Source organism: Ambystoma mexicanum, chromosome 3p (genome assembly GCF_040938575.1).
Source record: "Ambystoma mexicanum isolate Mex_15411 chromosome 3p, UKY_AmexF1_1, whole genome shotgun sequence".
In the NCBI taxonomy this organism is placed as follows: domain Eukaryota; kingdom Metazoa; phylum Chordata; class Amphibia; order Caudata; family Ambystomatidae; genus Ambystoma; species Ambystoma mexicanum.
Window position 1 is genome coordinate 650,958,691 of NC_090925.1, and position 72,089 is coordinate 651,030,779.

A 72,089-nucleotide genomic window follows, 5' to 3' on the forward strand; every position below is an offset into this window, starting at 1 on the left:
TGTACTTAATGGAATCATTTTTTGAGACAAAAAAGAGAAGTGGTAATGCTGAGGTAAATTTGTCCAGCTACTTTCCATTCAAATCTTTTGAACATTCCGCAAACATTCACCATCACTGGCCATTAATTAATCTAAGCCTTCCAGAGCTTCAGCTACACATATTTGCATTTAAACTTGCAAAAAACATGAGGTTCCTACTAGTAAATGCAAAATATTTGAGGATACAAAAACTAGGCTGAAAGCACACCAGAGAACCTCCCTCCAGTCCAAGGACAAATTCAGTGTGGTAGCTTTTCAGTCTGTAAAAATACTGAGAGGAAATTACATTTTAAATAACTAGAAGGTATCTGGGAATTAAGACATTTCTGTAACTGCCAAACCAGAGCCTTAACAGACTGTTTATATTGCCTTTGTGAATTCAAATATGCGATAAGAACATCAGGAATAGTGAGTACTATAACTGATCAATTCCATGTCAGAAACGAAGGTATGGTGGCTCTGGAGGCTATCAATGTATTGAACTTTATCATACAGCAGATGACATAAAATGGTGCCTCTTCGACTTTGTGCATCCCAACAAATTGGCTAGATTGGATGAAAGAAATGCATCTACAAGGAAGAGCTTTGGATGTTCCTTCTAAACTCATATAAGCAAGGCCTAAATGAGCAACTGGAACGGTTGGCCTCTTGAATAACTGTGCTACTTATTTATGGTCTGAAGTCAGGATCTGTGTTTAATCAGGGGAACAAGTTACATAATATGGTACGTTGTAGTTGTATATTTCTTTTCTCATGATCCACTTTTTACACAACATGTCTTATGGTGCAATGTGGCGGACTAATTCCATGACACTGTTGAGCAAACTAGTATTGTTAATGTATGTTATGGTGCTGTCATAGTACATCTTTGACAGCATGATAAGTACACAGTGATGCAAAGTCATGATCGACGTAACCTATGTTGCACGTTCATTGTGAGTAAAAGGGTGCCAGGCACAGATGTTTATGGTTCGCACACATTCTAGCGAGGACAGATACTCTTCCTTTCTTTCCATTTGATTAACAGAGTTCAAGGTAATTCTGAAGTATTGGGAGTGTCCCAGTCCACTGTGCTACGAATGTCAAGGTGTGAGAATGCGCTATGAGTCACACTGGAGACAGTCAGTGATGTGCCTCACTGGCATACGCTAACAGATCAGTAAAGTGCAAGCACACTGTCACACCAAGTGCCTCACAAGTGAACAAATATGAACTGACATTAAGGAACTATGAGACTAAAACATCAAAAAATCAATGAAGTGGTTTACAACATAATCAATGCCTAGTTGAAAGTCTGAGTGCACAAAGGATGTGGTGATAACAGATGAATAACTAGGTGGGGTGAGCCCTAACAACTAAAACAGTGGAACTGAATAAGCATGTCCTAAACAATAGTTTTTTCTGAAAAAGGGGTTCGTATTCAAATTGGTATACTCAGCTGACACGTGTTTCGAGCATCTGCACTTCCTCAGGGCTTAAATGTGGAATGTTTTTCCCAAACCTTTAAACTTTTGACAACTTGTGCATCGATATGTGAGGGAAAAATGCCTGCTACCTGATTCAATAGCCTTGTGAATGAAATGTGTACTGGCCGCTAGGTTGGCCCTGTGGAATTCTGTACAATCTGTGAAAGTGCTGTGATATTCACTGCATACATTTGTGCAAAGTATGAAGAGCACATACTAGTGAGCAGTTGAAGCACCATGGAAGCAGTATGGTACGGCCCTTCATACCATTCACACACCCAGCTGATGCAATCATACTTCACATAAAAATCTGCCACTGTGGAGCACACAAAGTGATGCGAGATCCCAGGCTCCATTCAATGATGAATTGGGGCTCAGCTTGCAGGCCCACAACAACACCCTGAGAATGTGTCTGTGGGAGAGCCAAATTGTTTGCATCCTTTAGAAATAAAACAACATGCACAAACAAGCGCCAGATAAGACTTGTAAGTGGGAGTAATCCCCTCCAACTTTGCAAAGTTGGGAGTAAAATAATTTTGGAGCCATCAAAGAATTTAAGTACAAATCACAGATGTGAGAAATACATAAACAAATAAAAGTATGTTGGAACAGAAAAATGCATCAACTTGTCAACATTCAATTCTCAGCACCTAGTCATTCATGGCCATCAAAAGCTACAAGTTTACTTATTCCAATCAGCCAGTCAAAATACTGTTGTACACCTGTGGGACTACGTGCACTACAGGGTGAAACCTATCCATGTTGCTGCGAGTGTGAAATCAGGGGCGCACACGTCTTATACATACCTTGAATATGGTGCATTTGAACTCCATTTTAAAAATTTTACGGACTATGAGACAATTTGTAAGTGAGCAATACTGCACGATACACCCATAATCTGTATGCCTGTGCACAAATCAGCAACACAATCATAGCAACTTGAACCAACAGTGTCCATGTAGTACACACTAAAGCACACAGAACAACCAACAGAGTTCCTGACCACTGTCACATGGACAACAACTGTTCTGCATGTAGAGACCAAACTACACACATGAGACTACAAGTAGAAAGGCATAGTACAAAATGGAGGTTATCAATAAAGACATATGAAGACTTCCCTGAACTCATTATGCATGTTCCACAACAATAAACTGGTTGAGTGATCAACCCATTCCCTGATGATAACTATGCTCACAATACACAGTCACATCAAAGCAGTCATGCAGATTCTGAAAAATGCAAGTGCACTGCAAGACATTCTCACCTCACACCTTATCCCTATTGAGCCTGCACCAACCAGACCCTAGAATCCATGGATGTCCGCCACTGTATGACAGAAAACCACCAAACCCTGATGCTGTGTCCTGTACACGTATACAGCAGCAAGTTCCCATTCAATCGCAGCAACCATCTTCCGCTTCAGAATGCCAACACAATTTGAGGGCAGGCAACACATCCATGCATCCAATTACACAGCAACAAGTGCCCCCCTGAGTTACATGCAACAAATGCAAACAAGAACTCACCAGCCACCCATCACCACGTTTCCCTGCATCCATGCAGCCAGATTCGCCCACCTCACGCCAATGAAATATGAACACCCCACACAGTGACACCTTACTCACCCACAACACGTACACTGCCTGTCCCTCCCCATCCCCAGAGTGACATGCAGTAAAGGATCACGTAACACTTACACTTACCTATTATCATGGTGACGGGACATTGTGCACACTGTGATCTGGCCACAGTCAGTATGACACTGTGAGCACTCCCAAAAAGAGACCATTGAGAGGTTGGAAACCCAGGATCACCTTGGAAGTACTCCCAATGCCACGATATGGCATCCCCTGATTAACGTGGCAGTGGGACAGTGCAATAAACAATTTCAGGGGCGACAGTGGTATAAAGTCCAAGATGATATGATGGAAAAATATCACCAATTGCACAGAGGACAGGATCTGGCAGAAGGCAACACTTGACAGAGGCAGCTGTCATACTGGAAGGCAGGGCACCGAGGCAACTGGCATGAAAGAGGCAAGCAGACATGAGAAACGAAAGAGAAACAGAGGCCAAGGACACTGCCGCACAAAAGGGAGCAGGCAACAGGAAAGAGGAAGGGAAGGCAGATGTCACCAGGACTGCATTGAATTGGGTCCAATGTGCTTTGAACTGAAGAAAGCATTGAGATGCACTCAACAGCTGTCAACAGGCTCCAGAAAATCTGCCAGTGTACCATGCACAGTACATGTTCACCATGGCAAAAAACAGCCTCTGGGCAATGGTGTGTTCCTGGTGTCTCTGGTGAACATGGCATCCCACACATAGACAGCAATGCTGTTCTGTTTGTGGAATTGTCTGGGGACCGCACCCCCAGAAGGGGAAGAAGGACTAACATTGGACTGCCTGTGTGGTTAGACATGACTATTAAAAAATCATTGCATGGCATGCCACGTGGCAGACAAGACACAGGTGAAAAGTGCAAGAAAAAATACCCCATCACTATCATCGCCATGTGTCACAGCACACAAACATGCCAGGCATGCCACCCGCATTGCCAACTCACCAACAAAGGTCCTACAGTGACAGCCGCCCTCACAACTATGAGCCCGCAACCAGTGCCACCTTGATTGCCTTGAGAAAACACAATATGTAGACACACCAGCCTACCATCATCATGTGCCAAATGCACCCATGAAGCTGGACCCACTCACCTCAATACAAGTAAAAGAATAACAACTCCACACAGTGCCAGACTCCCTGCCACCAACCACAACACAAGTGCCATCCTGAGTGCCTTTCACTTACCTGCACAGGGTACCCACCTGGCTTGCATCCACTGCATCCCACCTATAAAAAACATTTTGAAATCGCAAAGACATGCATTGCATCAACATAAAGATACTGGACATCCATGACAACTCCTGTATGGAACATGAAAATAGGCATGGACCACCCAGTGTCGAGGAATGACAAGAGTGCAAGAGGGAGACAATACACAGAGTGATGATTGCCTAGCAGTCATGAGGGGACAGTGAGAGGGGGTGTGTGAAAAGAAAGTGTTGCAAGGAGGAGACTGGCTTGAGGGGAGAGGAGGATTGATATGTCTGACATCACAGTGGGTGAGTGCAGAGAGAAGTTGTCCAAGAGATGAAGACAGAGATATGAACAGTCAGAGTAAGTCAGTCAGACAGCCTGGAAGGAACATAGATGGAAAAGTACCACATGTAGTGGGCCATGAAGGACAAACGTGGTTGACAGAGAAGGGCAGAGGGGCAAAGAATGGGCACCTGTGAAAGGTCAATCAGCAGCTCTACATCAGACAAACTACAAGCAACACCCACCATGCCATGCAAAGCAGAAAAAGACCCATGTACGCTACATGCCTGCTAGGAAGTGCCTACAACCACATATCCATACCTTACACAACCAACATTCCCCACTGTTTGGCACCGCTGTAAATGGACCTCAGGACAACATAGCTGTTCACTCATGCCCCTACAGACCACACACCCTGTGTGAGACCGTCCCAGTAAGTGTGCATGGATCCCAGGGTGCACTCGCAACTCACACAGGGAGAACAGATGAAAACAAGCTGTGGGGAGCAGATGATATAACACATGCATGGGCCCACAATGTGCACACACACCATGCACTAGCACACAATGCCAGATGAGATGAACACGTAATGCAAACAAAAAATCATGCAACACATCCGGGAGTAGATAGCCTACAGAAACAAACAATGTACAATAAGTGGCCTGATTGGGTAACACAGAAGCAGTCTGTTGGGTTACACATGCATATATCTGTAAAACCCTACATGACGCAAGTGTGACAAGCCTGTCTTGAGGATTCAATGTACACAACTGCCCAGAACTGTGTCACCACATGCAACATCATGAAGCGGTGCAGCTGAGGATGATTAAACCTGACAATGGATGTGTGTGGTACATTTGGAACAGTAGGAGGACAGGGCAGGGCAGGTCATGTAAGTGTATAAGGGAGTGGAGTGGGAAGTGGCACAGGTCAAAGAGTAGTGTGGACAGTGAGTACACCAGCAGGGCCCGGTAAGTAACATGGGACGAGGGGGAGTAGAAGGATGGCAGTAAAGAGACATCATCACGGTCAGTGAGGCAAGTGTTGGAGAATGAAAATACCTACAGTGCAGATTCACAGAGAATGCATGCCGTCAACTGGCATGAACATCCAGAATGTTGGAAATACTGCCAATGGCTAAAATGTGACAAGTGCTGCCCAATCACTTCCATTAATTGCCTCAGTTGTTAAAGTGCATCCACCAAAACAATACACCCGCATAGAAGTTTAACTGCACATACACACACATGCATGTGGACAGAAACACATTTGCACAGACATTTACTGTGACTTAAGATTTACACACCCAGCTAGCAGAAATGTTTTGTGCATGAAAAGATCTTGGTGACTAATAATACAGACACAACATGAGAGACAGTGCACATGCTTACCTGCTGACAGAGCTGGCATGATGTAATTCCCTTATTACCTCCACCGGAAACTGTACCTCCAAATTTGTGAAAGTAGGGCTAGTGCCTAGCAGAGGGCATGGGGACTAGGAATGTGAAAGGGTGCAGGGTGGACCTCCCATGGAAAGCAGTCACTGGATGAATCAGGATCACTGCTACAACATCGGAAATTGTATTTCACCAACCATAGTTGACAATCATGCATAGAGCACATAGATGTCATGATTACATCATACCATTATTACTTTCAAATGCCACCCTGTTGACCTCAGGAAGCCATGGCAGTTGACACTACTGTGCATGGATGCATATCCACAACTGCACTCATCAACCCTTTGAGAGCATAACAGTACATCTCAAGGGAACAAAGAAACAAAAAAATACAACCACACCAGTCATGTCCAAAAGGAAAAGGAAAAGTGGAGGGGGGTGTCCACCTTGGACGGGGCAAGGGGAGGTTGCATGTCAATACCCACATGCATGTGAAAAAAACAAATTCCCCCCCATGGGCTCATGGACCTCATGGAAATGGTAGACCAGGAGGCTGGTCTGTGATGGGACCCAACCTGAGCTTGACAAGCAGGTGGTCATGGTGTTGGACCCATACCGCGCAGTGCCAAGGCTTGGTCTTCATTTGCCATGGCCAGCCGTGAAACAGTTGAATGCACCAGCACAGTGAGGGCAGTGAGGTCTCCATACACTTCCTCACAGATGGCCACAGAGTCTGTATGTGCACTCACCCGTGATGCATTGAGTTGCTCGGACAGTGTCAGCCTGAAGGCTTACATCTCCATGTGGAGCACTGTTCTTGTGGCTGAGAGTTCTTCATGGATTGCAATCCTTATGGCCTGCATCTCACGCCTCAGGGCCTCTCTATGTGCCTAAGCATCTGCATGTAGGGACTCCTGCAGACACCTCAGATCAGCCAGTCGGCCCTTGACGTTGGCCTCCATGCACAGTCTGTGGGAGCGGCATGAGGGCTGCATGACCTGCAGCTTTTGCTCTACATAGGCCGCTGGTGGGGTCATGGTCTTGGCCATTTTATCCATGCCCTCTGTAATGTTGTCCAACACATTGCCATGTCGGATGGTGGCACGCAACATCTGCTGCTCCCATACTGTTTCCCCAACCTGCACACGTCCACCAAGTCTGTGGGGCCCACAGTGGGCTGATGCAAGGGGTCATGTCTGTTGCTGTGGTGCCCCTGTCGATGGCTGCAAGTTTGGAACCCTCCCTTGGACATTAGCCCCAGGGCATGATGCCAATTCATGGGAGGGTGGCCTTGCAGGCGTAACCCATGCAGATGGGGGGCCCACCACTGACATGTCTTGTGAAGCTAGCTGCACTGCTAGAGACTCATGGGCCCCATCTGATCTGCCAATTGGGCCACTCACCTTTGCCCTCTATGAGGCATACCAAGCGGCTCAGCATCAAAGTCAGCTGAGTCCGAAGAGTCAGCAGCATGACTGAGGATGGTCTGGAGCACCCATGGGTTCTCATGGCGTACAACAACATGTCCTACACCGGTGGTCTGACACACCACTAACTCTTCTTCCTCCTCCTCTGCATCTAGTGCATTTTCACCTGCACATGGACAGAGAAAGACATTTTGAGTCACATGACTCGAGACACAAATGTACATGTGCATCAAAGTGCACACAAACACTAAATGGCAGGACACAGAAGCATCAGGCATTGGGCATCCCACCCTATGAGCTGTAAGATACGGATGTATGGCATTTGCCAATTAGTGCCCCCCTCACAGTCCTGTCCATGTCACCACTGAACACATTGATGTACAAAAGTGGCATGAACATAAATTAATGGGTCATGCAACTGTCATGTCAGCACAAATACCATTAAAAAGTACTGCATGTGTGCCATTGTAAAGCAGAAAGTCTTCATATGGCATCAGTCAGCCACCCATATCCACAGACACCACCACAGTCAACGCATGACACACACATCAGGATTGGAACAGAGAACTGAAGACATTGAGGTCCTGGGGGAAGGTGAGGAAAGGGAAGATTCCTCTGAGCAGGTGCAGCGGAAAGTGGGCCTTCTAGGCAAGATTCGTGATGTGAAGAGAGAAGGAGAGAGGATTCAAACATGACAACAAGGTCCATTGACCCACAAGAGGGTGAGGCGAGTGGGCCCATGGTGTGTGGCCAGAGTGTTGGAGGGAAAGAGGGAGCAGGGGTCTGAGTAGGCTCTCTGTATCACTGGCATTGAGGCAGAGATTGGTAGCAGTACGCCATGCCTGTATAGTAGATGGGCAGTCATGAATGAGAGAGGATTAGGGGAATCAGAGGAGTGATGCTTAGTTGAGAGCTGTGTGTCATCTGCATTACAGTGACATGGCCCTGCCCTGTTGCTCCCGCTCCAACCATGCTGGTGATGATGCTGTGTATGTGCAAATGTGGAGTGCATACAACATATCCTGAGACACAGTATTTGGACATAGTGGTGAAGGTCATACAAGGTCCATGAGTGGCATGTATGTGCAACAATCAATCCCTACAGCAATGCCTCTGGAATAGGTGTCCACGTTTGCAATGCAGTTCCTGCATATGAACATCATCCCATTATGATGGGTCAAATGTTGATGGCGGTGCATGCTCAGACTGTGAACCAGCACCGCCTCAAATACCTACCACATTACATATGTTGCAAAAGAGCCATCATGCCACATCTGAGTGGGCAATCTAGCTGGCATGTCTGACATCAGATAGATGACACGAGTATGGGGAAGTGTGTATGCATTCCAGTTGACAGACAGGCCAATGTCTGTGCAAGAGCACAGCACAATGATGGAAGTGACAAGGCATGCGCCTGTCAATTATCAACTGACAGACACATACAGGCCTTTGACATCAGGTGCTTCAAATTTGAAGTTGGTTGATATGTTTGAACAACTGCCATGCACATATATAGAATGGAATGCAGCCAGGAACACTCTTTGCCATTCATGAGGCCCATGACCTTCCACATGGGCGGTCTCTGGCCATGTGTTTGTCATGTTACAAGGATGGCAACCTCTGCATGACAACCCACCATCAGCTATTGTTCACCACATAGTGAATGGCGTAAACCCTTGTTACATTCATTTGTTAAAGCACCAACACCATGCCTGCAACTCAGGGCTGTGGTATGTGGGCACTTAAGCACCTTCACTCTGGGCACACCACAAGGTGTGCTGACAGACAGCTCAGATATGCATCATGACAATGTATCCCATAGGAGCAGGTGATAAATGGAACATGCAACTGAGCATGAAATCATGTGATTGTTCAACATCAATCGCATGTACCTGTCTAACAGTGTAGAGGGACACGTCACAAGAATGTAGCAGAAACAGTACATGCAGGTTTCTCATTTCTTGCCCATGAAACAGAGGAGTACCCTGTGAGTGATGTGTACTGTCACACAGACATGTGCCACACATATCCATCACACAGGATACTCCCAGAATGATGGACATGTGAAATGAACCTGAACGTCAGCAAACATGCATCACCCAGGTATGTCATACAACTGCAGCCAGATGTGCCACTACATAAATTTGTTGGGTCATGGATGATTGGCATAACATTGCACAATCACCGCCACTCAGACGAGGTGCCCTAATAGTTCTCCAATCCTCCCATGCCTTTCACCTGCTCAGGCTGGATGAATTGGCACGTGGCCTCTTCATGCAGTGTCAGCTGCCCCTCCTCTGGTGGCCCCCCTCCAGTGGTCAGTGCAGAGGCCAGGTTGAGACTGAGCTTGTGCTGTGTTCTACTGGTGAGATCATTCCCCGCTTCACTACCCAAAGGTGTTGATATGGTCCGTGACCCACTGCAATGCACTATCCGTTGTGCGGGTGGATGGGTGCTCCCCGCACACAGGCACATGTCACAATGGTAATCGGTCATATAGTCAATGATGATCTGGAGCTCATCATCAATGAAGTGCTTCTTCCTCTTAGGGCCAGTGTCCTGTGCCGTGTCTTGGGGTGGAGCCTCTTCCTGCCGTGCAGGATGCTCCTTCTTGCCCTGAGGGAGACAAGGTGTTGATGCTGCCCCTGTCTGGCTGGGATCATATTGGCATCAAGGTGCAGGGCCACCTGTGGACTGGGGCCTGCCACTTCCTCCTGGGGCTGGGGTAAATGTCTCCACATCACGTCCCAACCCCCTGGGGCTGGGTCAGATACCTCCACACCATGTCCTTGAACTCCAGGGGCTGGGGCAGATGTATCCTCACCACTTCCCCAACTGACCCCGTCTGCTCCCTTTCCCTCTTGGGGGCTTTCTACTCATGTTACAGGTGTAAGGGATGAATGGAAGGCACAAGTTATTTTCTTGGGCAATATGCGTAAGGGAACAGTCTATGTGATGTGCGACACAGATGTGTAGGTTAGTAAGGCTCCAATGTACCCCAAAAGCAAAATAATATAGTACGCAATATGCAGAGTTACCCAGATACTCAAAAACTGCATACGCAATACCCCGAGAACTTCTGAAAAGTGAAAAAAGTGGCAGGTGAAAGGGACAGGCACCCAGAGACTCGGAAATTGTATATGAAATATCCGTAAAGCTTCTGAAAAGTGTTAAAAAGCAGTACGCGATACGTAGAGGCACTCAGAGATGCAAAAATTGTGTACGCGACACACCATAGGCCTAAAAAAGTAAACAAAAACATTTGGATATGCACAGAGCCAAACCCCCAAAAACAAAAATGCGGTATTCATTACCTGAAGGAAACAGATTGCGTAGCAACCCAAAATACTTCTGCGAAGGGTTCCAGATCGTAACATTCACGCGCACAAGTGAAGCACATTGCACGCCTTATGACACCCCGTCATTGCTGTGAGTCATGTAGACGTGCCACGTATGTGCGCTGCATCAATGCGTGCATGATGTAACTTACACATTAAGGGCCTTTACTCTGCTATCAGTAGCTGCGGTTGCAAGACACACACCACTGTTCCTCCTGCCTACATACTGCTGTATTTGCCTCCTCTAGCCCTGCTTTGCATCACTGACTCCTATACTGCATTTGCCTGCTCGAGAGTGCCTGCCTACAACCAGCACTGTCTTGGGGTCCCATTTTTGCCTGGACTCCTGTGTTGCGCCTGTGACCACCTCTTCTGTACTTGCTGGGATATCCACCTCTGCCAACACCACCAAAGCTCCATAGCACCTAGGAAAGCCATACCTGCCTCAGGTGTGCCATGTCTGACCCATCATGTCCAGGTGCCTATGATGCCCTCTTCAATGCAGCTACACAGCTGGTTAATGATGCAGGGCTGAGAATCTGGGTTGATATCACAGCTCCCATCAACGTGGCTTGGGGTGGCAGTCTGCACTAAGACCACTGCCCGGAAAGGTTGGGACGACCTCAAGACCCATTCCAAGGTGGTGGCAGCTCTCGACAGGGAACCCACCATGGAGGTGTACCGCATGCTGGGTGCCACAAGTTCCCCCAGATAGAGCTGTCGGTACTTGAGAGGTTCTATTCTGACCTCCTCTCCCAGTTCTTGGCCTGGAGAAGTTGTCTGGATGCTGCTGGTGATTTCCCATGTGGGACAATGCGATATGGTGTATGTGTGGTATGCAGGTTTGCAGATGCCACATTCTCTTTGCAGCTTGTGTGTGGGGTGAGATGCAGCTGATTGCTGCCTCATGCCTATGCTGGGCATTTGTGGCGTCAGGCATTGTTTACTAGCATTTGCGTGAGTATTGGCAGATTGTGCATTAATTTCTTATTGTACTTGGGCATGTGCAGTGTGTGAACATGCAGCAAGTGCTTGGACATGACAGATGCGGACATGCTATGTTGTGGGCATGTGAGGGATCTCCATGATGTATGAGTCCATTTGTGGCACAACTGACATTGCATCCATGCAGACCCATCTGCTGAGAGTGACACATGTGCATTGATGCCTGCATATGTGGAGTTGATGCATTGATGTCTCTGGGACTGGAATGTGACCTCTCATCCCACTGCCTTTGTAACACAAGTGTATGTGTAAGCATACAATATTTGTATGCTTGGCCACCTGACATGTGCAATTTGTACACAGATATGTGTGACGGTACATGTTGCTTGCTTGCAGGTCATGCTGTTGCATGTGCACATTGGTGATGTGTTTGTGTGTGCATGTGCCCTGGTGCTCTTTCCATGCATATGGCTGAATGTCATGCTTGTGTTGGTTGGTCATTCGTATGGTGGCATTGCCTGTTTTTGGTGATGTGGTGTTGGCCACTGTACAATGTGGTTTGTAAACATGTGCATGTGTCATGACTGTGATTGGGCCTTCACACTACACTCAAGCAGCATTTGCATTGCAGTTTGCCTGGGCACGTACATGTGTGTGTAGAGTGTGTGTCAGTTCATGGTTGGTACATGCTGCATGACTAGCCATGTCTATTTTGTGTATGCCACACATCCATTGATGGCGGTTACTGATGTCAATGCTTTTTTGTCCCAATTTTCCACATTTGCTGCAGCTCGTGAAGAGGGCGTAGGCAGCACAAGATCCATCAGTCAGAGCTACTGGGGTACGTCCCTGGAGGTTCTTGTGGTGTGGGACTCATCAGTGGCTGTAGGACAGGGTACGGAAATGGAGGGGCCATCGAGGGAAGGAAGCTCTATGGAGTTATGCAGCGAGATGGAGGAGGTGGTGGAGGAGGAGGCAGGTGAAAGACAGCGTACAGGGCTGGGAGGGTGCATCCACGAGGGTGTTCAGGCTGCAACCCTGTGCGAGAGACAGGAGGATGTGCAGTGCACCATGGAGGGAGCTGACCAACCTCCTGTCCCTTCTCCATCTGATTCAGCAATGACCACTGTCGTGGATGCCTCCACCCAGACCGTGCCCCCCCTTGGGGCCACAGAGATCACCCCTGAGATATTGCACGCCCTGCTGGATGGGATTGCACAGAGGACAGGCTTGATTCGTGAGGATGTACGAGCTTTGCGTTCCGAGCTCTCAGAGCATCACAAATCAATGACCCTTTACCTGGACCAGCTGGTACGGGCACTGCTCTCATGTGGTCTCTGTGTGCTGGCACATTCAGTTCCTCCTCCTGCACTGCCTCCTCTGTGCCCCACTCATCCTCTGGTGTTCTTGCCTTGCCAGTTTCCATCACTGCCCCTTCTACTCCAATCCAACCCACACCACCCCATCTGGTGGTCAGCATGTCCCTGCACCTACACAGGAACAGACATCAGTGGGACAGCTGGCACATCAGGACAGTGCTGGTACTGTACCCCCCATGGTTCAACATCCAGATGGTAGGGGTACTTGCGCAGTGTACTCTTGGCCTGGCGGCAGCAGTAAAGGTAGGGCCAGAGGCAATCCTCACAGGGCCCATCAACATTGAGGTGGTAAGCAAGGCAGCAACATATGCTCACCTGGCAGGAGGAGCGCAGGCGCTGTTGTGAATTGGCGTGCGTTCGGATGGCCTTCAGAATCAGCTGATGGCAGAGAGGCAGCAGACGAGGATTGCATTGTTTGCTAGGGCAAGGGCAGAGGTAGTGGAGAGAAAGAAAACAGAGGCGGGTTGCCATACTGGATGAAGCTTGCAGGGATATGGAGGAGGAGCTTGAGGGAGAGCCTGCAACCCATCCAGGACCGGACGGCGGCTCGCCTCCAAGTGGAGGAGCATTAATGTGACTCTGCCCTGGAGGATGTCATTAGAGAATTTCCCTCTTCCACATAGTTTTTTTTTCAATCATAGTGTAAATATTGCAAATACAGTTTTCTTTTTGATCATCACACAGTTGTTGTCTCTTTGTTCATGTGCTGCATTTGGTTTACTTTTATTTCGTTATGCATTTGCTCTGTGACTGTCACATGGGTTGGGGCCCTGTCTGTGGATGTGTGTCATACACTCATACACTCATCAATTGTGCAGGTAGGGGGGTCCCTCCCAATGCATGGCCACCCACCTACACACATCAGCTACGATCAGCTATCAGCCAGTGCTTTCATGCTATGCTGCACATCTGCCGCTGGAATGCTTCAACATCGCATGTGAGTTTGTTTATATCTGGCTGTACACATCATCCATCTGCTTGGCTCACACACTCTTGGACTTCCTTCGCATCACCCCGAAACATGCCTGTTCAACTTGTGTTAGTTGCAGTCCCTTGCAATGCTATTTTTTCCTACCTGAGTCCCGTCATTCATTGATTGTTGCTTGCTACTATGCACTCACATTTCATGTAAATCTGTCCTATCAGTGATGTCTTGGTCATTCACCTACAGCCCTTGGGCAATTGCAATGGCACATGGGCACAATGATACGTCACATTGCATCCCATTGCTTTATTGTGTCACATGTACATGGTGCTTTCACTGTGTAGCTGCTGCTAAATTCTGCAATCCTGCTGCTGTGCCACTGGTTGTGATGTACCACGGAGTCCTGTGATGAGCTGCAGACATGGATTCTGCATCAGTGCTCTCAGTTGTTATGTATATGGGTGGGTATGTGGCCAGAGTGCTTCATGTTGGTGGCAGCCCAGTGGAGTTGAGATAAGATGTTGGTCAGCGTTGGACTGGTAGGGGGGTTATGTGGCAGGCCCAGGCTGGGGTGTCATCAGAGGTGAGCGGGGCAGGTGGGTGGTGTGAGGATCTGTGGGGCTACCTCTGGGTGGTGTCGGAGGTGAGGGGGTCCTGGTGGGTGGCGGGAGAACTGTTGGGCTGCCTGGGGTTGGTATCAGAGGTGAGGGGGCTGGTGGGTGGTGTGAGGAACTGTGGGGCTGCCTGGGGGTGGTGTCAGAGTTGAGAGGGGTGGTGGGTGTGTGAGGACCTATGAGGTTACCTGGGGGTGGCGTCAGAGGTCAGAGGGGCTGGTGGGTGGTGTGAGGATCCGTGGGGCTGCCTGTGGGTGGTGTTGGAGGTCAGGGGGGCTGGTGGGTGGTGTGAGGACATGTGGGGCTGCCTGGGGGTGGGTGTCAGAGGTGAGGGGAACTGGTGGGTGGTGTGAGGACCTGTGGGGCTGCCTTGGGCTGGTGTCGGAGGTCAGGGGGACTGGTGGGTTGTGTGAGGAACTGTGGGGCTGTGTGTGGGTCGTGTCTGAGGTTAGGGGGTTGGTGGGTGGTGTGAGGACCCGTGGGGCTGCATGTATGTGGTGTTGGAGGTCAGTGGGGCTGGTGGGTGGTGTGAGGACATGTGGGGCTGCCTGGGGGTGGGTGTCAGAGATGAGGGAGACTAGTGGGTGGTGTGAGGACGTGTGGGGCTGCCTGGGGGTGGTGTCAGAATTCAGGGGGGCTGGTGGGCGGTGTCTAGATTGAGTGTGCTGCTGTACAGTTGGGGTATTTGGCAGCTCTTTCGGTGCATAGGGTGGAAGGATAGCAGGATCTCAGGGGTGCAGCCCTTATTAACGTGGGGCCTTGTGCAGACTGGCTGGGGTGCAGCCGTTACATAGGGGTGAGCTTGCGCAGGTTTGCAGGGGTGCAGCCGTTACTTATGGGAGATCTTGCACAGGTTTGCAGAGGTGCAGACATTACTTACGTGGGGTCTCGCGCAAATTGGCTGGGGTGCTGCTGTTACTTATGGGGGAGCTAGCACGGGTTCTCCGGGGTGCAGCCGTTACGTACGGGGGACCTCACAAAGGTTTGCAGGGGTGCTGGGTGTTAGGTCAATGGTGGATGCAGAGGTTTGGTGAATGGTTGGTATGTGGCTATGTTTTTGGTTTGCGTGGGGGTGTGTCGTGGGCGTTCTTCACACAGTTTGTTTTTGACGCACATTGGAAACTTTGCGCTTTCGGGCCACGCACAGCTGCTTTCCGCGCTCAGGCTTTGCGGGATCAATGCGCACCTTTCCTTGAATCAGGCCCTATGGTTTGAAATAACGCCATTTATAAGAAACATACATGATTGTTGGCTATCAATTACATTTTTTATAATATATTGAACTCTAACCCATGTAATTGAGCCCACAGAAACAATTATTGGTATAAATCTATATTTACATGAGTTTGTTGTTTAAAGTGGTTATCAAGTAAGTCTGTGAGCTAGATTTTGAGCTCAATGTCAAATAAGAAAACGGTTGTTTCATGAAGGAACATCCCTTTTCTAATCTGCACCAGGTACTGTTTTCAAATTAAAATGTTGGGATGGAAACTAATCTGACACTTTCAAGGCCCATCTTTCGTTTGCGCTTAATGGTGTGGCAACAACGTTAGAGACCACCATAAGTGCAGTGCCCTCACTGTGTGCATAATTCACTCGAAGTGTGCCATATTTGCATCCTCGCAAAAGCAGTAAAATGATGGCACCCTTCGAGGTGTCGGTAGTTGCAAACGTGAATGCGTAAAGTGGCTCCCTCCGTGTCTGCGGTTACATGTTAGGTCGTGGCTCCATAGAGGCAGCTGTAAATGCATTTCAGCAGTGACTTAGGCTTTGCTGTCTGTCATTCGTGTGCAATTTTCCTTTGAGTTAGGCTGTAATGGCAGTTTTGTTGTCTTGCCTGGGTAAGGGAGCGGGTGCAGACGTGGGTGTCAACAGCTTTCCACAGCAGCGTGACTGGAATTATTTATTCGCCTCATTGACACAGGCAAGCGTGGCTTTCCTCGTCAGAGCTGCACCTTCTAGGGATGAGAACCACCTTTCTCATTAAGAGCAAGTGTGTCTGAACATCTGAACATCTGGAAAGTGGTGCTCTTTAATACAATGTGCTGCCAGGATGCTGCTGCACCTGCTGCCCTATTGCAATCCCTCACCTCTTCTTTTGCAGTGTAGGAAGCATGAGTGCTGCCAGCAAATTCTTCGGCACACCTTACGCAAGTAGTGGTTACGTTGGTTCGAGCGTTCTGGATTCCGAAGCAAGATTCTCCCAGAGCTCAGAATTAGGCCCTAAGTGCTTTAATGTTTCTGCAGTTGGGTGTTAAATTATGTATGTTTTCTTTTCAAATTCATATCCTGTCTTTTTTTTTTATAACTCTGTTTATTGAGTTTTAAAGCATAACAACATAACAAGAAACATGAATCATCGGCATACAACAAATGAGAAAGGCATAGCATAGCAGCATCAAAGACAATATCAAAGGCAAGAGGGGCATCGCAGGGACAAGGGCCAAGGACAGTTGCAGGTCAAGGCAGTCAAGATGTTGAGCTGTGTCGACCGGCGGGGTTTACTGCGCATCAAGCCATTTGTCCCATATTTTCCTGAATTTGTGGGGGCAACCCCGTGCGTTGTAAATCCGGCGTTCCGACGCCGCACACCTGTTCAGGTCATTCCTCCATCGGTTCAGGCATAGTGGGTCTGCGGAACCCCATTTAGCCGCGATAAGTCTCTTGCCAGCCCCTAATGCTATTGACAGGAACATTTTCCCATGTTTTGTCAGGTCTACTTCCCCCCAGATGCCCAGGAGTACCATTTTGGGGTCCCTAGGGATTGGTGTTCCCATGGCGGCAGAAATCATATTAATACAGTCCCCCCAGAAGAGCTGTAACACTGGGCATTCCCATATCATATGGTAGAAGGTGGCGGACTCAGTTTTGCACCTGATACATGTCCCATCATCTAGTCCCCCCATCTGGCCATTGCAGCCCGTGAGTGATAAGAGCGGTGGAGAATTCTCAATTGTATTAGCCTGAGTTTATTTTCTATCCCAATTTCCCTGGGGGACATCAACGCATCGACCCAGTCCTCTGGCTCCAGTTGACCCACATCCCTTTCCCACTTTGCTTTGAGCCCGTCAAGCTGCGGAGTCCCAAAAGAATTGCGGGCCTGATAGAGAGTGGAGGTGACCTTTGAAGGGATGCCTTGGGGGAGGACATTGGTCTCAATGGGAGAGCATGGGAGTATGTCTGTCGTGTCTGGGAATTGGGTGTGGATGGCGTGGGCCAACTGCGCATGTCGAAACCGTTCCATGGGCGTCAGATCAAACTGTACTTGCATAGTCTCGAAGTCTAGGAGGCGCCCCCTCTGTATTACATGTGCCAGTGTGTGTATCCCTTTTGCGTGCCAGTGAGCGAAAGCACCCATTTTCACTACTTCTGGGAGGAGTGCGTTGTGCCATATAGGTTGGGACAGTCTTCCTTTCCAGCCGACCAGTTTGTGTGCCTCCCGCCAAGCTCGGCGGATATGGTGAATCGTCTTGGGAAGCCTCGGGAGACGGTTGTGGGTGGCATACAGTGTCTGTAGTGGGATAACGGGGTCATGGTCTCCAGCTCGATACGGATGTGCGGTAGTGTGGGGTCTGCATGCATCCAATCGTTTATCACTCCGATCTGTGTTGCAAGGTAATATGTACGTATGCAGGGCAAGCCGATACCCTCCTCCCAGACCGATCTTTGGAGCGTATCAAGGGCAATTCTGGATTGCTTCCCGCCCCATAATACTGTGCAGAGATTCCTATCGATAAGTGCGAAGATTTCCTTGGAGATGGAGAATGGGGCATTTTGGAGGACGTGGAGGAGTGTGGGGAGGGTCATCATCTTAAATAGTGCGGCTCTACCCAACAGCGACAGGGGGAGTGATTGCCAGTGGGAAGTGTCTCTGTTGAACCGCTCAAGCACAGGTTGTAGGTTCAGTTGGGGGACCTTTCAAGTGTCGGGTCGAGTCGTATGCCTAAATATGTAAATTCCCTGATAGAGATGTGATATGGGCAGGACTCAGGAATAGCGGAATCACCACCCTGGATTGGGAAGTAAATAGTTTTGGTTTCATTTACTTTCAGACCCGCAAAGGTCTGATATTCCCTAAGGATGAGGGGAACAATAGGGCATGAGATGCATGGGTTACTGAGATAGACAAGGAGGTTGTCCGCATATAGCGAAAGGCGGTCTTCACCCCCCCCCGGCCAGGCGAACCCGGTCCAGTTGGTGTTAGCTCTGAGCTCAATAGCAAGTGGTTCGATAGCCAGGAGGAAGAGAAGCGGAGACAGCGGGCACCCCTGTCTCGTACCCCTACCCAGTGGGAATGGTTTAGAGGGTCTGCCGTTTACTCTAACCGTGGCCTCCGGGAATGCATAGAGCAGCCTGACCCATGATATGAATGCTTGTCCCAGGTTCATCCGGTCCATGATTGCCCACAGAGCGTCCCACCCCACCGAGTCAAATGCCTTTTCAAAGTCCACCGCCAGGAGGGCTAGTGGGACCGGTATCTCTTTGGCTCTGCACAGCGCCAGTTGGACCCTGCGTAGGTTCATACAAGTGGACTTGTTGAGCATAAATCCGCACTGGTCCAGATGAATAAGGGTCTCTATTACATTCAGAAGCCTGTTGGCGAGTGCTCTGGCGAGGACCTTGGCTTCTCCATTAATTAATGAGATGGGGCGATAGGAGGCACATTCCTCCGGAGGTTTCCCAGGTTTATGTATGGCTATGATGCATGCCTTCCTGAGGTCCGGGGGGAGCGCCCCGAGTTCTTTGCTACGTAGGAACATGCGGTGCATATGGGTCGATAGCCTACCTCCGAGGTATTTCCATGTTTCTGTGGGGAAGCCGTTGGGGCCCGGGGTTTTCCCCGGGTTGGAGCTGTGTTAGCGCCTCTTGCACCTCGGTCTCTGTGAGTTCCGCGTTCAGGAGTTCCGACTGGCGTCGTGAGAGTTTCGGGATCTCGATCCGGTCGAGGTAATGGGAGGGTGCAGCCGGCGAGCTCTTGGCGGGTGGGGTATAGAGCTTCTCATAGTAGGTGGCAAATGCTTCGACAATGTCAAAGTCGTCCGTGAGTAGTGTGCCATCCGGTGACTTGATGGCACGCACATGTCCCCTGTTTTGTTGCCGCCTCTCCAGCCAGGCCAGTGTCTTATTTGCTTTGTCGCCGTGTTCATAAATTTGACTCCGGACGAGCTGGTGGGCAGTTCGTGCTGTGTCCAGAGCTAGGTTACTGAGGGCATCTTGTGCCGTGGTCAGGGCATCCTTCGTCTCCCGGTCGCTGCGCTCCAGGGTCTGTCTTTCACACTTCAGGACATATGCCTATGCCTCTCTGATCTTCTGGGCTTGTCTTCTCTGGTGGGCAGAAACCGCCGCGATAGCTTCTCCCCGAAGAACTGTCTTATATGCCTCCCAGATCGCGATCAGGCAGTCAACTGAGCCCTCATTGAGATCGAAAAACTCTGTTGCCTTTTTTTCCAGTTCCTCCGCTATCTCGGGGAGCCGCAGATGGTATGTGTTCAGACGCCAGTTGCGATCCGGACCTGGGCAGGCGCTCTTCAGGGTTAAGAGGAGTGGAGAGTGGTCCGAAACGCCCCTTGCGAGGAACTCAGCAGCCAGGAGTCTGTGGTTTATGCTACTGGGGATGAAGGCATAATCAATCCTGGAGAATGATTTGTGCGCGCCAGAGAAGAATGAAAAACCGGCCTCGTCGTCATGGAGTGAACGCCATGTGTCCGTCATTCCCAGGGCTTCGGCGAACATGGCGAGTGGCGTAGAGGCGGGGCGGCATCTGGATCTCCTATGGGATCTATCGAGATCAGTGTCCATGACCTCGTTAAAGTCCCCTCCTATCACCCACAGATCGGCCTCTTCCTCCGGGAGGACATGCCGCAGTTCAGACAGAAGTTCCTTCGTGAGCGTGGGGGGGGCATAAATTGCTGCGAGGCCCCATTTTTCACCCCAGACATCGGCGAGCAGCAACACATATCGGCCCCGGGGGTCAGCTCTGACCTTCCTAACCTGTAGGGGGACGCGTTTGTGAACGAGGATCATCGTGCCCCTGGCGCCTTTCGTGAATCCGGCCTGGTAGGTGTGCGGGTAGTTGGACCTTTTGAAAAAATTGGAGTTCGTACCGATCAGGTGTGTTTCGTTTAAAAGAGCTATGTCCGGCGAGTAGCGATTAAGATATTGGAGCACCAGCCTTCGCTTTATGCTGGAGCCCAGTCCATTAACATTCCAGGACAGTAAGGATATCTTGTTGGAGGTCATCCTATCTGCGTGGGTGCTGTAGCTCGTCATCTGGACGGGTCAATGGCAGTTGCATAGTGTTCAAGGGAGCCCAGGGGTGCTCCCGCAGAGGAAACGCCAGTGGGTCGCTCCGTGACGACCCGCCAGACGCTTGGAGAAGAGTAGTGTTATTAGCCGTTTCGCCCGGAGGCCATGCGGGCCCCCCTCGCCAGTGCCCGTCGGTGTCATGCCTTCTCGATCCATAATTCGGATTCCTTATATACCTAAAACGCCCCCCTCCCTGTACTTCCCCCCCAACTGGGAGCGCCTGTCGCCTGCATTCGTCTGCTTCCAGCCTTCTTGTCTCGTGAATCCGTTTCCTTAGGTCCCCAAAACTCCCCCCACCCTGTACTTCCCCCCCAACTGGGAGCACCTGTCGCCCAAACATTAAACTTATAACTTGGTGAACTGCAGCTTCATCGGGATGGTCCGAGCTCGGGTGGTAACCGCTGCGGGATCCCTCGGACTGCGCTTGGGACTGCGGTGCCCAGTCGATGGCGGCCGCAATAGTGTAGTTGCTGTGGTATCCCGTGGCGAGTTCAATTCTGTGGTGCCCAGACCTCATCCGTTCCCTGTGGTATTTTTGGTGGAGCGCTGTGGCGATTCGGTTTCTGAGACTGTCTGAGTGTGGGGCAGTGAGTTCTGCCCAGGTCCGGGTTTGCGGACAGACGGTCCAGAGGGCGAGCGTCGGGCCGCAGGCCCATTGAGGATCTGCGTTTCAAGCCAGTCCCATGCTTCTTTGGGGTTGTGAAATAGGTGGGTTGTACCCTCATGGTGGACCTTGAGCGTCGCCGGGAAGAAGAGAGCGAACTTGATTGATAAGGAGTGGAGTTTCTTCTTGACAGAATCAAACGATTGGCGGGCCTTTTGGACCTCTTTAGTATAGTCCGGGTAGAACCCCACTTTGTAGCCATTGTATGTAATTGGACCGGAGGCCCGTGCCATCTGCAGGATAGCGTCTCGGTCCCGATAGTTGAGGAGACGTGCAATTATTGTTCTGGGCGGGGCTCCTGGGGCAGGTCGCCCGGTGGGTACCCTGTGTGCTCTTTCGATAGAGAAGAACTTCGACGGTTTCCTGGGGGTGAAGATGTGGGTCAGCCAGTCTTCTAGGAAAAGTTTGACACTGGGGCCTTCCTCTTTTTCCGGGATCCCGAGGATCCTGAGGTTATTGCGACGTGCCCTGCCCTCACTGTCTTCGGCTCGGTATTCAAGTTGATTGACTTTTTGGGCAATTATGGCGAGTTGTTGCTCCAACTGGCGGACGTTATCTTCTGTGTCTGACACTCTTTGTTCCGCTTCTCCGACCCTGGACGATAGGTTGCGGAGATCTTGGCGTAGGAGAGATACTTCCGTGGAGACTCCACCTATTTTGAGTTCCAGCGATGTTCTCGAGTCCCCAATTGCCTTCATGACATCATTCAGGGAGAGTTGGGGGTCCTGAGTTTCTTCCCTGTTGCCTGGTTCCACCAGGCTATGTGTCTCCTGTCGCGAGGGGGCCTCCACTGTGTAGAGGTCCATTTTGCTCTGCAGGGTCTGCCGCTTGGCCTTGTCTTTGCCCATGTCCAGGGCAGTAGTTTGTGTGAGATTTTAGGCCCAGGTGGATCGCGTGGATGTCCCTCAGGGATTGTAGTGGAGGCCAGGTTGGGGTGAGCGTGTCGGGCGTCTATCTGTTGCCCCTCTGTCCTTGATCCTGGGCCCCAGTGATGATATGTGGGTTGCTGAGAGCCAGTCGCCTGTTCCGGCTGGTCCGGTGTGCTCGATGGAGGGTCCGGAGTTTACTGGGGGGGGGGGTTGTCTGTAGTTCACAGTGCGTGATCCCTCCAGGAGTTATTCCCCCTTTGTGGGGTGTACGTCCACTGGTTTCTGCCTGTGGGGCGGTATGGGCCTTTGCTCCCTCCGCAATCACGCCCCTAGGATGGTCAGTCCGCAAGGCTTTTGGGGAGTAGGTGCTTATTGGGGAGGGGGGTATGCTTTCAATCCCCACTGCTCCTCACTGTTCGCCGGATTAGGGGGGGAGAGGTTGCCCGTATCCTGCTGTTGCTGCTGGGGGGAGCGCGGCCTTGCGTTGCCTGTGCCTGCGCTGTCGCTCCACCCCAGGTGCCGCCATCTCGCTGATGGGGGGGGAGAGGGAGGGCTCCAGCTCTGCACCCCTTCTCAATATATGTGGCCCAGTCCAGCAAGTGTTTTGCGCCTCCGGCAATGGGTAGCGCGCTCAGCCCCCATATGCCAGCTCCTCCGCGGGCGTATCTGCTGCGGGGGGGACACTGGAGAGGCGCGGGACACTGTCCAGTTGCTCGCGGGGTTGGCAGGGGGGGGCCGTGCGTACCTTGTGACGTCGCCGCACTGTCCCCAGGCCTCTCTCCTTCCTCACTGCTACCCAGCCTCAGGTGCCGCAGTCTCGCCGCTCGGGGGTGGTGGGAGCCTGTTCTGGCGCCTCTGAGAGGCCGCTCCGTGCTGCTAGCTCCCAGCCGCCAGGGGATCAAGTCGTGATGGCCGCAGGCTCGGGGTGCCAGCTGCTGTCGTGCCGCGATTTGGTGCCGCCTCTGGTCGCCACCTCGGGTTCCAACGGTAATCCGCAGGCATGCCCCCGCCGATCGTGGTCCGGTGGTGGTTCGCTCCTCGGGGAGCCAAGGCCGCGGCCGCTAGATAGGGGAGGGGCGGAGCAGCCGCTCACGTCCGTCCGGCAATGGCGGCGAGATTCGCGCCGACGGACTCCGGGGCGTTTCTTGTGATCCCGGGTCCGATTCTACCCCAGATTGCAGGGTTCGCCGCCTGGATGGGTGCGCTTCCTCTGTGTTGCCCGAGGTCGGGCGTTTACAAGCAATTACCGGCTTTTTACAGGATATATTGTCGCGGCCACCGGGACTGATGCCTTTAGCTCCTCATGCGCGGCTCGCGCATGCGGAGTCCCTCATATCCTGTCTTCCTCCAATATCGGGATTACCCTTTGTTTGAAAAACCATTGGAGCTCAGATATCAAAGATATCCATTGGTTATGTCCTGTGCCCTCTCCCATCAGGGTTATGAATAGTATTGTTCATCAGCTGTTGGTGAGAACTGGCACTGGAGGCTTTTCTTCTGGCTATGTTCATGTCACTGACTTGCTAGGCCTTGGCTAAAAAGTTGGCCACAGTATTTCATGAAACCTATGTATGTGTTCAGAGTTCTGTCTTTTAGGCTAAGCATCTTGAAGTACTTGAATTCCTATATCCTTCGATGTTGTGGTATTCGAGAGGTCACTTTTCAAAAGTATCTCAACAGATCCTGCAGTGTGTGCCCAGCTTTTGTGAAGTGGAGACTCACTGGTGTTTCCGTTTTGTGGTTTGAGATGGTGGATCTATGTAGGCTCAACCCTACACACAGCTCTTTGCAGGTCACACCTAGATGTTTTGCTTGTGAGAATTCCTTGCATTGGATGAGGTATACAACATTTAATGATCTACCTTTGAATCTCGTTGTGTCTGTATTGTCTGTTTCTGCTGCACTGTTAATGCAGACATGGCACAGATATTGCGGCTGGTTTTGCATCTCTTACCATTGCATTGTATGTTGCTTGGTCTCAACAAGTTCATGACTTCTTTGTTCTTGATCTACTGGAAATACACTTCTGGTCAGAGATCATGCTAGGTTTCCTGGTTGTTTGAATATAATTAAGGGAGCACCTTTGTAAATGTCTCCCAGCTCATCATCCCTGCTAAGTACTGGTTGTGAATTCATAACACTTCTATTCAATTGTGTTATTTCTAAATGAAAGGTGATTAACCAAAAGTATTAATTCTGTATTTCTGCTCTCTTTGTATGGTAGCAGGCTGACTCAGGAATTTTCAGTGCACAATCAATTTCCCTGTCAATTTGTTTGTTTGAGTGACCCTTTGGCAAGAAGGATATATGGAGTGTGGAGAGTTCATTTTCTGTTGTCTTCATGTTGGAACATATGCATTGGCATTAGATGGCCTGGCTCATAACAGGCAATTCTTGGGTTTAGGATGGAAGTTTACTGTTTGTCGGAATTTGTTCCTGTCCATGAGTTTCTTTTGTATAGTGATTTCTATGTGACCGTTACTTTCAAAAATTGCTGTTTTATCCTTGACGTTTATGCTCTTTCTGGATTATTCTGTAGAGGATTTAATGCAGTTGTGAAGGCACTATAATGATTCATGGAATTATTTAAGAGCATCTTCATCTTTTGCCCATATCAAGAAGATGTCAAAGTATCACAGCTGTGTTAGTGGGTCATTGTTGTTGTAAGAACTTTAGTTTAATATCTAACTGCACCCGGACACGCATTGCTGTGGCTCAGTCTGGTTAAATGGAAAAGAAAGAAAAGAGAAAGCGCACATTTCTCATATGTTTAATTTCACAATGCTTGTGGGTATACAATATTTTTTGTTGTTCCATTGTCTATGCAGATATAGAGATTGTCTAGTTTGCCGACTCTAGAACACGCAAAATACAATTGTCCATGTGAGAAGCTATCCGTGTCTAGATCTAAACCGCACAATTCTAAAGATTGACATTGAGCTTTGTTGATGGTGATTGCAAAAGCAAGTTGGCATGAATCGAGCTGTTACGATTTCTGAGCCGAACGACGTCATTTGGAAGGATGAGTTGTATTTCCTGATGTTAGATAGGAAATGCTTTGCTTTGGCGGTATATCCGGCAAGCACAGTTTTTAATGGCTCTGGAGATTCTCCAAGTTGAGCAAGTTTAATTTTCCTGGCGGCGCAACACATTCCTTTAGTTTCTCCATTAAATTTCAGAGCCTTGAAATAAGGACACACTTCAGTCATAGTGTTGATGAGAACATGCCGGCTCAAACTATAATCATCAGCTGGGTTCTACCGGAATGCAATGTGATAGTAATCGTGTCATTGCTGTGCACAGAGTCGTGTTTGATGCTGATCTGCTGTTTCTTGTTGACTTCTTTCAGCCACTCTCAGTCTGTCGCGTTCATTCTTTTGATAACAAAGCAGATCTGAAGCTGCAGAATGTGATTGCCGTGCTCGCAATCGTGCATGCTGAAGTCTGGCTGCACGTCACTCTGCTGCTTCCTCAGCACGTATTTGAGCCATTCTAGATCGGAAATATTGAAATGGAATCGTAAAATATTTAGTATAACGTGTGTTGCTTTTATGTCCACCAGATGGCGCTGTTTTTCAGAAAAAACATGTTTTTTACCTGTCACAAGTGTGACATCTATGTATAGTAGGTATGTAAAAAAACGTGCGTATTCGAATGCAACGTTGTGTCAAAACTTCAAAGCAATCGGTGAAGAAATTGTAGCATCATTAATACAATGAGAACATAACCAGTGGAAAAAGTACATTCAAATGTCAGAGCAATCAGGTTACTGCATGTAGGATATCCATGTGGTGAAGATCAAAGAGAAAAAGTAGAACATCATAAAAAAGAAAAACATATCATATATCATGAAAACACTCAGATAATCACATTGATGAAAACATTTCAAAGAACATATTCTGTAAGCACATCAGCCATATACATCCAGGAACAACCCCCATATATCATTGAATTGATCAGTTTCCCCTCTGTGCTTGAAAATGGCCCTCTTGTACGTGGACAAGGTCAGCAATTCTTCCACCCAATCATCAATACAGAAGGAATTGGTGGATTTCTATGCATGTAGGATCATCGTTTTCACAAGTTTGCAGCTCCGCAGCAGCCAGATGTTCTTTGAAAATGCACTTGCACGATCTGAATGACACCTGGCCTAGTAGGATCGCTGTCTGTCTTCCCTCTGTTCCACCTCCCTTGCCTTGTCACACCTTGAAACACTTGTGTATAGGAGCATTACAAATGCCATATAATATCATATCATATTATAAAATGACAGATCTGGTAATAGAGTGGCATCCCCAAGAATCAAAAGGGAAGCCCTTCTAGGAATGGTACACTCTAACACCAAGTCCATCCTCTCACAAACCCTTTCCCCAAGGTCTGTGGACTTGTTACAAAACCAAAGTAGATGACTCAACGTACCCCTTGCCTGTTTGCATTTCCAACATTGGTCACTCTCTGAAAGGTTTCTCTTAAATATTTGTTCTGGGTTCCAATATGTCCTGAAGGGTAATTTAGTCTGAGAGGCCCTCAGACCCCAATACATGCTTGTCCAGCGGACATTGTTACAGCATATTTACCAGCAGCCAGGGCAAATCACCTCACCCAGTTCACTGGGCCAGACATTTGCAACTTCAGTATACCCTTTGCGATTTGACACTAGGACATTGTATAAGTCGGCGGCCGGATGGAAGACCCGGGCACAAAGTTCCAGCACTGACCAAGCAGCACTCAATGGTTTCTGGAGGAGCAAGAGCAATCTTAGCAGCAATGATCCCCCCTGAGCTGTCTGTATTCAGCATAACTGCAGTCTTGCAAGTCAAACTCTCTGCACACACGTGTACAGGGGATCCATATTCTATCCTCAAAAAGTTCTTATGATGTACCAAATCCCTTCTAGATACCAAGATTGCCAAAATAAAACTTTCCCTATACAGGTAATACCAGATTCAGCCAAATGGATGTCTCATGGAATAGGAACAATATGCTACAACAGCACTCACGCAAGAAAACAGTTAGTGTACTCAACAACCGAGACTACCTCGAGGTCATTGACAACAAAGCCCTGGGTTCCAGTTCAGACACACGGCTAGACTCAAATTCAGCCCACAAGTCTGAATCAGCACTCACCATGCAGCATAAGTGAGTGCCTCAAAGTGAAAACGAGATGGTAGCCAAATAAATTCAGCCAATTCCTTAGACCCTGTTTCAATGGGAGCTGCATCTTCCACAGGGCGAGCCTAGGTGGCTTGCCATCCCGTAAGAATTTCTGTATACGTGCATCAAGAATCTGAAATGTCCATCGTTGGGATGATGAACTTGGTGTTCACTTTTTGTGGCAAGCAGCAATTTAATATTCATGTGGGATGCTGGAATAAAGTAAGATGACATTCTACATGTCCAGTGTTGCATCGAGTAGTACACAGTCTACCTCTGAAACCTTCCTGGGCAAGTGTGATGTGGGCAAAGCTTTCAGTGTCTATCACCAAAAGTTTTAGGGTGTATTCAATAGATCCAGAAAAGAGTTGAATTAATGTATATCCTCCATAGTTGATGATGTAACCCAGATGTCCTGCTTTGTGGATATTTTTGAGCATACAGCCTATGCCAGGAGTTTGATTGCTTGGTATCAGATGTTTGAGGTGTCCTATAATACAGCTTAGCATTAATTTGATGATTTGTTCCAGGGTTTCTTTGAACTCCATGGCGGGGTCATCACAACGTTCTTGGTAATAGCTTGCGTTAAGCAGTGATTTTCTGAAATATAAGTGAAGATCTTATCCCTGTGGTAGTGTGATCTTGAATTCTGCTAGAAAACACTTTTAACCTAATTATAGATGTGGTATCCGCATGTTTTGAGGTTTCAAGACTACCTTTACGTAGCGTTGAGATTGCTTTTTATATGCATGTTTGATTATGGTAAAGGTTATTGTTCATTTAATTGATTTTACTTGTGTTGGACCAGGAAAGTGTTGTTTATGCATAACAGTTGTGTGTGTATGTGAAAGAGACAGGGCAAGAGAAAGGTATAATTGTGTATGGGTGCATGTGTGTCTGAGAGAGCTAACAAGACTGAATGTTTGAAATAGTTTCTAGAAATGATTAACGCCGAGTGTGTGTAGATCAAGCCACCTTGTTTGGACCTGTGAGCATGCACGGACTAAACCAGAAAGCTATGTTGAATGGCAGTGCAGGCGGTGTGTGTGTGTTCACAGGAGTTCACACCTGGGTGCAAGTGTGGAGGGGCACGACCTTTCAAATGCTACTCTGCTAGTGCTGGTTTACTTTTCAGCTTGTTAGGTATGCTAGGCCAATACATGATTTTGTTATGATTTTGTTATGTGGCTGTGATATACTACATATGCCATCTTCACTATGCTTTTCACTGCTTCGAAATTCTGTGCTTGCTTAGGTTGCTTATGATATTCCGCATTATCTTGTGCTATACCATCTCATGTTTAATGTGACAGAACGTTTTGCAAATGTTGTTCTGTTAGGACCCAAATGTTTTGTTTCTAAATGCATTTTTTTTCAGATAGCTTTTGGTTTGCTTCACGCCTTCATTTTGCATTTTGGTTATTCCACCCACAACTCACACATGCCCTTTTTTTGGAAGTGCACTTTTTTTCTTGCTGCATGTAAACCTAACTCTGCTCCACACTCAGGTTTTCCATTTTCTATTTATCGCATCCCAATTGCAATCTTGTAAGAAAGTTTACATTTCTCTCCGATGGAGACCAACGTCTGCTGATTGTCAGTTCGTTGGTGCGGGCTCCCCACCCTGTGAGTGAGGCGTCTGTCACACCTGTTATCTCCGGCCTTGGTTACCAAAAAGGTTCTCCCTTCAGAATGGTGTCCTTACAGGCCCACCACAGGAGATTCTTTGAGACCCTGCTTGGAACCTGAAGTAGGTCTGACATGTTGCCTGAGAATTTAGATCATTGTGCCCTGAGAGCCCATTGAAGGGATCTGATTCTCAGGCGACCCTCTAGCACCAGAAAATTTCAGGATGCCATGAGGCTGAGCAACCTTTAAAATTCAAAGGCAGGGAGACGCTGGGCACCCTGAAACTTGGAGACCATCTGCAGAATGACTTCAGCCCTCACCTCGGGTTGCAAGCTCTTTCCCAAGGAATTATCCAGTGCAGCCCGATGAACTTCAGCTTTTGAGATGGTGTCATATGGGAATTATTGTAATTGAGGAAGAAGCCCAGTCTGTGAATAGAGTCGCACGTGACGTTCAGATTATCCAGGACTTGTTCGGGAGAACACACCCTGATCAGCCAATTGTCCAGGTAGCAGTAGACGCAAATCCAGCTCTCCTGAGACTCATTGCCACCACCATCATCAGTTTGGTGAAAACCCTCAGGGCGGAAGTCAGCCTGAATGGCAGAACTCAAAACTGATCATGAGAACCGCCAATGGCGTACCTCAGGTACGTTCTGTGCTTGAGATGGATTGGCACATAAAAGTAAGCATCCTGAAGATCCAATTACACCATCCAATCCTAGAATTGAAGGACAAGAAGGATCTGAGAAAGTGTGACCATCTTGAACTTGTCCTTACTGAGGAACTTGTTCATGTGTCTCAGTCCTCTGTCCTTCTTGGGGATTAGGAAATATGGAGAATACCATCCTTGGTCCCTTTCTGCTACAGGTACTGGCTCTATAGCACCTTTCTATAACAGGTTCAATATTTCCTGCACCAGGAACGGATTTGGTACCTTCAAAGAATGGCTCCCCAGTGGATGCATCTAAAGTCTCTGAAGGAAGGGAAGTCAGCAACTTTGGGCTATGGTTTCTTATGCCCAAGCATCCGAAGTAATGTCTCGCCATTCTTTCAGATGCTGAGACAGTCTGTGTCTCACGGAGGTGTCGTGACTCAACACCTCTGAGAGGTTTTGAGGTGGCTGAAGCAGTGGCTGTTGTTAGAGATGCCACTGCTTGAGCAGACTTTGCACCTCTCCCTTGTCCATCACGAGGGAATCTTCTTTGGTCTCTTTGGCCAGCCATTCCTCTCTATCTTTCAACTGAGGAGTACTAGTGAAAGGATCTAACCCTGCAACACGGTCCACTGGGGTGAAAAAGGCTGAGATTTGGCTGCCATCTTCGAGGTCTGCAGCTTTTCAAGGCTTTCGTCAGCCTTGCTGATAAAAAGGTGAGACCCATTGAAAGGCATGTTAAGGAGTCCAAATTGCACATCCGTTGCAAATCCGACTTCCTCAATGACGCAAATCTGCAAATTACAGTACTTGCCGCCATGGCTCTGCTGAGGCTGTCATCAGAATCCACACCCGAATGAAGAGACTCCCATATGGCTTCCTTGCCATCCTTAACAATGGACAAGAAACTATCTCTTTCCTCCCCTTTGGGTCTCGGAAGGATAGCTCAGGGGTTCTCAGGAGGATAGCTCAGGGGCAACACGCTCATCATGGAAGCAAGATGACGGTGGAGCATCACAGGTTCGATCTCCGGGTCTGCGCTTAGAAACCTCTGGGTATTAAGCGTGTTATAAATAACCCATTACAATATGCTCAGCCGCCATAGAGATTCAGTCACCACAAGACTTTCTGGGGTAGTGTGTTTCGATAAGTAGCTGGGGTCACTACTTGATGGATGGTATTTTCTTGTCAAGTTCTTATTTACTGTGACTTGACTACGGTGCTTCCCAATTGGCACTTACTCTCTTCTAAAGAGCTATGTGAAAAGGTAAGATGGGATTCTTTTGAGGACCTTTATCAAGGATATCTGTAACGTCATCTTATTCGAATGGGAGGGCAGGTCTGCTCCATCCCAGGTAATCAACTACCCTGGTCATCAACTGCCTGTATGAGGCATCTGCATGCTCATTTGACTCAGACTTTCCAAATTCTAATCCTGGTGAAGTGTCTACTCCACTGGCTGTCTGCACATTTTCATATAGATCTTGCAGTCTGGGCTCCTCTGAAATTAAGCTATCAGGGACATTTGGTGTGCCCTACTGCAAACCAAAGTGCACATCATTATCTGATGGCTCATTGTCCTCATAAATAGAGGTCAGAGATTTAAAGAAATCCTTTCTTGGTAAAGTGGTGAAGATATTTTCAGGTAAAGGTGTTGAAGGCTTCGGAAATGTCAAGCCCGATGCCTGAGGAGGCTTCAATGTCTATGAGGAAGACATTTTCGACTTCAATGGCACCAAAGGTTTTGATAGCGTCGATTGCGCCACTTGTGTCAATGGGCCCACTGGCCTTGATGGGCAGCTGGCGTCGATGGCACAGCTGGCATCAATGGCGTTGATGACCTCGACTTGTATTTCAACTTATGACTCGAAGAATCCTTCAATGATTTCTCATCGTGTCGAGGCCTCGATGGCTCTCTATGTGGATCTGGCCTTCGTCCCGGGCTCGAGGGTGCACAAGTATTGCTCGAGCCTTTTCCTTACCAGCTTTAGAAGGCGCAGTAGGAGCATGGCTTGTCAAGGGTTTTTTGCGCTTGACTATTTTAAGCATTTCTTGCCTGAATGCTTCCCATTCTGCAGGAGTAGAGGCCTTAGAGGGATAGGATATTGCTCTCTAAAGAGAAGCGTCAGAAGAGGACATCGAAGTAGGCGACGTATGGTGCCTCTTCTTTGACTTCTTCAATGATGAGGAGAAGTGGTGGGAGCAACTCCTTGACCTGGAGCTTTTTGCCTTCTTTCTTCGAGGAGAGTCCCCTCTCGCTTCATCAGAAGAATGTTTCTTCGACGGGGTAGTCAATGGGGATATCTTAACGAATCTACCTACCGGCAATTTCCCCTTAGGCTTCTTCTAAGCTTTTCTGGTCATCGATTGACACTTTGAACAGGCCGATGTCTTGTGCTCCACACCGAAACACCACAAGCATACTCAATGCAGATCAGTCAGTGACATCTTGGCATTGCAGTCTTGCACTTTTTAAGCACGGGCTTCAGAGTCATCGGTGTCGAAGATGAAGACATTTTTGTATATTTCGCGAAGGAAATACTGAAGTGCACCGTAGGTCTCGAAGCAAAAGCTTACTCAGAAAAACTGAACTGAAGCCAACGGGTGCTGCGCGTGCTATATATGCCTCTGATGACATCATCCTCGAGACTGAGGCTCACGTGGGACATCAAGTCGACTTCATCGATGCACATCGCACTCTGCTGAAAAAGAAATTACAAAGCTGCTGAAGTTAGATATTGAATATGAAAGTTGAGGAATATGTGGGAGGACACAATCCATTCGAAGAACTGTTACAGAAGGCATGAAAACACATCAAGCCTTGCAGAAGGTTCAAGATTTTGTATTTGTTGTCAGTGGTCCCTATGGCAGTCCCTCTCACTTGCATCTTATAAAGCACCACCTCCCTCACCCAGAAGTCTCTGACCCCAGTTAAGTAAATCACAATGAATAACCCCTACTGTCTAAATTCTATCATAGCCTGGTGATTAGGGCCTAAAGACAGAATGCCTTCTCTATGTAAACTTCCTCAGGGCCTTACTAAAACTGTTCGTATTTTAGCCAGCTATAAGTATTCTAAAGCACAGGGAATTGTGCCTTACTGACACTTGGCGCAACTCTCTTACTATTAGCCTCATTCTTTCCTTCTCGCTGTCTCCCACTACTCTCTTTCTCCAACTCCACCTGCCACTACTCCCATCCTTCTCCTTTCCTGTCCTTCCGATTGTCTCTCCCACTTGTGATGCCTCGACTCCGCGTTTTGAGGTTAATATTCTTCTCCAGTTTGAATACTCCCTCCTCCACACTACTACTCACTCCTTCACACTGCAACTCTTTAACACTAGAACTCTCTCCTCCACACTACAACTCCTTCCTACACTCTATGACTCCTTCTTACACTCCACTACTCCTACATCCACACTAATGCTCCCACCTCCACAATACTACTCGTTCCACTCATCTGCCCTACCCACCTTCCACTCACACCCTCATTAACACTTAAGATTCACAATCTCACCCTACACGCCCTTACCTGATCACACTTCTTACTCTAGCACTCCCACTTACACTCATTTGCCAATAATTCACCTGATGTAATGAAACATGGTCCAAAACGGTTTATAGTGAAAATGTCGACTGCAAAAATGTCAACAAAAAAAAATTCAAATGTGTTTTAAAAATAAATAAATAATGGGGGGTTTCCCCCAGCCCCCCGTTTATTTTTTATAGCTAAACCCAAAAAAACATACAAATTAAAAAAAACACACATTTTTTTTCGACTTTTTGCAGTCGACATCATAACTACACACTGTCCAAAACTCCTGCAAACTGTGGGAAAGATGACGGGGACCGCATGGAGTTGCCGTCCAGAAGTGAGGCCGACTCAGGCACCGCGCCGGAAGAAGAAAGCATCAATCTATGTAGGTATAAAAAAGCCACTGAAAAAATAAAGTGGGCACCACACTTGTAGTAAATCTGTATATTAATATTAGACACTCAAAAAGAATTGAGTCAAAAATAGGACCAAAGCTCAAATAAATGCTTACAGGAGCTGGCTGCAATAAGTCTGGAGACACCCTGACTCGTAAATGCAAGAACCAAAAAAGGCTAGATAAAATATCTAGTCAAACAGCCGCTCTCCGTACATACCCTGTATGGGTGATAAAGTTTAAACTTAGATTGAAATGTAAGTACTTTTCTTCTTATGCATAAGTTCAAAGAAGAGACACTTGATTGAAAGTAGTAGTGAGAGTAATATGTTTATCAAAAACATATATTTCGAACACTCAAGAAAAGGAAAAAGTCACTAATACTGTCTTAGTGAGGATACAGCTGCCACTTCTCATATTTTAAATAGACTTTGTGTACCAATGCATTTCGGAGCAAATAGCTCCTTCATCAGGGTGAGTCTAATCTAATAACATAAAATAAGAATGTATACCGCATAACATATGAAATAACGTAAAAAATAGCGCAATATGCAATCATAAATCACAATAGAAAAGGTAATAAATTAGAAATCACATACCAGAAAGTAGATGAGGGTTCAGGTCAAAGTAGAACATATAATGAAATAAAGTAGACAAAACCGAGAGTTAATAAGTGCAAGTAGCGGGGGAATTAGACCATGTGAATGGAGGGAAAAACAATGTAAATGGACTCACGAGAAGTGTTTGGCCTCGTAGAAACAAAAATCTACAGTCACAGGCAGAAATGTGAACTGTTGTCGGTAACAGCAGCGTACAGAATGCAGCCAATTCGAAAAAGCTGTAAAAAGCAAAAGTGTGTTTTAGGTGGAGTCAATGAAGCGCCGTGGCGCTGTGATTAGAAAGAGGCGTCTTCAATGGTTACCTAGAAGACATTCAGGGTCAATGCCGGTCAGAACGCCGTTCTGCATCGCTGTAAGCAAGCGTTGCTAATGGTAACGCTGCTATAAATACCCACGTGATCGCATCGCGTCAGGAGAGTAGCGCGATGCGGCACGTACTTTTAGGAGACTGTATATGAGATTTGTGGGCATATTTGGAGCTAAAAATACAATTATCAACCCTCGGGTGAGAGAAAAAGGAAAAATGAATAAAAGAAAGACGAATATACAAAAATGTTAAACATGGAAAAAATACTGTAGAAAAGTAAACAAAAGGGAAGGTAATAGAAACATGTAACTACATAGGCACCAAATTTGGTAGCCCATGTGAAAGTAAAGGATAGTGAACTAGCATCACAGCCGTAGTAGGTGGCACTAGAGGTGTCACCTTGGGTCCCAGACGGGTGTCCGGGAAAGGCTGCAAACATGCATGGGCACAATGCGTGCAATCCATGTGTCAATTAAGGAAATTAGCAAGTGTTGACATAACAACTCTGAAGATCTGGAGCACTGCGTAAGTGTTATCAGTGCCTAAGGATACTGGCCTAGGCTTAACCAAAGAGAGAATATGTCTCTCTTTGGTTAAGCCGAAGGCTCAGATCTTCATGTGGATTGACTTTGCTTAGCACTTCAAGAATCAAAAATCTGATTTGAGTCAGGTTGTGGCGTTTCTCGTTCCAATGGCGAGCCACTGCCGAGTTGGGATTAAGATTACGTATACAAGAGCGGTGTTCGTTCCAACGTACTTTAGCTGCTCTCATGGATTGGCCAACATAATATTTCCCACAGGGACACTTTATTCCATAAATGATATTCTCACTATCACAAGTGCCAAATGTCCTCAGCAGAATCTTGTTGCCTGTGCTGGGATGGTATATGGTATTACCTTTGATGACCAGGTTGCAATTAGTACAATGAAGACAAGGATATGTCCCTGTGCGTTGAGTACTGGGTTCTTTTAAGGGAGGTTGTGTGCATACTAATTCATCGCGTAAATTCTTGCTTCTTTGATAGGCGAATACTGGTAATTGTTCAAACAGTTTCTGTACTCTAACATCATTCTTAAGGATATTCCAATGTTTCTTAATGGAATTCTTTATCTTGTTACTCTGAATGGAGAATCTTGAAACATATACTGGTGTTTGTAGCTCCCTTTTGGGTTTAGTGGTACCGGTAAGAAGTGTATCACGCTCAACAGTTTGTACTCTTTGGGACGCTGAGTTCAGTTCTTCCTCTGTGTAGCCACGAGCTAGGAATTTGTCTTTCATAGCTAGCTGTTGAGTTAAGCATTCTGCAGGATCGCTCACTATTTTTTTCACTCGTAAAAGTTGACTGTATGGTAAATTCTTCAGAAGGCTTGGTTGATGAAAACTTAGACGATGTAAAAGATTATTGCGATCGGTGGTTTTGCGATATAGAGTAGTGTTGTAGCCAGTATCCTTCTTGGTAATGCTAACATCAAGAAATGTGATATGTTCTCTAGATATCTCACTCGTGAATTGAATGCGTGGATCGATACTGTTCAAATATTCAAAAAAGACCATGAACATGTCGTGGGTGCCCGTCCAAATTCCAAATATATCATCGATATATCGTAACCATAGGTAAATGTTCTGATTCCACTCTTGTTTTTTAAGTACATGCTCGGATTCAAATTTGTGCATGAAGCAGTTAGCATATGATGGTGCCATTGTGGCACCCATCGATGTCCCTGAAGTTTGTAAAAAGAACTTATTGCGATACTGAAAGTATGAATTTTCCGCAATGAATTGAAGAAGAGTCAAAATAAATTCTTTCTGTGCACGGATTGGTGGCGATTCTAGTAAGAGCCATTCAACAGATTCGATGCCTAGATCATGCGGAATGGATGTGTACAAACTCTTAACATCGATTGTAAACATAAAGTGCTCTTGATTGAATATTATGTCATTGAGCTTCTGTAGAAAATGCGAAGTATCTCTGATGTAAGTGGAGGTTTTTTGTATCAGAGGTTGAAGAAAAAAATCGATATAAACTCCGAGTGGTTGGTTAATGCTGTCCATACCAGCGACAATGGGTCTTCCTGGAGGTCTGACTTGATCTTTGTGAATTTTAGGTAATGTGTAAAAGTTTGGAATCCTTGGGTGAGTAGTAATAAGAAATTTGCGGGTATGTTCATTTATCCAGTCAAGTTCGTACGCTTTATCCAGCAGGGTTTCCAAGTTTTGTTTAATGGATACAGTGGGGTCATGGTCAAAGGGTGCATAGACAGTGCGATCTTGTAGTTGTCTCATACATTCAGCATCATAATCTGTGGTATTCATGATTACCAACGCTCCCCCTTTGTCCGCTGGGCGGATAGTTATCTCTTTGTCGCAATATAGGTCCCGAATTGATTTCATTTCATGTGGTTTCATATTCTTGTATGGTGGGATTTTGTAACTAATACGTTCCAGATCCTTAGTAACCATTTTCTGAAAGATATCAATCGATGGAACTGAGATAGGTGGTATAAAACTACTCTTAGTTCGAAACTCTTGAAAATCTGGGATATCGGTGGTACTCTCATATGGTTCAAGTTCCTCGAAGAATACCTTGAGTTTCAATTTTCTAATGAACTTATAGAGTTCGATCTTGGAATTAAACAAGGTTGTACTATAAGTGGGCACAAAGCTTAACCCTTTCTGAAGTGTATTAACTTCAGTTTTGCTCAATGCTTTCTGAGATATGTTGATAACTAAGTTTTCCTCAGTTGTAGTCGTGTTTGTGGCTTGTTTCTGAGGTTTCCTCCTCCCCCTGCGGGTTCTTTTGGGCGCGCTCCTAAAAAAGCCGAGCTTGTGGGTGTTTGGATTGAAGAACTAGCTGGGCGATTGTCGTCACCCGATGGTCGTTCCGTGTGTGCGTCAGTATCCCTTTGTGTTTCTGAATCAGAACTGGATGTAGTGTCTGTTGGATATTTATATGGTTTCTTTGAGGCTACTGGTCTGTATTTTTCCATCCACGTATATACTTCTTCGTTAATATAGTCGTAGGTATCTCGTTTGAATTTTTTCACCTTTTTCTGTTCTAACTCAGTTTTATAATCTTCAAGTTTTGTATTAATTTCTGTTAAGATAATATCATATTCTTCTTTCCCCAGTGACGTCACAAGCTCTTTCTCTATTTCTTGAATCTCGGAGTTAAGAGAAATTAAATTTTTAGATAGTTCTTGGATAGTTAAAAGAATCAAGTCGAGGGAACACTTGTTCAGAATGGCCTCCCACTTGTGTACAAATTCTTTGCTTTCTTTGCAAAGGGTAGGACGAAGTTGGATGCGTAAGCCTCTTGGTATACGTTGATTTTTGAAGTAGCGACCTAGTGTGATCGCATGAAGTTTTCGGTTGATTTCCTTGCGAATTAGGTATTCTAGTTGTTTTATGCGTTTCGCCGGATCCTTAGTAGTAGTGGCATGTGTGCCTAAAGTCGTTTCGCTAATTAGTTCGAGAATGGCAGCTGCTTCCTCAGTCGAAAACCCCAAGGTTTCTGCGCATTTCGATGATAGACCTTCGATGTCTTCAAAGGACATGTTGTTAAATGAAAAATATATAAATTGAAAATACTAAGATAGTTGTGATCGCTGTGTGCCTCCACTTATGTGTGTCTCAAAAAAGGAGGAATAAGAAGCAAATGAAAAAATAAAGTGGGCACCACACTTGTAGTAAATCTGTATATTAATATTAGACACTCAAAAAGAATTGAGTCAAAAATAGGTCCTATTTTTGACTCAATTCTTTTTGAGTGTTTTATGCGTTTCGCCGGATCCTTAGTAGTAGTGGCATGTGTGCCTAAAGTCGTTTCGCTAATTAGTTCGAGAATGGCAGCTGCTTCCTCAGTCGAAAACCCCAAGGTTTCTGCGCATTTCGATGATAGACCTTCGATGTCTTCAAAGGACATGTTGTTAAATGAAAAATATATAAATTGAAAATACTAAGATAGTTGTGATCGCTGTGTGCCTCCACTTATGTGTGTCTCAAAAAAGGAGGAATAAGAAGCAAATGAAAAAATAAAGTGGGCACCACACTTGTAGTAAAATAGGTCCTATTTTTGACTCAATTCTTTTTGAGTGTCTAATATTAATATACAGATTTACTACAAGTGTGGTGCCCACTTTATTTTTTCATTTGCTTCTTATTCCTCCTTTTTTGAGACACACATAAGTGGAGGCACACAGCGATCACAACTATCTTAGTATTTTCAATTTATATATTTTTCATTTAACAACATGTCCTTTGAAGACATCGAAGGTCTATCATCGAAATGCGCAGAAACCTTGGGGTTTTCGACTGAGGAAGCAGCTGCCATTCTCGAACTAATTAGCGAAACGACTTTAGGCACACATGCCACTACTACTAAGGATCCGGCGAAACGCATAAAACAACTAGAATACCTAATTCGCAAGGAAATCAACCGAAAACTTCATGCGATCACACTAGGTCGCTACTTCAAAAATCAACGTATACCAAGAGGCTTACGCATCCAACTTCGTCCTACCCTTTGCAAAGAAAGCAAAGAATTTGTACACAAGTGGGAGGCCATTCTGAACAAGTGTTCCCTCGACTTGATTCTTTTAACTATCCAAGAACTATCTAAAAATTTAATTTCTCTTAACTCCGAGATTCAAGAAATAGAGAAAGAGCTTGTGACGTCACTGGGGAAAGAAGAATATGATATTATCTTAACAGAAATTAATACAAAACTTGAAGATTATAAAACTGAGTTAGAACAGAAAAAGGTGAAAAAATTCAAACGAGATACCTACGACTATATTAACGAAGAAGTATATACGTGGATGGAAAAATACAGACCAGTAGCCTCAAAGAAACCATATAAATATCCAACAGACACTACATCCAGTTCTGATTCAGAAACACAAAGGGATACTGACGCACACACGGAACGACCATCGGGTGACGACAATCGCCCAGCTAGTTCTTCAATCCAAACACCCACAAGCTCGGCTTTTTTAGGAGCGCGCCCAAAAGAACCCGCAGGGGGAGGAGGAAACCTCAGAAACAAGCCACAAACACGACTACAACTGAGGAAAACTTAGTTATCAACATATCTCAGAAAGCATTGAGCAAAACTGAAGTTAATACACTTCAGAAAGGGTTAAGCTTTGTGCCCACTTATAGTACAACCTTGTTTAATTCCAAGATCGAACTCTATAAGTTCATTAGAAAATTGAAACTCAAGGTATTCTTCGAGGAACTTGAACCATATGAGAGTACCACCGATATCCCAGATTTTCAAGAGTTTCGAACTAAGAGTAGTTTTATACCACCTATCTCAGTTCCATCGATTGATATCTTTCAGAAAATGGTTACTAAGGATCTGGAACGTATTAGTTACAAAATCCCACCATACAAGAATATGAAACCACATGAAATGAAATCAATTCGGGACCTATATTGCGACAAAGAGATAACTATCCGCCCAGCGGACAAAGGGGGAGCGTTGGTAATCATGAATACCACAGATTATGATGCTGAATGTATGAGACAACTACAAGATCGCACTGTCTATGCACCCTTTGACCATGACCCCACTGTATCCATTAAACAAAACTTGGAAACCCTGCTGGATAAAGCGTACGAACTTGACTGGATAAATGAACATACCCGCAAATTTCTTATTACTACTCACCCAAGGATTCCAAACTTTTACACATTACCTAAAATTCACAAAGATCAAGTCAGACCTCCAGGAAGACCCATTGTCGCTGGTATGGACAGCATTAACCAACCACTCGGAGTTTATATCGATTTTTTTCTTCAACCTCTGATACAAAAAACCTCCACTTACATCAGAGATACTTCGCATTTTCTACAGAAGCTCAATGACATAATATTCAATCAAGAGCACTTTATGTTTACAATCGATGTTAAGAGTTTGTACACATCCATTCCGCATGATCTAGGCATCGAATCTGTTGAATGGCTCTTACTAGAATCGCCACCAATCCGTGCACAGAAAGAATTTATTTTGACTCTTCTTCAATTCATTGCGGAAAATTCATACTTTCAGTATCGCAATAAGTTCTTTTTACAAACTTCAGGGACATCGATGGGTGCCACAATGGCACCATCATATGCTAACTGCTTCATGCACAAATTTGAATCCGAGCATGTACTTAAAAAACAAGAGTGGAATCAGAACATTTACCTATGGTTACGATATATCGATGATATATTTGGAATTTGGACGGGCACCCACGACATGTTCATGGTCTTTTTTGAATATTTGAACAGTATCGATCCACGCATTCAATTCACGAGTGAGATATCTAGAGAACATATCACATTTCTTGATGTTAGCATTACCAAGAAGGATACTGGTTACAACACTACTCTATATCGCAAAACCACCGATCGCAATAATCTTTTACATCGTCTAAGTTTTCATCAACCAAGCCTTCTGAAGAATTTACCATACAGTCAACTTTTACGAGTGAAAAAAATAGTGAGCGATCCTGCAGAATGCTTAACTCAACAGCTAGCTATGAAAGACAAATTCCTAGCTCGTGGCTACACAGAGGAAGAACTGAACTCAGCGTCCCAAAGAGTACAAACTGTTGAGCGTGATACACTTCTTACCGGTACCACTAAACCCAAAAGGGAGCTACAAACACCAGTATATGTTTCAAGATTCTCCATTCAGAGTAACAAGATAAAGAATTCCATTAAGAAACATTGGAATATCCTTAAGAATGATGTTAGAGTACAGAAACTGTTTGAACAATTACCAGTATTCGCCTATCAAAGAAGCAAGAATTTACGCGATGAATTACTATGCACACGACCTCCCTTAAAAGAACCCAGTACTCAACGCACAGGGACATATCCTTGTCTTCATTGTACTAATTGCAACCTGGTCATCAAAGGTAATACCATATACCATCCCAGCACAGGCAACAAGATACTGCTGAGGACATTTGGCACTTGTGATAGTGAGAATATCATTTATGGAATAAAGTGTCCCTGTGGGAAATATTATGTTGGCCAATCCATGAGAGCAGCTAAAGTACGTTGGAACGAACACCGCTCTTGTATACGTAATCTTAATCCCAACTCGGCAGTGGCTCGCCATTGGAACGAGAAACGCCACAACCTGACTCAAATCAGATTTTTGATTCTTGACGTGCTAAGCAAAGTCAATCCACATGAAGATCTGAGCCTTCGGCTTAACCAAAGAGAGACATATTGGATTGACAGATTGGGGAGCCTGTATCCCAATGGCCTAAATGAAGAAATCAATTATCATTGTTATCTTTGAATGTGATGTATCTATGTTGATTTCATGTGTCATTACATAATGTTCCTTGAACTAGTTATTGATGGTTTTGCATGTCATATGTAATGGTTTGACTGTTAATAGACATTTAATGCGGTCCTCAACATATTGTGAGGTCTAGGCCAGTATCCTTAGGCACTGATAACACTTACGCAGTGCTCCAGATCTTCAGAGTTGTTATGTCAACACTTGCTAATTTCCTTAATTGACACATGGATTGCACGCATTGTGCCCATGCATGTTTGCAGCCTTTTCCGGACACCCGTCTGGGACCCAAGGTGACACCTCTAGTGCCACCTACTACGGCTGTGATGCTAGTTCACTATCCTTTACTTTCACATGGGCTACCAAATTTGGTGCCTATGTAGTTACATGTTTCTATTACCTTCCCTTTTGTTTACTTTTCTACAGTATTTTTTCCATGTTTAACATTTTTGTATATTCGTCTTTCTTTTATTCATTTTTCCTTTTTCTCTCACCCGAGGGTTGATAATTGTATTTTTAGCTCCAAATATGCCCACAAATCTCATATACAGTCTCCTAAAAGTACGTGCCGCATCGCGCTACTCTCCTGACGCGATGCGATCACGTGGGTATTTATAGCAGCGTTACCATTAGCAACGCTTGCTTACCGGCATTGACCCTGAATGTCTTCTAGGTAACCATTGAAGACGCCTCTTTCTAATCACAGCGCCACGGCGCTTCATTGACTCCACCTAAAACACACTTTTGCTTTTTACAGCTTTTTCGAATTGGCTGCATTCTGTACGCTGCTGTTACCGACAACAGTTCACATTTCTGCCTGTGACTGTAGATTTTTGTTTCTACGAGGCCAAACACGTCTCGTGAGTCCATTTACATTGTTTTTCCCTCCATTCACATGGTCTAATTCCCCCGCTACTTGCACTTATTAACTCTCGGTTTTGTCTACTTTATTTCATTATATGTTCTACTTTGACCTGAACCCTCATCTACTTTCTGGTATGTGATTTCTAATTTATTACCTTTTCTATTGTGATTTATGATTGCATATTGCGCTATTTTTTACGTTATTTCATATGTTATGCGGTATACATTCTTATTTTATGTTATTAGATTAGACTCACCCTGATGAAGGAGCTATTTGCTCCGAAATGCATTGGTACACAAAGTCTATTTAAAATATGAGAAGTGGCAGCTGTATCCTCACTAAGACAGTATTAGTGACTTTTTCCTTTTCTTGAGTGTTCGAAATATATGTTTTTGATAAACATATTACTCTCACTACTACTTTCAATCAAGTGTCTCTTCTTTGAACTTATGCATAAGAAGAAAAGTACTTACATTTCAATCTAAGTTTAAACTTTATCACCCATACAGGGTATGTACGGAGAGCGGCTGTTTGACTAGATATTTTATCTAGCCTTTTTTGGTTCTTATAAAAAAGCCACTGACCATTATGGAGTCGGCTTTGCAACTGGTGAGAGTGCCTCGAGATAATCCTGTGAAGTGACGGATAGTCTGCTTGTATCCTGAGGCAGATGGCTATTGCCTCCTTTTTCCTTCTTCACCTACCTGCCTTCTTGGGTGCCTGACATTGTAAGGATTCCAACATGTGCTGCGACTGCCTTTCTGAAATAGAGGCTCCCTGAGAAGTATCCTGGAGCTTTATTGCACTGAAACTCTATTGCTCATTCTGAGTGTTTGCCTACAGCAGAGACACTACTACTCTATCGCAGCCTTGATTCTGGCCACTAAAGAGACAGTATTCCACGGACAGTTTCTGAGTTTGCCTGCAGCAGAGACACTACGCCTCTATCATCAGCTATTCTGCCCACTAAAGAGACCCTATTCTCCCATTGATCTCTGAGGCTGCCTGCAGCAGAGAGACTGAATTGTTTACTTATCTAAGTTTACCGTAAGGACAGACACTGATCCTGTCTGCATACAGGGAATAACAATAGACAAATACACTATTCCTGGGATTCCCTATATGGTGGAAAAAACTATCTACGAATCAATCCTTTTCTTTTTCCTTGTTAACGGCTATATCATTTTCTGCACTTGAACATCTTTATGCACTGTATAGTAAACACAATTGAAATGATCAGTCTCTCAGTGTTTGGGGGCACGACAGATTGCAAATCCCCATTTTCTAATTTACATAACTAAAATGGAGATAAAGATGGAACAAATAGAAGATCAAGTACATAGGAACTGCAAGTTAATCCAGGACTAAAGGGTCAAAGGCTTACAGTCACAAGCAGATCTAGGGGTGGCCCAGGCTATCGGAATCAATATTCTGGTGAAATGACGTTTATCAAACAAGTTTGACGCCAAACATAAGGAATATCAAGTCTTCAGAAACTAATGTCAGATTCATGTTTTGGACCGTGCCAGAGCCTTACTGATGGATCAAGCAAAAGTGGTGTTTATATTGAGCAACTTGACGGGAGTTGCCACCATCTGGTCTCCCCCTTTGTCAATTAATCAGAGTATGTTGTTACAAAGGTTTTCAGACTTTGAGAGAGAGTTCAAACAAATGTTTTCCCCCGCCAGGTCGGTCATTCATGAAGAGCTGGACTTATGGAATTTACTTAAAAACCCTTAGAATTGTGGGCATATATTGCCAAATACAAAAAGAATGGAACGAACCAGCGTTACAAGCTCACTTCATAAAAGGATTAAGAGAAGAAATCAAGGATGAACTAGTACATGTGGAGTCTCTGCATAACATTAGTAGACTGTTTGATGTAACATTGCGTATCTAATAAAGATGGGCAGGAGGCAGAGCAGAAAGAAGAAGAACTACCCCTGGTCGTATATACTTTCCCTGCATTTCAGAAAAGTGATCCGTACGACTTGAAGAGGGCCCTGCACCAATGCAACTTGGAGAACTTTGTGGACCACTCTCCCTGGAAGAGAAAAGTCAAAGAAGGAGGGAACAGTTATGGTTGTACTCTGGAGAAATGGGGCACTATTTGATATCCTTCCCTAACAAACCAGGGTCAGGAAACACCTATGCTTATCATTGAGACAGGGGAAGAAGACGAGTGCAAACACTATTCCAGACATACCCCTTATAGGAAGCTTAGTGAACAGCCCGGGTCATGGTTACGTTCCTATCACGTTACAGCAGGCAGGAGCCTTATCACTACAGCTTTGATCGACAGTGGCACCTTATATTGACTTTGAACATGCCGAACGACAACCCGCGAGCACTGTAGAGGGTTCTCCTCTATGCTCAGGAGACATTAGCCAGCAAACCCAGGACCTTCTAATACAATATAGAAAACAACTAAAAGCAGAAAAGAACTGGAATCCCAGTGCTGGTAACTACAAATTAGGTGCATGTAATTTAAGCAGGCACTAGGCTGCGGGCGGTTGTGTCAGATGTGGAGCTTCTGCTTACAGTTCCACAAGCCTAAAACAATTCTTGCTACAGTGCGGGTTTGTGAAGGTTTATCTTCTTATTAAATACAGGACATCATACACCTCTGGGATCCAAAGGTTATCGTCTTTTGTTCATATGTATGAGTAGATTATTTCATTCCAATCAAGGTAATCTCAAAATCAGCCTGAACTGCGGTGCATCAAAATAATTGAAAGCTAGGTGCTCCTGATGTCCCTGACATTGTGTTAGAAGGTTTCAGTTACAAAGATGCAACCACACTGCACCAATGGGCCCTTAATATTGTATTGAATTAAGCAATTTGACAAGGTGAAACCACTTCTGAACCAGCCGACACAGGTGTATGATGTCCTGTATTTAATAAGAAGATAAACCTTCACAAACCCGCACTGTAGCAAGAATTCCTTGAATGACAGTGGCATGTACTTATATTCCTCCATAGTATATGGCATATCAAGATGTATTTAGTGAGTGAACGTCAGAAGGTTTACCGCCATATCGGCCTTACGATTGCCCCATTGACCTTGAACCAGGAGTAGTTCTATCACCAGGTAAGATATATTCGCTCAAAGGCAAAGAAAAGGCACTTTAGAGGAATACATCAACCAGAGCTTTCGTAAAGGACACACACAGGCCTCTAAATCTCTGACTGAAGCCCCCCTATTCTTTATCAAGAAACATGATGGAGTAGTAAGGCCTTGTGTGGATTATCATGATTTGAACTCTAAAAGTATAAATACTCACTACCTAATACAATTGCTTCCACTATTGTTGTAAAAAATGCAAGGATCCCAGATCTTTTCCAAGTTGGATTTGCAAGTTGCATATAAGCTAGTGCGAATGAGGAGTGGGAACGAATGGAATACAGCATTTAGACACAGATGGGACATTCTGACTACCCGGTTATGCGTTTTAGTCCCTTTATTGGGCCTGCTACTTTTCAGAGATTCGTGGATGAGATTTTCCGGGATTATACAACACAGTTCATGATGATTTAGCTGGAGGATATTTTGATACGCTCCAGCACTGCATCAGAACATATCCGCCATGTCCAAAATGTCCTACAAAAACTGTGAGAGACACAAATATTTATGAAATTATCAAAGTGGCAATTTCATGTAAACTGAATAACCTTTTTGGAGTATGTTCTTTCACGTTAGGGAATTGAAATGGATGCCAGCAAAGTAGAAGCGTCCTTCAATGGTCTTCACCCAGAGAAGAAAAATCCTTAAAAAGGTTTATGGAGTTTGCGTCTTTTTATCAGAGATTTGTGAAATGATTCTCAGAGAAAACCGCTCCTATCACCCAATGTCTATGAGGCCACGAGAAGTTTATATGGACTCTGGAAGAAGAGAAAGCATTCCAGGTGTTAAAGAAAGCCTTTACCCAAGCTCCTATCCTTGGGACCCAAGATTCTGAAAGTCCTTATGTGTTCGAAACCAATCCGTCAGATGTTTTCACTTGGAGCTGTCCTGTCCCAGGAAGACGGATGGACACGAGACAGACTACCTGTAGTCTATTTTTCCTAACAATTGTCATCCTCCAAAAGCAATTACACAATTTCGGAAAAGTAACTATTGGCTGAAAAGGAAGACTTTCAGGAATGCCAATATCTGCTAGAAGGAACTTAAGAGGCTGTATTAGTTCTAACTGATCCTAAGAATCTACAACATCTAAGAACCCTGTGATGTGTAAATCAGAGAATGGACAGGTGGGAACTGTTTTTTCATGATTCAACTTTGTGATCAGTTATATAACTGGCAAAAAGAATAATAGAGCTGATGCCCTGTCCACAGATATGAGACAGAAAAGCCAAACATACCACCACTCCCCTTGTTTAATTCACAACACTTCTGGGTGACCCTAAACATACAGACCCTCTTGGAAAGTATAAAGACGACTTAAACCAACATGATTACCTGTCCAGTAAGACAAGGTCTAACTGGACTTCAGATGATGTAAGGCTTGTGGTTAAGAAAAAATAAACTACTAGTGTTGCTTCCTGAAGCCCAGGAACAGATACTACAGTGGGGCCACATTATTAAAATGACCGGACATGGTTGTTAACAGAAGACTCTGCATTTGGTGAAGAGATATGTCTGGTGGCCACAGATGAAGGAGACAATGAGAGATTTCATCAGGAAGTGTGCAATGTGTCAAGGAATTAAAGATGAATGATGCAAGAAATCAAGGAAACTCTGCCCATTGCACACATTCCAATGGATTTTTTTCACAGACTTACCCAGCTCAGAGAGCAAAACCATTATCATGGCGGTGATCGATTATATGACAAAATGGCACACTTCATACCCAGTACACGGATCTCTGCAGCAGCTGAAGTAGCCTCCCTGTTCCCAACAGAAATATTCAGATTACATGGACTACCTTGACATATTGTTAATGATCGAGGAAGATCGGTAACATGCGTAAGAAGTAGAAGAGTGTGTGGTTTTCCGTTAACATGTGCATGGTTTGAACACATTGTTGCTTAAAATGAAACTCAAACTATTCCAGATCCAAAGTCATACTCACATCAGCATTTTACAGAAAAGGATGCTATACTGTCCCTGCATACGGAAGGACAGAATCAGGCACTTATTAGCCTACCTACCCTTTTAGTAAGACATACACATACACATTTCACACAATGCAATCAACACAACCTTTTTAGGTAGCTCAGGGTATATGTTCTCACTATAGGTGGGTAGATATAAATATACTGTGATGGCTTACCCCCAAGTCAAGCACAACAGTCTTATTGTGACTATAATACCGTCTGAAATTGTATGGCATGCCACTAATTCATTGTAACAAACTTTTCTGACACCAAGGTGACTCTTTCAGTGTTGTTGTATTAGTTTGACCATTTCATTGTTTTACCTTCTGTTACCAACAACATTAACATTGATACCAAGTCTATTCCTGACTAGGCCACTCTTGGCTCAAGATTGAGAGTGCTAGAATTAACCTTCTGGAGTATGACCTAGGGGACAATGTATAGAGATGCCTGGGCAAATAAGCTACCGCACTTTCAGGATTGCTGGAGCATGCTCTCAAGCCCCTCATGCATCCAACATTACACTGTGTACTAACTTAACATTCTCTGAATCTGCCTTGGAAAAACAACCAAACTTTACAACCTTTAAGCATATAATACCTTCTTTTTTTTGCAGAATTGTGGTACACCTAATAAGAACTGAAACAAAAAATGTAATGGGTGGAAGGTTCTGAATTAATCACCTAATAGAACTGACATGCACCCATGCTGTAGCAAAACATTATTCTCACTCTACCTCCCTTCTTCCTTCGGTTGTAGCATGTATTTCCTACTTTGCCATCCTTTTATTTTCCTCTTTTTAATGTTCTTTCCTCCATTATACTATGGTATGGATATCCCTGGTGGGGTATATTTCACAACTACATAGACAAGCCTAGACACTCTGAAAGTACTACGGTGGAGGTTTGGTGATGTAAAACATCCTATTCAAAGAACATGATATAATCATAACATAATAACCATAATTTGATAAGTGCTCAGTCAAGAGTATATTAACATTGGAAGAAGGACAGATAAAATACATTGGTGAGGTGAATAACATTGTACTGTAATCAGGCTAAGTAATATAAGACTAGACATTACAAATATTGGCATGCAGACCAGAGTGAGAAAGGCCAGAACAATGTTACTCGGGACATGCCCAGTTCCTGGGTGGAGGTTACCAAATCTCGTAGGAATATTAACAAATACTTTTTGGCAATAAAACAAAAAAGCATAATAATTGGTTACCCATTAAACCAATCCACTTTTCACTTAAAGTACCTACCATTTTTGTCAGTCCTACCTAAACAAAGTGAGATACATTCCTATGATAACAAAGCTAATTATCAGACTAAACATTTAATTAATTGGAACACAACTTCTCTTGTGTTTACGCATATGTATTAATTTGGACAGCGGCATAGAAACAGTCTAATAGGAAGAATATGAGTGCAAATCAGTGATCCTATCATGGCAATATGAGTCAAATATTCCTGATATCCACTTAAAATGTATTTTTTAGTCTTTTGGAAAATAATGCAAATTCTAGATATGTCAACAGAGAACTCTAGCTAAGGCAAATCGAGGATGCGGTTATTGTCAAAAAGAGTGGGATAATATGGAGGACGGTTTACATCTAGTTATGGGCGCTTCAAGTGTAAAGTAGGTAACTCTCTAAGGATGATCATTTAGATAATAATGCATATCAGTGCCATACTACCTCCCTTCTTCACCACAAAGCTTCTCTCTAGTTTGTAACTTAGTCATATGTGACATTGGTAGATTTCTAACTTTGATATGATAACAGATTATATGATTTAAGTATGTATTCTACTGAAATAAAATAATCTATCAATATGGGTACTGTGTTTATGGAAATATTACACCTTATTGGAGAGTATTTTAAAGAACATTTGTAACATGTTTTGTTCAACTACGGCATGGTATGTCTTTCTGTTTCATTCACCCACATGTGAGCAGTGATTAATCTTACTGAAATTATTTTGGGAAGAATAAGATGTGGAACTAAAGGGAGATGAAAATCAAACTTTAAGAAGGGATTTGTTAAAATGTTGGGGCACGACAAACAAGCCTTTCTCAGCGATCTTACACTTCCTCTTTCAGCCATCATATGTGACAATAAGTTACTTCAGTTGGAAAGAGGTGTATCCATAATTGTGATTCAATGTTAACACCAACAGAGACCTGACAATAACATTTGTGAGTGCTTTTGGAACATCACCTCCAAATGTTGTCTCTGAGCTATACCCTCCACGGAAGTCCTTCAAAGGGGGCGACCTGCTCCACATTGCTACTCTCAACTACTCTGCTGTCTCCTTGAAGAACTCGATCTAGATGTACTCGGTCTGACCGAGATGGGGTTCACGGCCAGCTCTGTCACAAGCTTTGACAGTCTCATTCCTGATGGCCACAAGATCCTCACCTCACCCAGAACCAACCTTCCCGGTGGGGGTGTGTAAAGACTGGTAGGAGGTGTCTGCACTTCTGCTCTCTATATGGTAGAGGAGAGGCACAGAGGACCCCAGCCAAGATTCTCTATTTGGTAGCAATGGATGAGCAATCAAGGCCTCGCTTCTCAGGAGGTGATGCAGGCTGGTTCTTAAGTACAGTGTAGTCCCCGAACCCCCACAAAGGAATGTCCACACACTGTATTACTGAAAACACAGTCTTTATATAATTAATATTCAAAGGTATGTACACGATCACAATAACGCACTTTGTACTCGGAAGTCAACAATGATAAATATATACAATTCTAAAGTGGTACCACCAATGTTATCGAATCTCATTAAAGTGCATCAACTGTACAGTTAAAATGTCACACAGATCAATAACGAATACACCAGCAATAGAGATAGGCAGGAACGTAAGATGGTTGGAACAATAGGCAAAATGTTGGCCCTGTTACCTAGACACAGTTCTGTGTGGAGATCCCCCCCACCTGGGTAACCTGTAAATAAAGATATATAACACAAGCCCAGTCCATATATTGTTCAATAGTCTTATTTCCTCCTATTAAGGTTTTACCCCCCCATTGTACCTGGTGGAGTAGAGTTCTCCGAAGATGCGTCGACCGATCCTTCTTGAGTGACTCCCTTTAAAGCAGGAGCCACGGATCGTCGAGAGGCGTTGAGGAACTCGGCGTTCGGTGTCAGGGAATCGACAGCGCTTTCTGAGTGCCCTCTCTTTAAGGCAGGAGTCACGGGTCGTCGAACGTCTGACAGAGAACAGGTTGAACTACGGCGGTGAAGTGGCAGCTTCGTTCCTAGCGGTGCTCGTCGACGACAGAGCATTGGCGTCCTGAAAGGAAGAGGCATGCGGGGCACCTCGGTGACGATAGTTCTGGACCGCAAAGAGAGGATGAAGAACTGTGGCCCAGCAAGGGCGTCGAGTCGTCAGCGTCTCTGTGGTCTTTTAGGTGGCGGGAAACCCACCGGCAGATGCTCCTCGGTGCGTCAACGGTCGGGCTTTCTCGAGCGGGATAAAGCGGGCGACGATGCAGACAAGAGCGTCCGATTATCAATTGAAATTCTTAGGCAAACGGGAGCACGGCGGCCCCGGTTGGTGACGGCAGTCATCGACAGTGGCGGACAATAGTCCGGGTGCTTCTCTTTGAGATTCCGCGGCATTCCCTGTCTCGGGTCGGCAGCCTGTCGAAGGTCTGTCTACCAGGGAGCTTTGGAAAAGATCAGCTGTGCACGATGGTCCCTCGTAGCTCGGGAAGAGGGCGCCTTACCAGGTCCTCTCTGGGTCAGTCCTTGGAGACACAGCAGCTTTCAGATTGTGAAGGAGAGCAACAGCACTTCTTCTCGTCCAGCGGGGCTTCAAGGTCAAGCTTCAGTTACTCCAGTTACTCGTCGTAGTGGACTTCAGCTTCTGAACACGATTCCTAGCAGTGAGAGGTCCCCAGATATACTGTTGATCTCCCATTCATTCCGCTGGGTCACACTCAAGCATCCAATCACGACTCAGGGCATTCATGCAGTCAGGCAGCCAATCAGGCACGAGGCATTCAGGCCATTCACTTCTCTCCAGACACTCACAACAAGTTATGTGTATTGGGACAAGTACCAAGCCATTCAACACTCCCAACTGCATTCATACCGGTTTCGGGCAGGGCTTTCTCAGTCATTGTGTCAACCATCAGATACTAGACATCCACAACACAGAATGCATATTCGTCACACACTCTATTCACCCAGGTCCCACTGACAGGAGGTACCCACAACATACAATCACTGGGAAGGCTCCAGCTAGTTTGGCCGGGCCTTCACAACAACACCATATATGGCACTTCCACCCAACAGCCAGTCATGGGGGAGAGACAGAGTCAGGGCTTCCCAGGACTTTGGGAAAATAAGGTAATCGGTAATAGAAATCAAGAGGCCGCAGGGGCCATTTTGTTTTCCATCCGGAATCAACTGATCCCAATGGCAGGGCCGGGGTACCCCAAAATGGAGGATACCCTGCGCACCTGTCAAATTCAGCATGGAGCTGCCACCAGCCCATACCCTGCTCTGCGGGCCACCCACAGGTGCCCAAAAACATACACTAGGGGCACAGGGTTGTACCCCCACCCATGGGTGCCATAAGGGTATCCCATGGGTCCATTCACCAAACCAAAAGAGAGAGAGATGCACTGCCAGGAGTCTCACATGGACTCCTGCGCGGAAAACGCGACAGAACACACGATAAAAAGCAGTAAAGGACAAGGATACGGAGGCCCTGTCCCTCCGATGCATTTCCAGCATCACAGTGTGTAGCCTTGATCTTCCCAGAGTTGATCCCTGCTTCTATCATTCCTATGCAGGGATAATGCTTCTTTGAATGCCTGGTCTGCAGGCTCTCTATCTCTTCTGGCCTTTCTCTCACTGTGGCCACTATGTACTGGCCGCCTGGCCAGGAAACCTCCTTTCTCTCTGAGTGGATGGACCTCTCCTCCTCCCTCCTCACCTCTACCTCTCAACTTCTCCTCCTTTGAGACCTTAACATCCACTTGGATGCTAGACTCTTTTGCAACCTCTGCAAATCTCTCTCTCTTGTCTTCCTTCTGGCCTGAATAATTCTGCAGTTCTGACCTCCTCAGACCACCCCTCTCCAACCCTCTCACCACTCCTCTCTCCTGGAGAGATCACTTTCGCCTTTCCTCCCATCTCTCTCTCTCTCTCTCTCTCTCTCTCTCTCTCTCTCTCTTTCCCCCTTCTCTGACATCCAATCCATGAAGCGTTTGTCAGTTGAGGCTTTGGCCGCTACTTTCTCTCATCCTTCTGCAACTTTTGATTTACGCACATCCTGACATAGCCGTTTCTAATCTCCATCTTTCTATCTCTGACACTCTTGATGTACTTGCCCCTGTCATGAGGATCCACTTGATGCCAAAATCCAAGTACAACTCTTGGTACGTCTCTGTCCTTTTCACCCTCAAATGCAAGTGCAGGGTGGCTGGGAGGAAGTGGAGGGCTAAAGGTGCACCCTCTGACAAGCTGGCCTACAGCCTGCTCCAAAGGCAGTACAGACTCACTGTCCGCGACAAGAAGAGAACACAAATCCAAGCCTGTGTCTCTGCAACATCTAATAACTCAGCCAAACTCTTCAAAATTTGAAAGGAGCTGGCCAATCCTGCTGCAGTTTCTAACTCTCCTGTTCCCACCCAGGCCCTCTGTATGGCCTTGGCTTCTTATTTCATCACTAAAACTCAGGACATGCTGTCCACTCGCTCTTCCTCCTCCTCCTCCACTCATAGCCGGCCTGTGGCCTTCTCTCCTCCTCCCTTCTCTTCCTTTCCCTTTTTCACCCCAACAACATTTTGCCCGATCTCCATCACTCCTTTTCTGGGCAAACTCTTGGAAAAGCTGGCCATCTCCCAGCTTAATCTTCACACTGAATCTGTTGGTTGTCTCCATGGCCACCAGTCTGTCTTCAGAGCAGCCAGAAGCACAGGAACTGCTCTCCCGAACATACGTCAAGACCTGATCTCTAACCTTGATTCTAACTTTCCTTCTGTTCTCATTCTCCTCAATCTTTCTTCTGCGTTTGATATGGTCAACCATGCCAACCCGCTCAATCGCCTCCATGAAAACCTGGGTATCACTCATCAGGCCGTGGCCTGGCTGACCTCCTTTCTCACTGATCAACCTTCCCAGGTCCAGCTGGGGTCCTTCCTCTCCTCTATCGCTCTATGTACCTGTGGTGTGCCCCAGAGTTCAAACCTCTCTCCCTGGCTGTTGAACCAATACCTGGCACCTCTTGCACACCGCATTGCTGCTCTCTGCTTCAACTTTCAGTGTTATGCGGATGTAACCCAGCTCTCTTTCAGGCTCCCCTCGGCCACCTCTACTCCTCCTCTTATTCCAACCTGTCTGTCCACAATTCGAGAGTGGTGTGTGCCAATGATTTCTGCCTTAATGCCAGTAAGACTGAGATCCTCCTCATCAGAAGACCAGCTCCCTCCTTTTCTCTCTCACTCTGCCCGCACACTCTAGGGCCCTCTTCCTACTCCTTCCGTGAGGCTTAGAACCTTGGGGTCATCTTCGACTCCAGTCTCTACTTATCTCCTCAAATCTCCGATGTCTCTAAGAAGTCAAACTATTAGCTGCACCTCCTCAGAGGTATTCTTCCTTTCCTCACTTACCCCCAGAAGCTCACTGTCTCCAGAGAGCTGGTCCTCTCTAGGCTGGAATACTGCAACAGCCTCTTTCTAAATGTTCCTGCCTTTACTCTCTGTCCTCTACAACTTATCCAGAACAGGACTGCAAGATTTGTTCTTGGCCTCATGCCCAGGGATCTTATCTCTCCAGCACTGAAATCTCTTCACTGGCTCCCGTGGTGGTAAGGATCAAGTTCAAGACCCTCTGCATTGTCCACAAGGCTTTATGGGGCCTGGCACTGCACTAACTCCAACGCTCTCTTCCTAAACATCTCCCTTCTCGGGCTCTCCACTCATCCACCTCCAACTCTCATGGTAAGTCACTTTTCCAAGCAGAGAGTTGGGGCCAGATCTCTTTCTTTGGCTGGGGCCTCCCTCTGGAACAGCCTCCCTGCCTCTCTCAAACTTGAGCAGAACCACCTCCGGTTCCGGAAGCCACTCAAGACCTTCCGCTTCACTTCTGCTTTCTATCTTCCTCTCCCATGCTGATGACACGTCTGGTCCATCTACTGGTCTCCTGGCCACCCTCTGAACTTGGGCCCAGGTCCCTGCATGTCCAGTTGCACCTCACACTGCCTCTTGGCTCCCCCAGCACTTGAGGTCTGTATCTGTAACTCTACTGTTCCCTCTTGCTGCACTTATGAGACACCCGTTGGCTGTACTTTCTTTTACCTGCACTGAGCCACCCACTGGCTGCTCTTTTGATAACCTGTACTTCTCCCCTCTCTTCTGACACTTCTCCCCATCCACTTCCATACACTTGTGCGATTAAATTACACGAGGCCTAGTAAGATCGTTGTTCTGTCCCCCCCTTGTCTTGTCACACCTAGAAACACTTTTGTACAGTGTCATACAGTGTCATATATGATAAATGCCATATCATATAATATCATATGATATGGATTTCACCCTCATCGCTTTAAAAGAGTCCCACGTCATGCTCGGAAACCCAGAAGAATTACATTGTCTATCCGCTAATCTCCAGGGTCAACTGCCAATAGCAGGATTTTCCTGGATTAGTGGGTACACGTGTACTGTACGCAATTATGTGCAACTCAAATATAGACTAAGAAGAAGCATTACCTACCCAATTGCTTAGCCTTGTCAGGCCAATCTGCATCTTTAAACCAGTGTAATCCACAGGAACAATATTGACAAAAGCGATTCCCTTCCTGCAAAAGTTTCAGTGTATGCACAGATAATTGGTCTACGATGTTTCCTTGCAGCAATTTGCTTGAGGCCCTTTTGATCGAAATATTTTTCACAATAGTTCACCGGAAAAAATTAGGGGGGGAGAACCCCCAGTCCATTACCTTTCTAAATACCTAAACCCAGCCCCCCCATCTACATTTATGGTGAAATGTGGTAAAAAAAATACTTAATTACAAATTGGTCTCAAACAAACTGGCTAGTCCACGGATAATAAGCAATTCATAGAGTGACATTAACAGTGATAGTCTTAGTAGTGTCAGGCAGGCTTAACATGGACATGAACTAAGCAGTTCCTCCAAAAGTGCAGCCCTTTTGTCCTTTTACATCCTCTGTCAATACTGTGAGATGGTTTGGGATTATCGTTCTCAGGGTGAGCAAAGCATTAAGGCAGATATCTGTGCCTAAAAATGACCCGGATTGAATGGGCCCAAAGGCCCAAAGGCCCATTCAATCCGGGTCATGCGTTATGCGGACTAGATTAATAATATACTGCATTTTACAGCTAATAATGTTAACCTTTGTAACTTGCTCGAAGTGTTTTAAAATGCCTCTTTTTAAGTGAATTTTTCCAAACCAATGTGCCCCATGTAACACTCATGGATTTACTTGGTGTACATTTACAGATTCGTATTTGTGAGTATTGCATGATGCTTGCTGTCTCTCAGTCGAAGTTGTTGCAATGGGTATATGTGTGTGTTTATATATGTAATGGGGTATTTGCATGTGCATATGCAGTAAAGATGGAAATGGAGGGTGGAAGGCAGCGTTCATCTGGAGGCTTGGAGGACGGCAGAGTGGCTACAGGATGCTGGTGAACAGGTGACTATCGTCCTGTGTGCCAGCACCATCAACAAATGCACCCCATTGTACCATGTCCCTTACCCAGTACTGGTAACAGTTTCCCCTGGTCCCCTCATCCTTGTCTTGTCTGAGAACACCACCCATAATTACCTTATATTTACTGCACCTTACCCACACTTCATCATCGTCTTTTTAAAACAAAATGTATTAGACTTGTATTTACAACAGTTCAAATACATCACGACATCGAGAGAAGCACAATGGAGTTCCCACAAAACCCAGAGAAGTTGCTCCACAAAATACTGCGGAAACAACAAGTCAACAAAGTCAGTAACTCATGAGGAAAATTGATGAACCAGAATCCTTTAAATGCATTCCTCATCGTCTTTAACAGAGTAGGTGTTGATAAAATGCTAGTGTAGTGCACTGGTGCGCAGGCTTGTAGATTTGAGTAATCTGAGTAAGTGCGTCCCAGTGCTCCATGCATCTTGCATGGCAGGTGTCCCTATGTTAAAGGTCTGCAAAACCACAGCAGTTGCAATAGATAAAGCTAGTCAAATTCAACTTAAATAGCAAACACACAGCCCTGATTCATGTAATTATTTGCGTGTAAAACGGGGATTTGCGTGCCATTCTGCCCGCAAAATTCCATTCGTCAAACAGGGATTTGCGGGCAGAATGGCACGCAAATCCGCGCTTTTCAGGCAAATAATTCCATGAACCTAACTGTGCTGCACATATTGAGGAGTAAGATTGTTTGAGTGATCACGAGAGGCCTGAGATTTTGAGACACTTTAAGTCACGTGTTTAAATTGGGGACAGCTGGTTAGTGGGAGATGTTGTAGACAGGTCCAGGCTTTCCATCAGCCAATTGTGGGGTTGTATCCCGGGTGGAATACAATGATCCCCTTTTCTGCGGATGTGTTGAGTGTAGAGAATGGTCGGTAAAAACTAAGCAGCAAGGACCGACTCATCAGGAAAAAAAGAAGGTAGCAGGAAGAACAATTCCCAATCTAACAAGTTTAAACGATAGGCCACTAATTTGCACCCAGAGCCAGCCCCGCCTGACACCCACAAACATGAAGTGGAATCATTGAACACTTTAGCCACTAGTCCTCACAAATTCAATGTCCATCAGATTGATGACATTAGACAAGGGCATTGTTTATTGACATCTCCAAGTAATAGGAAATGCAGACTCCATTGCTGGCGTTATATGAGGGAAGGCAGGAGAGGGGGAGGTCCAGCACTTGCATTGGGGTGTCAATGGAGGTGGCATTTGCACATCATAGCATTTGTTCTGTGAGCTGGGCGAAGTGTGTCAAACAACTGATGCTATAATTGGAGGGGTCAAATCAATCTTTCCAAGGAGTCCTTGAATAAAGCTACTGCCAAAATCACTGTACTGCAACAAAGGATGGACTTACTTGAGGTCGCTAGTAAAGCAAATATACGGTTAGTCCCAATATCAGCACTGGAATGTAACTGTGCACGAGCTGCCCAAAAAAGGGAAGGACCTTAATCAACTGCTCATATGTCTCTCAGAAACAAATAGTACTTTCTCTGGAGTTATTTGCATATATTTGCCTTGAATTGGGGCTCAGAGAGGCGTTGTAGGGGTAGTTGATATAGCAGAATCAAACATTGGCAAAATATGACACAAGTCTCAGTTGCAGAACAGGCTGGTTACAAACACAACCAGGATGGAAGGTAGTGGGGCACCACTTAGCAAGCCCCGCCCAACTGGTGCCTTCCTGCTTGCCGCTCTTTTTCACCACTTAGCAAGCCCCGCCCACCTGGTGCCTTCCTGCTTCCCGCTCTTTTTCACCACTTAGCAAGACACGCCCACCTGGTGCCTTCCTGCTTGCCGCTCTGTTTCCCTACTTAAGGAGCCCTCCAGCTTTTTTTCCTTTGCAGATGGGGAGCAGGTCCAAGTGGATCTAGGTCACCTGGCCTAAGCCCCGGCCACCTGGTGCCTTTCTGCCTGCTGCTCTTTTTCACCACTTAGCAAGCCCTGCCCAACTGGTGCCTTCCTGCTTGCCGCTCTTTTTCACCACTTAGCAAGCCACGCTCACCTGGTGCCTTCCTGCTTGCCGCTCTTTTTCACCACTTAGCAAGCCACGCCCATCTGGTGCCTTCCTGCTTGCCGCTGTTTCCCTACTTAAGGAGCCCTCTAGCTTCTTTTCCTTTGCAGATGCGGAGCGGGTGCAAGTGGATCTAGGTCACCTGGCCTAAGCCCCGCCCACCCGGTGCCTTCCTGCCTGCTGCTCTTTTTCACCACTTAGCAAGCCCTGCCCACCTGGTGCCTTCCTTCACCATCACCATCTTGTGGCCAATGCTGGATTTGACTTTTATGGACTTAATTCATTCATGGTGCGTCACTCTTTCTCAACTCTCATGCTGGACTTCCTTTGCATCTTGTACTCATGGTGGCCCTGAATGATGATGTTCCCATCTTCATCTTGTATTCTGGCTTGCAACATTATCCACTCTTTTTGATTGCTTACTCTCTGTTCTCTCCTCCTTTCCCTTCTCCCTTTTCCTATCTCCTCCCCTCCCTTTCTTTTATGCACTTACTCTATCAGAATTGTCCCTGGACCTAATATGATAGCAACCTCGTCTGTTTTCTCCACCCTCCCTTTACTGTTTCTTTCCTCCTCACCACCCCTCCAGCACTATCTGAAATGCCATCATGGCTCGTATGATAGTGGCTTGTTTTGTTCCTCCCCTCCCTTTCTGCACCCCTCTCCCTCACCTTTTGTTTTTCTCCGGCTCTACCAGAAATGATATGATATGATATGATATGGTATTTGTAACGCGCCTATACACAAGTGTTTCAAGGCGCGACGAGGCAGGGGCGGAGGGAAACAAGGGGAAGACGGACAAGCGATCCTACTAGGCCAGGTGTCATTCAGGTCGCGCAAGTGCAGAGGTAAGGGGAAAAAGGAGAAAGTGCAGGGGGAGGAGGTGGGGGGAAAAGTGCAGTACAAGGTAAGTGGCGTAATGAAATAATAAATGGTAAATAATAAATAAAAAGGGCCAGCTGGTGGCAAGTGCGAGGTAAGTGCAGAGCAAGTGCTGGGCAGGGGGCTGTAGGGATACAGTGACAGTCCCACAGTGCAGGGGGAGCCAGGGGGGCAGTGCAAGTGGAGAGTGGCTGGGCCCTGGACCGAGGTCGCTGAGAGTGGCCCAGATGCAGGTTAAGTGCAGAATTCAGTGTGGAGTTAAGCAGGTTTAGCAGGGGAGAGGGAGAGAGAAGGCAGAAGCGAAGAGGAAGGTTTTGAGGTGCTTCCGGAACCGGAGATGGTTCTCCTCAAGTTTCAGGGAGGCAGGCAGGCTGTTCCAGAGGGAGGCCCCTGCTGCGGAGAGAGATCTACCCCCAGCACGTTGCTTCGAGAAGCGGCTGACCATGAGGGAGTTAGAGATGGATGAGCGAAGGGCTCGTGATGTTGTCAGGCCTAGTGCGGTAGTCGCCTGTCTGTTTCCATATCCTTCCCACTCTCCCCCTCCCTTCCTTATCTATGTCTTAGCTCTTGCACTATCTGAAATGTCAAACAGGTAAGTAAGTGGGCACCACTAGTTTAGAAATTTGTACATATCCAGGTAGATGTAGAGGTAAAAAATGTATAATGGTAGATATTTGAATGGAGCTGGCTGTGACAAGTCTGGAGACACCCGGACTTCAAAATACACCAACAGCTAAAGACCAAGTAAGAATACAAGGTCACACAACCGCTCTCAAAAAGGGCCCAGATCCGGGCATTCAGTCAAGACATTCAAAAATATAGTTCTTATCAAGGTATCACAGAAGTACTTCAAGGTTGGTAAATAATAAAGATGAGGTTGTCAGTTGATTTTCATATAGTATTTTATCGGAAGAATAAAGCTGTCACTAATATTTCCTTAGTGAGGGAGCATTTGCCGCAACCCATATATATTTCAGACTAAAGCCAATGCATTTCGGAACATTTTTCCTTCATCAGGGCAAGTCTATGTAATTCAACATTGAAAAAATAATATGCCGATTATAATACACACAATACAAACAGTGATATAAATAATGAAAACATACCGATCAGTAGCAAGTCCACACACGTTCATAAAATAGAGAAAAACAAAAATGTAACATAGTAAGTGGATTAATGGCAACCAAATACAAAATGAGAATCAGAACAAGAACTGGTTTTACCTTGGAAGATTTGTATGGGAGCTGACAAGCGTTAAAGCTGCCCACAGTAGGGTGCAGCGGTGCGGCATGCAGCAGGCAGCCGTAATGTTAACACGTACGTGTTTCAGAGTGAAATCTGTTTGGAAACAGATACAAAAACCTTAAACCGCATGAAATGAGATTGATTAAAGATTTGTACAGCGATACACGAATCACAATTCGACCAGCTGACAAGGGGGGTGCCCTTGTGATTCTCAATACTGTGGATTATGATGCCGAATGTTATAGGCAACTTCAGGATGATACTACATACGCCAGATTAGATCATGATCCCACTGTCTCTATCAGAAACAACTTGGCTATCTTGCTTGATAAAGCATTGGAACTGGAATGGATTAATGAACATACACGCAAGTTTCTCCTCAACAACCACCCACGAGTTCCCAACTTCTACACACTTCCAAAAATCCACAAAGATCTCAGAAAACCCCCTGGCAGACCCATAGTCGCAGGGATGGACAGTCTCAACCAACCCTTAGGAATCTACGTTGATTTTTTCCTTCAACCGCTGATACAGAAAACCTCGACCTACACCAGAAACACTACCCATTTTCTGCAAAAACCGAATTCAATCAACCCACAAGAGTACCAATTGATGTTCACCATAGACGTCAAAAGTTTGTACACCTCCATTCCACACGACCTCGGCATTGAAGCCGTTGAATGGCTGTTACTTCAATCACCGGATGTACGCGCACAAAAATAATTTATCCTAGCTTTGTTGCAATTCATCTCTCAGAATTCCTATTTTCAATACTGCAATAAGTTTTATTTACAAACCTCAGGCCCCTCTATGGGTACCACCATGGCACCAACGTACGCCAACTGTTTCATGTTTAAATATGAGATGGATCACATACTGACCAAACAAGAATGGAAGAAGGATATCCACAGGTGGACCCGTTATATCGACGAAATCTTCGGTGTATGGACAGGCACTGAGCAACGATTCGATGAGTTCCATGAATACATCAAAAGCATTGACCCACGGATACAGTTTACCAGAGAATCATCACGAGAGAAAATTACATTTCTTGATGTGCAAATTACAGTGAAAGATATGACCTACAAGACTACATTATTCCTGAAACCAACCGATCGTAATAATCTTCTCCACAGGCTGAGTTTCCATCAACCCAGCCTTCTCAGGAATCTACCATTCAGCCAACTACTACGAATAAAAAGGATTGTTAGTGACCCTGAAGACTGCATTACACAACAACTGGTAATGAAAGAGAAATTCCTTCAGAGAGGCTACCGCCAAGTGGAACTGGATCTTGCTGCTAATAGAATCAATAGCCTCGATCGGGACACCCTACTCTCTGCTTCAAAGAAACCGGTTAGAGAATTGCAATCACCGGTGTATGTGTCAAAACTTTCAATTCAAAGTAACAAAATCAAGAACACAATCAAGAAACATTGGAACATTTTTAAGAACGACACAAGAGTCCAGGATCTATTTAGTGAACCACCAGTATTTGCCTTCCAGAGGAGCAGGAATCTTAGGGATGAACTTGTCCAAACAAGATCACCTCCAACCAAAATGTCCACACAGCGCATGGGTACATTCCCCTGCCTCCATTGCATTAACTGCAACTCGGTAATCAAAGGAAACTTTATCTTTCACCCACGAACAGGCAAAAAGATTTTTCTAAAAACATTTGGTACCTGTGACAGCACCAACATCATTTACGGCATTAAATGCCCATGTGGAAAATATTACGTGGGCCAATCCACCAGAGCTGCAAACATCCGATGGAACGAACACCGATCCTGCATCCAAACTCCCAATACAAACTCTGCTGTGGCACGACATTGGGCCACGAATAACCACGATTTGTCACATATCAAATTCCTGGTGTTAGAGGTTCTAACCAGAAACAATCCCCACGAGGACTTGCGCCTACGTCTTAATCGTAGAGAAACATTCTGAATCGATAAACTCTTTAGTTTGGTCCCCCATGGTTTGAACAAAGAGATAAATTACCATTGTTATATTTGAATCCATTGTGCTGGCTGTTGATGTTCCTGTTGTGCTCATACCAATACTGACCAATATGTCTAAAACGTTTAAGACATCATGCATCACTAGGATTGCTTGTGATCTTTGTATTCTCCTCGTCCAACCTCCCGGACCTTGGTCTGGGACCCAAGGTCTTGCCTCCTGTGGGCAATACCACTTTGGACGAGGATATGCCTAATGAATTCAGTCTGTTGACCTTTCTTTACTTTTCATGACTGCGCATATTTGTACCAGCCTTGCCTATGCACTAATTTTCAACATAGTGCATCCCGCTAAAACTTGTATCTTGCATTTTGTATTTTGTTTTGTTTTCTGCTTTACTTCCAATATTTTAGATACATCCACACTTGTCTGTTTATTTCATCACCCATGTTCATCATACTTGAGTGTTTTTTCTATTTCTGTGAAAATCTCCACATTTTAGGTTCTAGCTAAATTTGATTTTTAGGATGCATTTCACCCTAGCATGCCTCTAAATTGGTTAATTTGTGTAATGTTGCAGGCCCACACCTGTAATGCAGCGTGATCTGTGAGCACCGGCCACTTAATGGCGCTCGTGAGTCACGTGTACTATAACACGAGCGGTCGTCCAGGCAACCGCCTAAACACAGCTCAGTGGAATCTAAGCACGGCGGCTACACGCAGGAGCTTTTCTGTGCTCCAGATGCGTTAAGGTACGCGACTTTCTCACCGCGATTTTCGCTAGCATTTCCATTTCACTCTGCCTTTATCACAGATCCTGCCAGACACGCTGACATTCTGAACCCGACCTTTGTTTCCAAACAGATTTCACTCTGAAACACGTACGTGTTAATATTACGGCTGCCTGCTGCATGCCACACCGCTGCACCCTACTGTTGGCAGCTTTAACACTTGTCAGCTCCCATACAAATCTTCCAAGGTAAAACCAGTTCTTGTTCTGATTCTCATTTTGTATTTGGTTGCCATTAATTCACTTACTATGTTACATTTTTGTTTTTCTCTATTTTATGAACATGTGTGGACTTGCTACTGATCGGTATGTTTTCATTATTTATATCACTGTTTGTATTGTGTGTATTATAATTGCCATATTATTTTTTCAATGTTGAATTACATAGACTTGCCCTGATGAAGGAAAAATGTTCCAAAATGCATTGGCTTTAGTCTGAAATATATATGGGTTGCAGCAAATGCTCCCTCACTAAGGAAATATTAGTGACAGCTTTATTCTTCTGATAAAATACTATATGAAAATCAACTGATATCCTCATCTTTATTATTTACCAACCTTGAAGTACTCCTGTGATACCTTGATAAGAACTATATTTTTGAATGTCTTGACTGAATGCCCGGATCTGGGCCCTTTTTGAGAGCGGTTGTGTGACCTTGTATTCTTACTTGGTCTTTAGCTGTTAGTGTATTTTGAAGTCTGGGTGTCTCCAGACTTGTCACAGCCAGCTCCATTCAAATATCTACCATTATACATTTTTTACCTCTACATCTACCTGGATATATAAAAATTTCTAAACTAGTGGTGCCCACTTACTTCCCTGTTTGTTCTTTTCTCTCCCATTGCGAGACACAATACAGTGGAGGCACACGTTGTCCTAAACAATTAGCATCATTTTCAAAGAAATATTCACACTAATATGTCGTTTGAAGACATAGAAGGTCTTTCATCAAAATGCGCTGAAACCTTAGGGTTTTCCACAGAGGAAGCAACCGCAATCCTTGAACTTATCAGCAAAATGTCTATAGGCGCGCATGGAACCACACCAAGGGATCCAGCAAAGCAGATTAAACAATTAGAATATTTGGTACGGAAGGAGATGAACAGGAAACTCCATGCAATTATTCTATGTTGTTACTTCAAGAACCAACGTATACCAAGGGGACTCCGAATCCAATTGCGTCCCACTCTCTGCAAAGAGAGCAGGGAATTTGTTTGCAAATGGGAGGCCATTTTAAATAAATGTTCTCTAGACTGGATCCTACTCACCATTCAAGAACTGGCTAAGAATCTCACGGCTTTAAACATAGAAATTCAGGGGATTGAAAAAGAACTGGTAGAATCATTGGGCAAAGAAGAATATGATGTGATTCTTTCTGATATCAATGTTAAACATGAAGAGTACAAAACTGAATTGGAACAAAAGAAAGTGAAGAAATTCAAACGGGACACATATGATTACATCAATGATGAAGTCTACATGTGGATGGAAATGTACAGACCAGTAGCACCTAAAAGGTTCCATAAACATCCATCAGATAACACCTCTAGCTCAGACTCTGAAGCACCAAGGGACTTGGACACTCCTGCAGAACAAACAACTACCATCCCGGAACGCACAACTAGTCCATCAGTACAAACACCCCCCACCTGGGCTTTTTTAGGCGCCCTCCCAAAAGAACCCGCAGGGGGAGGAGGAAACCAAAGACCAAAACCACAGACAAGGCTACAACAGAGGAAAATTTAGTCATTAATATCTCGGACAGGATCCTAAGGAAACCAGAAGAAGAAACACTCCAAAAAGGTCTCAGCTTTGTACCGACCTATGGGACTACATTGTTCAATAGCAAGATCGAACTGTATACATTTGTAAGAAAGCTGAAATTGAAAGTATTTTTTGAAGAACTTGAAATCATTGACAAACCAGACCAAATGTCAGACTTTCAGGAATTTAGGGCTAAAAGCGGATTTGTACCACCCATCAATGTACCCTCTATAGAGATTTTTCAGAAGCGTGTTACCCGCGATCTTGAATGGATCAACTACAGAACTCCACCATACAAAAACCTTAAACCGCATGAAATGAGATTGATTAAAGATTTGTACAGCGATACACGAATCACAATTCGACCAGCTGACAAGGGGGGTGCCCTTGTGATTCTCAATACTGTGGATTATGATGCCGAATGTTATAGGCAACTTCAGGATGATACTACATACGCCAGATTAGATCATGATCCCACTGTCTCCATCAGAAACAACTTGGCTATCTTGCTTAATAAAGCATTGGAACTGGAATGGATTAATGAACATACACGCAAGTTTCTCCTCAACAACCACCCACGAGTTCCCAACTTCTACACACTTCCAAAAATCCACAAAGATCTCAGAAAACCCCCTGGCAGACCCATGGTCGCAGGGATGGACAGTCTCAACCAACCCTTAGGAATCTACGTTGATTTTTTCCTTCAACCGCTGATACAGAAAACCTCGACCTACACCAGAGACACTACCCATTTTCTGCAAAAACTGAATTCAATTAACCCACAAGAGAACCAATTGATGTTCACCATAGATGTCAAAAGTTTGTACACCTCCATTCCACATGACCTCGGCATTGAAGCCGTTGAATGGCTGTTACTTCAATCACTGGATGTACGCGCACAAAAATAATTTATCCTAGCTTTGTTGCAATTCATCTCTGAAAATTCCTATTTTCAATACTGCAATAAGTTTTATTTACAATCCTCAGGCACCTCTATGGGTGCCACCATGGCACCAACTTACGCCAACTGTTTCATGTTTAAATATGAGATGGATCACATACTGACCAAACAAGAATAGAAGAAGGACATCCACATGTTGACCCGTTATATTGACGATATCTTCGGTGTATGGACAGGCACTGAGCAACGATTCGATGAGTTCCATGAATACATCAATAGCATTGACCCACGGATACAGTTTACCAGAGAATGATCACGAGAGAAAATTACATTTCTTGATGTGCAAATTACAGTGAAAGATATGACCTACAAGACTACATTATTCCGGAAACCAACCGATCGTAATAATCTTCTCCACAGGCTGAGTTTCCATCAACCCAGCCTTCTCAGGAATCTACCATTCAGCCAACTACTACGAGTAAAAAGGATTGTTAGTGACCCTGAAGACTGCATTGCACAACAACTGGCAATGAAAGAGAAATTTCTTCAGAGAGGCTACCACCAAGAGGAACTGGATCTTGCTGCTAATAGAATCAATAGCCTCGATCGGGACACCCTTCTCTCTGCTTCAAAGAAACCGGTTAGAGAATTGAAATCACCGGTGTATGTGTCGAAATTTTCAATTCAAAGTAACAAAATCAAGAGCACAATCAAGAAACATTGGAACATTTTTAAGAGAACGACACAAGAGTCCAGGATCTATTTAGTGAACCACCAGTATTTGCCTTCCAGAGGAGCAGGAATCTTAGGGATGAACTTGTGCAGACAAGATCACCTCCAATCAAAATGTCCACACAGCGCATGGGTACATTCCCTTGCCTCCATTGCATTAACTGCAACTCGGTAATCAAAGGAAACGTGATCTTTCACCCATGAACAGGCAAAAAGATTTTTCTAAAAACATTTGGTACCTGTGACAGCACCAACATCATTTACGGCATTAAATGCCCATGTGGAAAATATTACGTGGGCCAATCCACCAGAGTTGCAAAGATCCGATGGAACGAACACCGATCCTGCATCCGAACTTCCCATCCAAACTCTGCTGTGGCACGACATTGGGCCACGAATAACCACAATTTGTCACAGATCAAATTCCTGGTGTTAGAGGTTCTAACCAGAAACAATCCCCACGAGGACTTGGGCCTACGTCTTAATCGTAGAGAAACATTCTGGATCGATAAACTCTCTAGTTTGGTCCCCCATGGTTTGAATGAAGAGATAAATTACCATTGTTATATTTGAATCCATTGTGCTGGCTGTTGATGTTCCTGTTGTGCTCATACCAATACTGACCAATATGTTTAAAACGTTTAAGACATCATGCATCACTAGGATTGCTTGTGATCTTTGTATTCTCCTTGTCCAACCTCCCGGACCTTGGTCTGGGACCCAAGGTGCTGCCTCCTGTGGGCAACACCACTTTGGACGAGGATATGCCTAATGAATTCAGTCTGTTGACCTTTATTTACTTTTCATGACTGTGCATATTTGTACCAGCCTTGCCTATGCACTAATTTTCAACATAGTGCATCCCGCTAAAACTTGTATCTTGCATTTTGTATTTTGTTTTGTTTTCTGCTTTACTTCCAATATCTTAGATACATCCACACTTGTCTGTTTATTTCATCACCCATGTTCATCATACTTGAGTGTTTTTTCTATTTCTATGAAAATCTCCACATTTTAGGTTCTAGCTAAATTTGATTTTTAGGATGCATTTCACCCTAGCATGCCTCTAAATTGGTTCATTTGTGTAATGTTGCAGGCCCACACCTGTAATGCAGCGTGATAAGCGAGCACCGGCCACTTAATGGCGCTCATGAGTCACGTGTACTATAACAGGAGCGGTCGTCCAGGCAACTACCTAAACACAGCTCAGTGGAATCTAAGCACGGCGGCTACACGCAGGAGCTTTTCTGTGCTCCAGATGCGTTAAGGTACGCGACTTTCTCACCGCGATTTTCGCTAGCATTTCCATTTCACTCTGCCTTTATCACAGATCCTGTCAGACACGCTGACATTCTGAACCCGACCTTTGTTTCCAAACAGATTTCACTCTGAAACACGTACGTGTTAACATTACGGCTGCCTGCTGCATGCCACACCGCTGCACCCTACTGTGGGCAGCTTTAACACTTGTCAGCTCCCATACAAATCTTCCAAGGTAAAACCAGTTCTTGTTCTGATTCTCATTTTGTATTTGGTTGCCATTAATTCACTTACTATGTTACATTTTTGTTTTTCTCTATTTTATGAACATGTGTGGACTTGCTACTGATCGGTATGTTTTCATTATTTATATCACTGTTTGTATTGTGTGTATTATAATCGGCATTTTATTTTTTCAAGGTTGAATTACATAGACTTGCCCTGATGAAGGAAAAATGTTCCGAAATGCATTGGCTTTAGTCTGAAATATATATGGGTTGCGGCAAATGCTCCCTCACTAAGGAAATATTAGTGACAGCTTTATTCTTCCGATAAAATACTATATGAAAATCAACTGACAACCTCATCTTTATTATTTACCAACCTTGAAGTACTCCTGTGATACCTTGATAAGAACTATATTTTTGAATGTCTTGACTGAATGCCCGGATCTGGGCCCTTTTTGAGAGCGGTTGTGTGACCTTGTATTCTTACTTGGTCTTTAGCTGTTGGACTATCTGAAATGTCGTCAGGCCGAGTATGATAGTTAATTTCACAGCCTTACTGTTCATGGCCTGTAAGAATGTGGTTGTATTTTCCCTTGTTCCCTCCTTTGCCTTGAAGCGCTTTAAAACACATTGTGTATAGGCGCTATATAAATAAACAATCATATCATATCATAAGGCCTTATGTTGGAATGCAAGGGGTGAAGACCTGGATTCTGTCCTCACCCTGATGAATGAACCTTCACATTGGAAATATACCAGAATAAGCCCTGGTTACCTTGAGCCACATAATGTTTTGATGATGTTTCAGGGTCTCCTGGATAAGAACAAGACAAAAGGATCACTCTGATGGTTATATTTTGATGACATTTGGGTTGCTCTACTTGGTCTGTAGGATTGTGGCTGAGGGACATAACTACCACATCAGGAATGGGGCTGTGGTAAAGGTTCGGCGCTATCTTCACCACCAATATGCCAATGCCTATAGCAATTAACAACAAACTGTCAGCTGTTGTAACTGCCCCCACAAGTTTATCTGCCTACAACATAGCCGGTGTCACTTTACACCGATTACTACTCCTTCCAGCAGAACACCAAAACAAATTACAATATTACAAACTTTCTACAAAAGCTGCAATGGAACTATGCAGAGTGTTAAATCAAATGAAAATGCTACTAATAGATTAAGTGAGCATGGTCTCCAGCCTAATGCTGGCTTTGATTCACGTAAGATTACTAGAAGTACTTAAAAAAAACTACGAACTGCTCTTTGGAGGAAAACGCATTATTGTTTTTGCTGATCTTCTTCAATTGACACCAGTGAAAGGTGAACCTCTTTTTAAAACCTTAGGACACAAACTCTGCCGTAGAAATTATGGCAGCATAGGAAATGTCAACCTTTGGCAACCTTTCTAATACAGAGAATTAACTGAAAAGATGCGCCAGTCTGCAGACTTCACCTACGCCAACATTTTAAAAAGTATTAGGGTTGGTGTACTAGCTCAAGAAGCACAAGCAATATTAAAAAACCGGGACATCCATGCACTTTATGGCCATAACTCATGTGCTGCTGATGTCATGGAACAATTAGCACACAAAAATTTCAATTGTATGTCATTAATGCCAACTCTTGCAAGCTGTTCCAAATTCAATGAAACAATGTTGAAAAAAGTAACGCAAATCCTATTCCTCAGCCTGTGTGTAGCTTATATAGCCCTGTGATGCTTGAGCTAAAACATGGTGCTGGTGCGCAGTGCATCCTGGGGGCACTCAGAGCCATAATGGATATTTATTCCATGCCTCAGTGAAAAGCTGCACTTGCTTTGCTGAAAAACATGTTTTCAATGTTATTCGTTGCTGAGCCTGGTATGCAGGCCTCAGCCAAAGACACGGCACTGGGAAAGCTGGGATTCATAGGTGCCGACTGGTACCAGATATAAAAAAAGGTTTTGTTATGGCTTGCTATGCTTGCACCAAGGTCTCAGGATGAGTTATGGAATTGTTTTCTGTGGCGCTTTAGGAGAGGGAAGCGCTTTGCTCCTTGGTGTTACTGTCGTCTGGCCCAGCCGGCAGTCAATGGTCACTCATCAATGCGCAAGCGCTAATGCCAGAAGGTTCTAGAAATTGCCACCCCTTTTGAGGAGTGCATATATGCGGAGCTCTGGAAAGGTCAGGGGAAAAAACACAAAGACCTCAGTCGGAGGGGGGACGCCTTGTTCTGACCTTCCTGTGGTTGTTGTGCTCTCAACCTGGCTGTTACCAAGGTCTTTCAGCCGCTTCTGACAAGATGAGGGATTCAGTTACGCCCATGGTGATGTATTCTTTTTAATTCACTATCTTTTCTGTGATTTATTTCTGTGTTATCACTTGTTGCTTATGTATGCTTAGCTATGAATAAATAGCGTATAAGTGCTCATTATCCTCTAACTGCGTGTCTGGTTGTGAATTATTGTTCCGTCTACCTGCGTTCAAAGTATTTGCTCTGCTCTACAAATGTACTTGTGATAGATAACTGTCCGTGCACTCTTAGCGAGCAATACATTTTTGGCGACAAGGATGGGATGGATTGCCCCTAGATCTGGCTTAGCATTGAAGGTAGTTCAAGTGCTGGGAGGGGTCATTGACGCTGATTACCAAGGCAAGATCAAAGTTATCTTTATGAATAGTGGAGACCAAGTGTTACCAATTCATAAGGGTGATCAAGTGGCCCAATTGATTATTGTTAAATTGTCCATGATCAAAAAGGGGGAGCCTCCCACAGTGTTAACTACTCATGGGGATCATGGTTTTGGCTCTTCAGACAGTATGGCACCGGGTGAAAAGATGTGGGTCGTTGTGTTCTGTACATCTTCTAATTTGAATGGTGTGTCGTTGTGTTCCATAAATCTTCTAATTTGAATGTTCAATTTACTAAACTTTCTTTGGAATATAATGTTAACCTGTATGAACGATAATACAGAAAGTATAGAATGTTAATCTGTATGAATAAAACAACAGAGGCATTTATACTTAACTTGACTCCAGTGTTCTTTCCATGAGTCTTAGTAATGGAACCTGGAAAAGAAAAATGTCAGTATGTGCCCGCAGACAAATGTTACATAAGAGAGTGATTTTCAACAATGATATCTTTTTTCTGGGTTTGCCTTGTAGATCCTGTGTCTGGATGGTGTAATTGTGGGTCTAAATGGACCCCGCTTGGGAGAGTCAAACGGCATGCGGCTACCCATGAGAAGTGTCACATCTGTGCCAGTGATCCATGGGAAACTGATGATGATGAGCAATGATGTCCGAAAGCACCCCTGTGCCGATGCCGAAAAGCCAGCCAGACCGACGAAATAGATTTGTGGAATGCGGCAAACAAGTGAAGTGCAAACGCAAACAACGTTGATGCCAGCTATACAACAGATGTCTTCAGGATGGCGAAAAAATTCCCAGATGATTACCCAAACAGAGAATATGTGGACATATTTGGCACAACAGGTACTCAACATTACGCACCAGGTACTCAACATTACGCACTTTTGCCTTACTGATGTGCATCATGCAGA